This window comes from Zingiber officinale, chromosome 3A (assembly GCF_018446385.1).
Source record: "Zingiber officinale cultivar Zhangliang chromosome 3A, Zo_v1.1, whole genome shotgun sequence".
In the NCBI taxonomy this organism is placed as follows: domain Eukaryota; kingdom Viridiplantae; phylum Streptophyta; class Magnoliopsida; order Zingiberales; family Zingiberaceae; genus Zingiber; species Zingiber officinale.
In genome coordinates this window covers 118,505,063-118,577,151 of record NC_055990.1, presented here as the reverse complement: position 1 = coordinate 118,577,151, position 72,089 = coordinate 118,505,063, and the positions used below count along the sequence as shown (strand labels likewise).

Genomic DNA, 72,089 nt, shown 5'->3' with positions numbered 1-72,089 from the left:
ACCCTATCAGACCTGCGAAGAGGTATGTCTACTTGAACTGGTTGTTGTTCCTCAACTCCTTGTGGAACAACATCATCCACAACACTTTGTGGTTCCAGTTCAATTTCCATCGAGGCATCAGTGCTATTGTTCGCATCTTGAACTTCTTCAAGATCGAACGTGCTCCCACTAGTCTTTCTAGAAACAAAGTCCCTTTCTAGAAAGACCCCAGTCTTTGCCACAACTACCTTGTGCTGACTGGGAATGTAGAAGTAATATCCCTTAGTTTCCTTGGGATATCCAATGAAAAAGCACTTGTCGGATTTGGGTCCTAATTTGTCTGAGACTTGACGTCGTACGTAAGCCTCACAACCCCAAATCCTCATGAAAGACACCTGGGCATCTCTCCCAGTCCATATCCTATATGGTGTCTTTATCACGGCCTTTGATGGAAGTCGGTTGAGTATGAAAGCTGCCGTGTCTAGAGCATATCCCCATAGATATGTCGGAAGATCTGTGTGACTCATCATAGATTGTACCATATCTAATAAGGTACGATTCCTCCGTTCGGATACACCATTCCACTGTGGTGTTCCAGGAGGAGTGAGTTGGGATAGAATCCCACACTCAGCTAGATAGTCACGGAACTCATGGCTAAGGTATTCTCCACCTCGATCGGATCGAAGTACCTTAATACTCTTGCCAAGCTGGTTCTGTACTTCATTCTTGAATTCTTTGAACTTTTCAAAGGATTCAGATTTATGTGTCATCAAATACACATAACCATATCTACTGAAGTCATCAGTAAATGTTATGAAGTACCTATAACCGCCTCTAGCAACGACATTGAAAGGGCCACATACATCACTATGTATGAGTCCTAACAAATCAGTCGCTCTCTCGCTGTGCCCACTAAAGGGAGTCTTGGTCATCTTGCCTCGTAGGCATGACTCGCATATCTCATATGATTCAAAATCAAATGAGTCCAGCAAACCATCCTTATGGAGCTGGGATAAGCGCTTGTCATTTATATGACCTAAGCGACAGTGCCAGAGATAAGTTTGGTTCAGGTCATTTGACTTGAACTTCTTGGTATTTATGTTATAAATAGGGCTCTCAAGGTCTAGAATATAGAGTCCGTTTACTAGAGGTGCACTACAATAGAACATATCGTTTAAATAGACAGAACAACATTTGTTCTTTATTATAAACGAAAATCCTTTCTTGTCCAAACAAGAAACTGAAATTATGTTTTTAGTCAAGGCAGGCACATAACAACAATCATCTAATTCTAGTACAAGCCCAGAGGGAAGAGATAGATAATAAGTTCCTACAGCAATAGCAGCAACTCGTGCTCCATTGCCTACTCGTAGGTCTATCTCACCCTTCGTCAATGTCCTGCTATTCCTCAGCGCTTGTACATTAGTACAAATGTGCGAAGCACATCCGGTATCTAATACCCACGATGAAGAAATAGAGAGGTTGACTTCTATAACATGTATACCTGAAGTAGAAATCTTATTTCTCTTCTTCTTAAGATCTTCCAGGTATTCTTTGGAGTTCCTCTTCCAGTGCCTTGCTTGTCCTTGATATAGATGACAAAGATGCTCAACCATATCGTAAGCGCCCATCAACTCATGTTGCTTCTGAAGCTCAGAGTTCATGGTCGCGAGCATAAGACAGGACACATCTGATGCGTCATCTTGATGGCAGTGACAGGAGGAGCCTCAGGAATGGGCTGCTCCAGAACGTACAGTTTACGTTCCTGAGTGAGAACTATTCTCAGATTCCTGTACCAGTCCAGGAAATTTGCTCCGTTGAGCTTGTCCTTCTTAAGGACAGATCGCAGGGAGAAAATGTTCGTATTCGACGTCATGGAAATTCTACAACAAAAATAAATGCAGAAATAAGTATCATATTCCTAATCATTTAATTAGGCCTTTAACTAAATGATACTCCCACTGAATTCTATAATTCTTGTGGGACAAGATCCACATCATACTAACCCTTGAGTTAGCTTTGGCTAATACGCCCAAGGCTTAGTATGATCGGTAGGTAACGATTACCAATTACATCTCTATGCAACTCTTGTTTATAGGATCAATATCCGTATTTATATTAAAACTCGAGTTAGCTTTGGCTAATACGCCCGAGAGTTAATATAGATGTGACTTTGACCTATCCTTTCCAACCGTTGGAAGAATGCCTATAGTTGACTCGATCTAGCCGAGCAACTAGGAATACTCAATCTAATTGAGTTTATATTCACCCATGCGTTGATAGGCGGGACCAAGATTGTCCCTCCGTACCCTACCAAGATAATATGTATTGCTCTGCTTTGGCAGATTCAACAATACATGTGATCGAGGTAGTGATAGGTATCACGGCACGGTTAGGCATTTAGAGTTGGTTCGATCGAGATCTATTCTAATCGAAAAGGATTCATCTTGTGCATGACTTAGATCTAATCTAATCGCAAGGGTGCATCATGTGCACGACTTAGATCTAATCTAATCGTAAGGCACTAATTAATTAATTACTTATTAAATATGCATCATATACATAAGCAATTAACTAATTAATCTATTTGTGATTTAGTCATAGCCCTACTACGATCTTCTCAAGCCAATGAGAAGATTGAATGGTCAACCTAGGGTCAACAGCTTCTCCAAGCTCCTCCCTTTGACCACCTTGTGTTGCTCGTGCCCGGCTCGGAACTTCGTCTCGTGTGGACCCTCCACCGCTCCAATTTGTACATTACAATTTGAAACTCGAGTTACATTCGAGTCTAAATCTAATTTACAACCAGAATATATGAGAAAGGCACGACGTGCAGGTCGCGGAAAAAAATAATAAAAGCATACAACACGCGCAAACACATAACGGCACGCAGGCCGTATTATGAATTACAACACAATCCAATCATATTGGGTTTTTGGGCCATGACTATCACAAAATTAATATATAATTCAAAATTATATATTTTCATAATTTTCTATAATTTTAAAATTAATTTTTACAATTTTTATGAGTAAAATTTCCCGGCGGTCCCGTTTAGCGGTTTCGGGCGCAATCGCGGAACGGATCCCCTTGCGGGACCAGGGGCAGCGCCCCTACCCGTGATCTAACCATTGCGAGGGTTCCTTTGCGATCCAACAACGCCCAAACTCGCTGTCCCAAAACGATTTGGGTCGAGACATTGCCGTTTCGGAAAAATCTTCCCGGCAGGTTCATTTTTAGCGATTTCGGGTGCAATCGCGGAGTAAATCCCCTTGCGGGGTTAGGGGCAGTACCCCTACCCACGATCTAACCATCGTGAGTTGCTCCTTTACGATCTAATGGCACCCAAGCCCGCTGTCCCAAACGGATTTGGGGCAAAACGAAGCCGTTTGGAACGGTAGCCGAAGCCTACAAGTGCCGAGACACTTGTGCTTCGCTTCTACGAAAAATTACCCATAAAAACTATAAAAATCATAATTTTACAGAAAATTACAGAAACTTTAGTTTTCATAAAACCAAAAATTAAACTCGTACAAGCCTTGCACGTGGCTCTGATACCACTGTTGGGTTTTTCGGGCCGCGAAAACCGCTTTTCGCGTCGCGGAAACCCCGAATCACCCAAAGCCGTAGATCCGTGCAAAGGAAAAACCGAACGAAAATACGAGTACGAGTTTCAAAACTTTAGATCTACTCCTAGATCTATGTGTTGAGAGTTTTACCTTTGAAGCGTGCCCTCGCAAAATCCCGCTCGTCCAATGTACGTGTCGGATCTCCAAAGTATCAAGATAGATACTTCTCTAGTGATATCCACATGAACAAGGAGTGCTCTCTAGCACTCAAGGATGGAGAAGAGAGACCCCAAGTGTGCTAGCACTTTCTAGGGCTCTCGGATGGGAATGGAAGAAGAAAGGAAAGCAAAGAAGAGAATACAATACACTCCTCTAAAATATTACCTTTCTTCTTGGATTTCTTGGATTAACTCACTCACCCACCTTCTTCCACCATGAAAAGTACACGGCAACCTCTAGAGAAGGAGAAAGAAGAGACCAAGGAAGAAGAAGAATCAAACATTAACACACATAAATTACCACAAAATAAAAACTCCTATCATAAAGTGTGTGGTTGGCCACACAATGAAAACCTCCCTCATTAATGTGGCCGGCCACATTAATGCAAAGAGGAAGGTGTAACCTCCATGAGGTGGCACACCTCATGAGGTGGAGGTGATGTGGCAACTATGTGTCATGCCATGTAGGATGAGTCAACCTACATGATGTGGCAATGCATCAAGTCAAACTTGATGTTTCAACATCCATTTGATCAAGTCAAAATTGACCAATTTTCTTCCTTGTTGAGTTAAATCCAACCTTTGATTCAAGTCAATTTCAATTTAATGAATCTCAATTCATTAATATAAATTGACTCAATGAATCAAATTTAAATTAGACTCATTCAACAATTGAATCTAATTGAGTCTAACTCAATAAGTCTAATTTGAATCCAATCTTTGGTGCATCATATTAACCTAATCCAATTGGTTCATCATATGAACCTGATCTCCATCCACATGTTCTTTGTGTGTGACCCAATAGGTTCTTGTAACGTTGGCAATGCCCCTAAACTCATTTAGTTGCATAAATAATGAGCGATATCTAGCAATACATCATTACTACCCAAGTTACAAGAATGTTGAGATCCAACATCACCTTGTGACTACTAATTGTGACTCTTCACAATATGTGACATTGTCCTTCTATCCTAGACATCTAGATTGATCAATGTGAGGCATAGACCGTGTCATCCTCTAATCAATCTAAATCTTGAACTCCAAGTAGACTCACTCGATCAAATGAGCTCAACATCTCATGTTGACTCACTTGGGAATGGCCATGCACTTAGTGGTCTCACTCTATCAAGAATACCGATGTCGTCCCCGTCATATGGGAGGAATAGATCTCATCTACATCACTCACATCCCTCTGCATAATTCATTATATACCCAGTAATCGCCTTTATAGTCCACCCTGTTACGGGTGACGTTTGACGAAACCAAATTACATAACTCCTTATGTAGGGATCCATGGTGACTTCAGGTCAAAGGACTAATAGTCATACTAATAGCCACATGAGAAAGTATATGACACTCATATAACGATCCATGATACTTTCTCATGGCGGGTCATTCAGTATACATTCTCTAATGCATACCCATGTGTCAGCTTGATATCTCTATATCCATGACTTGTGAGATCAAGTCATCGAGCTGACCTACATGCTAGTCTTATTGTATTAACATTGTCCCTGAATGTTAATACTCGACTAAGAATGATTTAGAGTAGTGTTCCCTATATCATCTCACTATCGATTCAACTAATCGATTGATATAGGTATGAACCTTCTACTCAAGGACGCTATTATACTTAGTCTATTTGGCACTAATACAAATAAGTATAATAACCAAACAAATGCCTTTAATAATATACAAGAATATGATACAATGAGTCCATACAATCATCAAATGATTGGCTCTAGGGCTCTAACTAACATGAATAGCCTGCATAGTAAAAATAAATAAAACCCCTTCTCAAACTTTACAGTTTTATTTGTCTAACACTTGCATAAAAAAAATAAGAGATTGAAAAAGAAGGGGCACAAAAGGGTTACTTGATTTGCAACCAGGGGATTGCTAATCCAAGGAAGCTGAAGCTCACTAAACAATCTCCTTCACGAGGAGAAGCCTCTTACAATAGTTGAAGCACTCAATTACAAAATAAAATTAAAGAGGAATCTATTACAAGTGTTGTTCTAACCTTCTGAGACCAGGGTTGTATTTATAGCCCTGGTTGGGGTGCCTGGAAGGGGATAGAATTTCATTCCCATTGCAATGAATCACGTCATGTTGTGAAATGATGAAGTTTTGATTCCGAGCGCCCAGACCAGTAAAGTCAACTTTTAGTTGACTTTTTGGTCTGGGTCTTTTGCTCCAGTTTTGCTCGCTTGGGTCCGAATCTTTAGCTCTAGTTCCGCTCACTTGGGTGATTTCAGCCATCCGGAATAGGACTCATCCAAACCCATTTTTTGACCTTCTCGAGTAATCTTTCACTCTGGCTTCTCATCCCTCAGAAATGTCATGCCCCTCCTTCTCATCCGCCCGCGTACTCTTTCGCAGCACCTTGTCCCTTGGACACACCAAGCCCGTCGTCTCTCTCACATGCCATCCTTCTCTCTAGTTGTGTCTTTCGCTCGACTTCCTATGCTCCTAAGTTCCTGCACACTTAGACACAAGGGTTAAACGATAATAGGATCTAACCTGACTTGGTTAATCACATCAAAACTAACTTGGGGTACTAACAAAAATTACCTTGAGGTACTAACAATTCCCCGTTTTTGATATGAATAACCCAAATTAAGTTAGGAAAAAAGAACATAAATCAATAATAACAAGGTAAATTTTGCAAATAATGTGCAAAAATTAATGATACTCTCCCCATAACCTTAATCTTCACTTCTCCCCCTTTGATCATATTAAAAATGAGGTACTTTAAAATAACTTTAAAAAATCTAAAACAAAGTTTAAGGGAAAATCCTATTTTTTAAAAATCTAGATTCTTATAATGAATTTTGAAAAATATTTAATTTGATAAATAAATCTAAAATTTTAATAAGGGTTGAACAGACATAAATCTTTTACAAAAAAAATATTTTATAGAAAGATGATAATTTTTCATAAAAAAATAAAATTTGAAAATAACTATGCAGGAAAAATAAAAAAAAAATTAACAGAAAATATTTTGAAATTTTTTGTACAGCTAAGTGATGAAATTTTCTTTATCGAAAAAATTAATTTCTAATAGAAATTTTGACAAACAATTTGTTTGAAAGCATTAGATAATTTTTTTTAATTAAATGCTTTAACAGTTAGTTAATTAAATATTCATTTCAGTAATTAGCTTTCATTCTGTGTTGAGGCACTAGGTCTTCTTAGTTATTGGAACAACAACCACTTCTCGATAAAGTCTTTTAAAGAAATTAAACATTTAATTTTATTTCTAAAAGCCCTTGGTCTAAAAAATTAAAAAAACACAGGGCATAAAAAGAATTAACCTAAATATGATTTTGGAACCCAAATTAAATTCCTTCATACAGGATTAATCAAAAATTTCTTAGGAACATATTTCTGTAATATTTTTCTAATTTGATCCTTATGGTATTTAAAATACCAATTTACTCCATTATATCTTCTAACTTGTTGAATATGTGAGCATGCACGATTTTTTAACTTTTCTATTTCTGCTTTCAATTTTTCATTTTCCATTTTCATCTTGTTGAAATCTTGTAATCGATAAAATATTGCTAGAATTCCTTTTAATTCAACATTTTCTTTTCTAACCTACAGAATTTTTTTGATAATATTTTTATAAATTAAAATAATTTATTAGGAAGTAGAGACCATACCTAACTTATCTTATCAATCCCATAATCTGAAGCTCCCCCTGAAGTGTTGCTTCCTTCTGATGTCACTCCCCCTTCATCGATGCTCTCGATGCTCATTTTGAATGAGTTTGCTTCGTCTTCATCTTCTTGGTGACTTGCCACTAGCACAAGTCCGACAAGGGCATCGATCTCTGATTCGGATGACGTTTCGTCCCATGTCGCCTTTAGACTTCTATACTTGGTCTGGGCTGGCTTCTTGTTCTTCTCCTTGCTCTTCAATTTTGGACAGTTGTCTTTCACATCCCCTTCTTCATTGTAGTGGTAGCATCTTACCTTTCTTTTCCTTCTTTTACCCTGCACTTGATTGAATTTATTAGTTTTAAATAACTTTTTAAATTTCCTTACCATAAATGATGTTTCATCATCACCGAGAGAGGTTTCAGAATCTGGTTTGTCCATTTTTTCCTTTAAGGTAATGTTATGCTTGGGCTCCTTCAGATATGCACATCTCATTTCATGAACTTCAAAAGTTAAAAACAACTCTTCTAAAGTAATTACTTCTAGATCCTTGGAGATATAATAAGCATCTACAATGATGTCCATTCAGTAGTCCTAGGAAATGCGTTAAGCGGGTACCTTAGCGAATCTCAGTTGGTTACCTTTTCTCCGAGATTTGTGAGTCTAGTGATAAGTTCCTGATCCTTGAGTGAAGGTGTGCAACAATTTCACCTTCTTCTAATTTGAGGTTGTTGATCGGGTTCCGAAGCAGATCCGGTCTCACGAGTTTTGCCTCCGAGGTCCCTTTGTATAGTTTCAAGAATTTCTCCTAGAGCTCCTTAGCTGACTCGTGTGCTCCGATCTAGTTGACTTCTTGAGGTGGTAAAATGCTAAGCGGATGAAACTCTACTTTTCCATTTACCATGAAGTTGGCTTGCTCCTTTTTCATCCATTGGTATTCTTCTTTGCCCTTTGGTGATACAAAACCAAACTTCATGATTAGTACTAAATCAAAATCTGTCTTAAAGAATACCTCCTTTTTCTTCCAGGTTACGAATTCCCCCTCGAACTTCGGTGGATAGATGCTCGGTTTGGCCATCTCTTGTGCTTCGTTTGGCGGTTAGTCCTTCATAAGCGTCCTTGCTATAATATCACTTGTTAGTCCCTTGGCGGCAAGCTAGAGGAGGATGAATAGCCCTGTAAAAATAAAACACCTTTCTTGATCTTTACAATTTGATTAAACTAACACTTGCATACAAGGATTAAAAAGCTAATTAGAGAAAGATGAGGCACAATAAGAGTTACTTAGTTTACAATCAGGGGATTGCTAATCCAAGGAAGTTGAAAGGTCACTAAAATCTCCTCTGGGTGGAGAAGCCTCTTACAACAGTCAAATCTCACAACTACAAAGCTAAACTGAATTAGAAACGATTACAAGTGTTGTTTTTAGCTTCTGGGATCAAGACTATATTTATAGCCCTGATCGGGGTGCTTGGAAGGGTTCCAGGCGCCTAGAGGGGGATAAAATTTTATCCGAATCGTAACAGAACGTGTCATGTTGCCTTTGGATGAAGATTTGATTCCAGACGCTCAGACCTAAAAGGTCAACATTCTGTTGACTTTTTAGTCTAAGTCTTCTGCTCTGGTTCTGCTCGCCTTGGTCCAGGTCTTCCGCTCCAGTTCCACTTGCTTGGGTGATTTCAATCATCCAGAATAGGGCTCACCCGAACCTATTTTCCGGCCTTCTCGAGCAACCTTCCGCTCCAGCTTCTCATCCTTCAGAAACACTGTGCGTCTCCTTCTAGTCCACCCATGCACTCTTCTATAGCATCTCATTCCTCGGACGCACCAAACCTATCAGCTCTCTCCCGTGCCATCCTTCTTGCTAGCTACATCTTTCGCTCGACTTCCGGTGCTCCTAAGTTTCTGCACACTTAAACATAGGGGTTAAACACCAACAGGACCTAATCTAAATTGGTTGATCACATCAAAACTATCTTGAGGTACTAACACAAGTGATGTGAGACGTTTCATCTTCCAAGGAATCCGATGCGAAAGAACCGAAGCACTCGAGCTATTTTGCCTTTATGGAAAGAAATGAAAACTCCAAGTCCGAAGAAGAGTACGAGTTCGAGACTGACATCGAGTCCAAGAGAAGACATCAATCCATATCCATTTCCGAAGGTCCCGATATGATAACTTTTTTATTCCAAGTAAAATATACTTAAAGTAGTAAAATGTTTGTTTAAAAAATTGACAAAGTAAGAGGAATAAAATAACTTACTACTTAAGGAAATTGACCACCATAAGGAGCAAGTTATCTTGAGTCACTCAACTAACCAAGTTCAAGTCAGAACTTCAACTTAAGTTGCAAAACTTGAGGAAGAAAAGTCCAACTTGAAAGATCAAGTGGAGTGACTCAAGAATATGTTGGAAAAGTTAAAATTGGGATCTAAGTGTTTAAATATGGTACTTGAATCATAACGAGTCGTGTACAATAAATTCGGACTTGGCTATGACCCAAACAAAACTAACAAACCATATCTGTCATTAATTAGTCAAAATATTAGAAATCAATTCCAAGCATGAGTTCCTAAATCCCACTTAACAAAACCAATTAAAACTAATCAATATTTGATCCCTAAGAGTCAAAGTCATTTCTTAGATAGACCATATCTAAGTTATAGCTCAGGGGGAGCAAATAGAAAGATTATTAAACCAACTTGATGTGAGGGATCGGTGGCTGGCTTGAAGGGGGGTTGGATAGCTAGGCCACCCCCAACTTCACTTTATTCTCTACAAAAGATTAGTGCACACGTAGAAATACAACTAACTAATGAAAACAATAAAGAAAGAATACCAAATCGCTAACAAGCTCGATGTAACGTGGTTCGGAGATTGCTTGCTCCTACTCCACGGCGTGTCCTTGAGGTGGACGAGCCCTTGATCCTTCAGTGGATCAATCCCCGGCAATCTCCGGCTAGAGCTTTCTCCTTCTCGGTGGAGCAAACCTCTCACAAAGGATCTCTTCCTCTTTACAATGATGAACTTAGGTTTAGGAGGAAGAGAGTAGGCTTGGAAGCTTTGGGCAATGACAATGAGCTATTCAACAAGCATGAGTAACCTCTTTCAAGCCCTAAAGCTTCCCTTAAATAAGAGGAGAGAATTGATCATCATATCAACTCATCTCGGCACCAGTCGACTGACAAAATCATCAGTCGACTAGTGCTAGCATTGGAGGTAGCCAACGGCTACTTTGTAGCACCAACGGTCTGCCAACGGTCATTTACCAGTCGACTGCATGTTTTATCAGTTGACTGGTCGCTGCCGAATGAGCGAACAGAATGCTTCTGTTCGCTGCCAGTTGACTGTGCAGTCGATTGGTGCAGTCGACTGCTAAAAGTTGCAACCGACTGGACTGCACCTTGTTACACACTCACACTCATCCTCTCCGGAGTCGCCCTTGAAGTCCTCTTCCTCGGCCTTCGTCCCTCAGATGCACCTGAGCCCGCGGCTCCTCTCCGTGCCATCCTTCACGTTGCCTTGAAGTCTACTTCCCTCGCCTCCACTCCGTTCTCCTCGTCCGGCGGTCCCTCGGATGCCTTCCACACCATCCTTCACCGACTCAAGGATCTGAGCCCAAGGATGAGCTTCCTAAGCTTAGTTGCACCAAGCTCCTCATGTGTGTTTCACCAAGTCCTGCAAGACTCAAACACACATATCAAACACATATGAAAGCCTAACTTAAACTCTTTGATACACACATCAAAACCATGATCGTACCGATCAAACTTGGGTTGATTGCACCAACAATCTCCCCCTTTTTGATGTGTGACAATATGTTTAAGTTAGGCATTAATAACAACATGAAAATTAAAAGCAATATGTAAACATGAAGCATAATTCCCAAGCCCCCCTTTAACATATGCTCTTCAGCCTTAATTTTCAAGTTTTGCACACAATTAGGTTTCTAACTTAAACCTACCCATTTCTCCCCCTTTGACACCATCAAAAATTGTACCAAACATGTACACATACCAAGGTATCAATGTGGACTTAAAATTTTCCAAAACCAGCTCTTGACAGTGCTGAAAAATAGCCACCAGTTGACTGCTAACTGTCGCAGTCGACTGGCATAAACCCAAACCGATTTTCAACATTCTGAAGCCAACTTCAAAAATGCATAGAAAATTCCAAAAACTTCGAAAAGTCATGAAATTTTGAACACATATTTTTTATAATGTTCTTTAACAAGGAAAAATATGCTTCAATGAAAATTCATAATATTTTTAAAGTTTTGATAAAAACTCAGACACCTTGAAAAACACACAAGTTTGTATCAAATTAAACCCTAGTTTTGAATTCATATGTTTCAAAATAACTATCCACTATAAATAAAACATAGAATTATTTTCAAAACATTTGAAATGTCCAACTATGATCTATGGGCAAAATGTCCATTAATTAAACATTTACTTTCCCCATAGTTGGACTATGATCACTAAAAGTTTGATACATTTCCTAACTCATCAAAATGCCATAAGCATAAGTGAATTATTCGTATCATCCTATCATCTCACATTTATGGTTAGAAAATAGTGCAAGTCATTATGAGATAAAGGTAACCTCTACTTAGCCATTTTGATCATGAATTTCTATCAAGGCTAAGTGCTCCCCCTTAAGGTCTCAAGTCAACCATTTTTCAAGGATTTGAATTATGACTTCCATGGTTGACTTGACCTAAAATTATCTAACCCTTGAGGATTGATTTTGGCACCCAATAGAAATTCTTTCTAATTGGGTTAACCAAATATTCCTTGGGAATCCATTTTCTATCTATAGTTTTGGTTTTTGATTGCCCCTAGCAAGTAGGCAATGATAGGTCTTTTCATTGTTGGGTTCATTGTATCATAACCCATTTTTCTTAAAACTTACCCTTTGGCTCCCAATAATCATATTTAGGGTTTTAGAGCCAATATCAAATTTTCTAAGGGCATTGGTAAGATATTCTACCTTTTCCCTTAAAGCCTTATTTTCTTCTTCTAAACATGAATCATTTGAATTTGTAGAAGAAGCATGCATATCATTATCCTTAATAGTCATGGATTCTAATTTTTTCTTAAGCATGCAAATATCATTTTTCAAGGATTTATTCTTTCTTTTTGCCTTAAACAAATCATCATTTATGCTTGAAATAATTTTAATTAAAGCATGGGGAGGAAGATTATGTACCTCACTTACTGAGACGTCCGAATCCGAAGTTTGTCCTTCCCCTTCACTTGAGCTCCCTTCTTCATCTTCACTTGAGCTCCTTCCTTCTTCTTGTTCGGATGAGGTGGAGGCTACATCATCAATTCCCATTAGAGCAAAATTGACTACATGATGCTCTTCTTCCTCTGATGATGATGATGGATCATCCCATGTTGCTTTTAGGTTTTGAGCCTTTTTCCCTTTTTCTTTTGTCTTCTTCTCCTCATTTTTCTTCCCTTCCTTCTTCTTCAAGAGAGGACAATCATCTCTTATGTGTCCTTCTTCTTGACAATTATAGCAAATGATCTTCCTTGTCCTACTTTTGCTTCTAGAACTTTTCCTAGCATGAGATTTGTTAGAAGAAAAAGATTTAAATGTCTTTCTCATCTTCCTTACCATATATGCCTCTTGATCGCTATCCATTGAGGCACTTGATTCTTCGAAGTTGGAAGATGGTGGTGATGACGATTTCTTTTGCTTTCCTTTTCCCTTATTTGCCACAAGGGCTACTCCTCTTGATCTATGAGCTTCTCCATCTAATCCTTCAACTCTTGTTTCGTGAAGCTCCATTGTTGAGAAGAGTTCATCTAGAGAGGATTTCTCTAAGTCCTTTGATATGTAGTATGAATCTACAATGGAGCTCCAAGTTGTGGTTCTTGGGAAAGCATTTAGGGCTTTCATCATCATGTCTCGATTTGAAAGTGTCTCACCTACACTTATTAGCCCATTAATAATTTCCTTAATTCTAGAATATAAAATTAATACCTTTTCTCCTTTCTAAAGCTTGATATTATTGAGTTGAGTTCGAAGGAGGTCTCTCTTTGCCAATTTTGCTTCCGATGTCCCTTCATGAAGCTCCACTAACTTTTCCCACAAGTCTTTGGCACTTGTATAGTTTCCAATTCTTGTTCCGTCTTGTTGTGGAAGAACATGTAGTAGGTGATGCATGTAACACCCATGAAATAATAAGCTATGCCTATGGGTATTTTTCTTTTACAATAAAAGGGAAATGGAAATAGAACCAAAAAAAAATTAAAAAAAAAAAAAGAAAGAGAAGTTAAGGTTTGAACCTTGAACCTCCCACAAATGATAAAGTTAAAGTGGTGAATAATAACCACTAGAATCATGAATGACACATGAATAGAAAAGAATGGAAATTATAGATAAAGGTAAAGAGTATGATTAAATAAGGGAACAAGAGAAAGACAAGTGGCTTTCCTCCTCTTTCTCTTGGTTAAGAAAAGAAGCACGCAAAGAACAAGTTGCCTTTTTCTTCCTTCTCTTGCTATTTTCGTGGGAATGAAGAGAGTGAGAAGATAGAGAAGGCAAGGGGATGAATTGGGACACTTTTCATCCTCATTGGGAATAAATAGGAATGAGAGAAGAAAAGGGAAAGAAAGTTTGGTTAATTCTTCCTCCTTCTTCTTCCTCCTCCATTTTCTTCTCCTTCTTCCTTCTCCAACGAGATCTAAAGCTCTACCTCTCATCTCCAAAATCCAAGCTAAGGTTTCCTTCCTAAGGAAACTAGCTCACAAGGAGTCCTCAAGACCTACTCCTTACAAACAAGAGAAAACAAAAGGAAGAACAAGAAGGGGGAAGCTTTCTTCTTCCTCTTCACAAGGGTACCATCTTCCTTAGGAAAAACAAGCAAGAGGATGTAAGTATCCCCTCACCTGTGGTATAAGTTGTTTATGTGTTTCCCATGAGGTAAGGATACTTAGAAAAAAAAACCTAGGATCACTTCTTGAAACTTTCGACCAAGACTTGAATAAAAGATTTAGAGAAGTTTAAGACCTAACTAAGCATGCTCACTATGTTCTTATGATATGTACCCTAGTATAGGAGTTAGTTAATGTTTCTTATGCTTGTATGCTTACCTAAAATTTAGATCCATGCTCTTGAACTTTCGGCCAAAGTGTGAATAAAAGATTAGGAAGGCTTAAGACCTAAACTAAACATGCTCACTATGTCCTTATGATATGTACCCTATGATAAGAGATTAGTTTATGTTCTTATGCTTGTATGTAGCTTAAAACCTAAATTCATGCTCATGAAGTGTTCGGCCATGATAGAAGTAATTGACTAGGAGAGGTTAAAAATTTAGTCTACCATGATCATGACTTGCTTATTAATATGTTATGAAGAGTACTTAGTGTTTTCACACTTGTATGTTGATTGGAACCTAAATGCATGCCACCTTAGGGAATTAGGGTTTCAGCCATGATAGAAATGAAGACCTAGAAATGTTTAAAAATTTAAGCTATCATGCTCATGACTTTCCTTATGAAAAGGTAGGAAGATTTCTTAGGGTTTCATGCTTGTATGTTGTTTGGAACCTTGATGTATTGCACCTTAGGGCTTCGGCCATGATGAGAATTAAGACCTAGGAGAGCTTAAAACTTACTCTAACATGCTCATGACTCTTCTTATGACATGATATAAAGCTAACTTAGAGTTATCATGTTTGAATGTTGCTTGAAATCTATATACATGTCTCCTTATGTTTCGGCCATGATTAATTTTAGGGTCCAAAGAAGCTTAAAATTAAATCTAGCATGCTCATGAATTCCCTTATGATATGATATGAAGTTAGCTTGATATTCTTATGCTTGTATGTTGTTTAGAACTTCGTTTCATACTCCTAAGTTTCGGCCATAACCAAGTTAAAAGACCTAGGGAGCTTAGAACTTAAACCAAATATGCTCATTAAGTTCTTAATGATTTATGATGTGAAATTGGTTTAGGGTTCACATGCTTTTATGTTGTTTATAACCTGGAACTAGACATGGTAACTTTCGGCCATAACAAGACCAAGAACCTAGGGAGCTTAGAACCTAAACCAAATATGCTCATTATGTTCTTAATGATTTATGATATGAAATTGATTTAGGGTTCACATGATTTTATGTTGTTTATAACCTAGGGCTAGGCTTGGAACTTTCGGCCACTACATGGAATTAGGGTTAGAGACTCAATTATGTTTTTACTATGTGTCTCACATGCTACAATATGAATGAAGAGATTGTAGTTAAGGTTTTCCATGCATGATTATGTTTCCTATGACGCATTATATGCACATTTATGTTTGCTTATGAACCATGCATGATAATGACTCTCATGATGTGTTTTGTGCTCAAGTATGCATGCTCTATGATATGACAAGTAATATGTTCATTTATGTATGCTTATGAACCATGCATGATAATGACTCTTGTGATGTGATTTATGCTCAAGTATGCATGCTTTATGATATGACAAGTAATATGCTCATTTATGTATGCTTATGAATCATGCATTATGATGACTCTTATGATGTGCTATATGCTCAAGTATGCATTCTTTATGGCATGATAAGTAAAGGCCTAAGAGTTGTTTCCCTATTAAGTGGGACTAAGAGCACTCTTTACGATATGATAAGTAAAGGCCTAAGAGTTGCTTCCCTATTAAGTGGGACTAAGAGCACTCTTTATGACATGACAAGTAAAGACCTAAGAGTTGCTTCCCTATTAATTGGGACTAAGAGCACTCTTCATGATATGATAAGTGACTATGACATGTTATTTTACTTTGTATGGCTTGTACCAAGGGTGGGCTCCATAAGCGCCCCTAGGCCGACGGACTATGAACGGGTCTAGTAAAAAGGGATGGGCTCCTTAGTACGCCCCTAGGTCGACGGTCGTAGTACGAACCTAGTTCCCTAGTAGGTTCGGGGCTAGCTACCCTGTCCTAGGGATTGCGCGCATTTATGTATGTATGTGGTACAAGTCGGGCCCTCATGATGATATTATGTTCAAGTATTATATGATATGTTTTAAGACATCTTGCACATGACATGACACATATTTTAAAAGACATCTTGCATGATATAATAAGTTATGATATGATATACTCTTATGATTTATATGACATGATGCTCTTTTATTTATGATATGATATATCATGATGTTCTTTATGATATGATATGCTCTTATGATTTATATGACATGATGCTCTTTTATTTATGATATGATATATCATGATGTTTCTTTATGATATGATATGCTCTTATGATTTATATGACATGATGCTTTTTTATTTATGATATGATATATCATGATGTTTCTTTATGATATGATATGCTCTTATGATTTATATGACATGATGCTCTTATGATTTATGATATGATATAGCATGATGTTCTTTATGAGATGATATGTTATGATGCTATGTTTACATGATATGATGTTTAGATGATTATGTCTCCATTACTATATGATTATGTGATTATGCTATGAAATACGTTTTTTGTGAGTAGGAAAAGATCTTACTAAGCTTGTGTGCTTATAGCTTACTTTCCTTGTACCGCATATAAAGGCAAAGAATTGATAAACTAGGGGAGCCGCAGGAGAGGCAAGAGATGTGTGTGGTGGTGGCTCGGCTAAGAAAAAGAAAAAAAAACCTGCTTATGTTATTTTATATTGACATGAACTAAGTTTATTTATGTTAATGTTTCGCATGATTTCATGATACTTATTCATGTTTATGATAGAATATGACATCGTGACCTCGTTCATTAAAAGAATATAAAAAAAAATATGTACTTCCACTGTTTTATATTAAAAAGAAGTTTTAATATGCATGTATGTTTTCCCCTTGCAAGTAAGTAACCCCGCCCTACTAGCAGGAGGGGCGGGCATTAGCTCGGCTAAAAAAAAGAAAAAAAACCTGCTTATGTTATTTTATTTTGACATGAACTAAGTTTATTTATGTTAATGTTTCGCATGATTTCATGATACTTATTCATGTTTATGATAGAATATGACATCGTGACCTCGTTCATTAAAAGAATATAAAAAAAAAAAAGTACTTCCGCTGTTTTATATTAAAAAGAAGTTTTAATATGCATGTATGTTTTCCCCTTGCAAGTAAGTAACCCCGCCCTACTAGCAGGAGGGGCGGGCGTTACAACTTGGTATCAGAGCCAAGTTAGCCTTCCCACTACACACACATCATGCCTCCATCCTGCCGCTCCAAGTAAGAATTTCTGTTTCTATTTATGCATGATAAGAAATGTTTTTAGTATGCATGAACCTAAGTATGACTGATATGGATTTCCTTTATGTATGATAAACGATGATTAATGTGCACGAATATAAGTAGGGATGACTCTAGACTTACGCTAGCCTTATTGTTATTTATGGAAATAGATATGGCTAGAAGACGCGGTAACAGGACCGAGGAGACAATGACTCCACCAGATCTGACCCAAGTGGTCACAGACCTCCAGCGTCAGATCACGGAACAACAACAAGTGATCACTGCTTTGATGGGTCAGCAAGGAAATCCTGTCACCCCACCAGGAAATCAGAATGCAGTGCCCATCATACCAACAGCTGCACCAGTACCACTTGTAGCCCCTGCCCCAGTGGTCCGACAGGAGACCTACTTGATACAGTGGCTAAGGCTGAAGCCGGAGAACTTCTCATGTACTTGTGAGCCATGGGACGCCCAGGCCTGGTTCAAGACAGTGGAAAGTATAGTGGAACTGTTGGACTAGCCTGTATCAAAAAAGATCAAGTGTGTATCATTTTGCTTCTCTGGAGACGCAAGAATGTGGTGGGAAAGAGTTAAGGTCAAGAGACTGGTTAATCAGATGAACTGGACGGACTTCGAAGCAGAGTTCTTCGAGGAGTTCTTCCATATGTGAGTAACAAACCGGCATTACGACGAGTTCACTGAGTTCCGGCAAGGTGACTTATCAGTTAACGAAGCAGTGAAGCGCTTCAACCGTCTCGCACGCCTCTGCCCAGAGTTGGTCAGCACGGAAAGGGAAAGGGTCAGACTGATGCTGAAAATGCTCCGACCCGAGATAGCTTTGAATGTGGCCGGTGGAATTAATAGGCCGCAGACTACAGAAGAGCTGGTCAACAGTGCTTTGATCACCGAACACTATCAGAAGGCGGTGAATGAGAATAAGAATCAACCACAGACAGAAGGACAGAAACCTCAAGGTACCAGAGCAAGCTGGAAAGGAAACCCCAATGGAAATAGAAAGCAATGGAACAACACTAAAGGAGGTTCAACAAATAAGCAACCCAAGTACCCTCAGTGTACCATTTGTGGGAAGCAGCATTCCGGAGTATGCCACAAGGGTACAAGAAAGTGTTACAGTTACGGACGGGAAGGACATATGGCTAGGGACTGTGTAACGACCACCCTTCTTACTACTACTACTCTCTAAGGATGACCGTTACTTAACTACTAACTCTACTTAACCGGTATGATTAAAAATCACATGGAAACCCTACCGAAAAATTTCAACAGAGTCTCCCCTGTACCGGTGACCATATTCAACAATACATGCAATATATACTCAACCACAAGCGGCTAGAACACATATCAATCAACCACGCAGTTAAATAAGTATCAAACATACAAATATCTACTTACTAAACTGAACTCATCCTACATGCAATCTAAACAGAATAATCTCAAATGACATGAACTTAAAATACAACTCGAATGTTTACAATAACTAAAATGCGGAAACTAAAATTAAAACTACTTTCCTAGTCCCAAGGCTTCCATAGTCCTGGCATCACACATCCTTCGAACACCTCCTTGTCGCCTTCCTTTCTATATCTTTTCCTTTCCTGTATCTGCAATAAGAGGAAGTGCAATCTATAAGCAAAATTTGCTTAGTAAGCGCTATCTAACTCACAAAATCACGAATGTGCATGTATATGAAAAGAACTAGAAACTATATGCTCTAAAAAGAAATAAAGCATAAACATAACTGCTCATGTCAAACTAATAGCAAAGAAAAGCTAAGGAATCTACTCATGTAATTCTAATAGCTAATCATGCTACTCATCTAATAGATAAACATGAAAACTACTCATCCACTAGGTAAACATGGTAGAATAAAGAACTAAACTTACTGATTTTTAGAACTATATGAAACTTATTTCATTTGTTCTAACTTAATCTCTAATACTTTATGTTTATGTAAAACTCGTTTTACTTGTTCAAAAACTTATACTTATAATACTTCAAAATAATAATCAACTTCTTCTTGGACCCGGCAACTGTACTTGCTATGCGCGCATCCCTAACTAGACCCGAGATAGCTGGTCCCGAATCTAGTAGGGTTTACTAGGTTATCTAAACCTAGGGACCGACTATGGGAGCCCAGCCCAAGGACTACTGAAAGTCCTGCATACTAGGTTATCTAAACCTAGGGACCGACTATGGGAGCCCAGCCCAAGGACTACTGAGAGTCCAGTACAGTGCCACTGATAAAAGTAAAATACTTGTTATCTTTTAATACTTCTAATATATAATGCCTTGGCATTTTCTTTAAGCACCTTGTGTGCCAAAATCCCTAAAGTCTTGACCTTGGGATCTACTTAAGACCTTGGCCTTCTTCTTTTCTTTTCTTTATCTTTCTTACGCTTGTTAATACTTCTAATAAAAGAATGCTTCTTTAAAAACTGAGATGTTTAAACAAATTCTAACTTTGAAATGCTTAAACCAAAAATATGCCTACTATGCTTATAAAAATCTGTATACTATACTTATAAAATCTGCATATAAGCTTAGCCAAAATATGCATTCAAGCTTAGTAAAAATCTGAGGACAATATTTATAAAAATCTGCACTGCTAAAAAATTCAAAAGCCTGCACTTAATAGGTTTACACTTCTAAACTGTTTCCAACAAAGCAAAGCATAAGGAAAAGTTATCTGAGCAGGTGTCAAGAAGAGGAACTAATTGACAAGTTATCATATACTACCATATTGATTCGAAGATACATATATAAACTTGTGTTTATGAAGAGTGGTATTGCATAATGATAACAAATGGCTAATAAATCTCTTTATAAAGGAACTACAAACTGTTATTGACTTTCATAATGATATACATACTTATATCATTGCAATTATTCTAAAGACATCAGGATGATATGTTAACTGAGAAACATTTGTCAGTTACATATTTAATGGTGCCACTAGTCACACCATTAACTCCAAAACATTTGATATTATCACTACTATTAGTGTGACCAATTTATTATCTCTGTTCTAGCATAAACGACCGAGAAAATAAAGCAAACCAAAAGTCTTGAATACCAACCTATACCACAGAGGTTAAAGGTGACCAATTCAAAAGATTAACTCTTTTAGTTGTTCCTATTTATTTAAGGAAACCCAAAGCTCAATCTACAATGCTTTCAAATACAAGGTTGGTTATATTCACTGCATAAATTCAAAACCCTAATGCTACAAGAAGGATTGTTCATGCTTGGCAAGGGAGTAAAGAAGAAAACAAAGTCACGGACTATTGTAAACCCAAACTATATCCGTTCTTTACACCATGTGTCATGGCAACAGGAGGTCTTATGACATGCCACAGCTGTGATGCAAAGGAGAAGGCAAACCTCGATCCTACTCCCAACCAAATCCACATCTATTCGAAAAACCAGAACCACGTTAAATTGTATACACATAGTTCAAATCTGACCAGCATCAACACCAGGAACACGATCGTGATATGGAAACGAATCTGAAACTAACTCAAACCAACAATCCTGTAGAAGCAATACAAGGAACACAATTCGGATTCGTAAACTTCTCAACTCTATTCAATAGAAATCAAACTGTTATACCAAAACAGAGCTGCAACAGAAACCTACCACAACTTCCAGTCAAAACAGATCTTTCACAGTGGCAACAAATTGAGTTCAAGCAAGTTCTCCAGCAATCTAGCAAACCCAAACATTAAACACTAAGTTCGACTGAATCATTCCTTCGGAAATCATCACAAAGCTTAGTTGAAGAAGCAACTACTAAATCCCGAAGCAACCAAACACATGCTAAACAACGAATCTACACAATTCATATCCTTTCTTAAAAACATGCTTTGAAATCATCAACAAGAAGCTACCTGAATCCGAACTACTCTTCTGCAGGTGAGGAAGCACTTACCTTCGTGTTCTTGGGCTTACAACCAAAGAAGAGAGATCTAGGGTTTGCGGCGAAGCTTGAGTTTCCCGGCCGCTTCCTCGTGCCTACGGGCCCTCCTGCCGAGGTGGTCTCGATTGGTGAAGATCCGCCGGAAGGGAACCTTCGCCGGCCACCGGAGTTGAGCCCTAGCTCCGTCGGCTTCGTCTTCCTCGAGCCGAAACATCGTCGCGCGCCGAAGGGAGGAGGAGAGGGGAAAGGTTAGGTCACGGGAGAGGAAAATAATCTCTTCTTATAACTTAGGTATTTTCTAATTCAGTTATGGCTTAAGATGAATTCCTTATAAATTTGTTTACGAAATACTTGCTTGGTGTTTTGGCTAGCTCGTTTCGCTTAAGACTTGGACCGGGTTGAGGCTTTACGAGTTCGAACCTCAGCCGAAACCCCTTTTTTTCTTCTAATTATTTTTCTGTTACCAACTATTCTTTAAATACTATTTGTTCCACATATGATTAACAAAACGTTTTCAGACCAGTTGGTTGGCTAAGCCCAGATTCGGGTCCGAGGTCTTAGGTTCAAAACCCGGCTTTAACAAATTTTTATATTTTTTTTTTAAACTTCTTCCTCTTGGTAAAAATTTCAAACGACCTCCAAAAATTACATAAAAATACTCTATAAATTCATAAAAATCTCTAGAATTTTTCTAAAGTATTTCTAAATATTTTAAAACACTTTTAGGACTCCTAATGAGGAAAATTGGGTCGTTACAGACTGCCCTATCCAGTTCCAGACACCATCCCAGCAGTATAACCAGAACAGGAGTGCCCCCTCACAGCTACACCAGATGCAAGCTGCTATTGAAGGAACTCCGATTAGCCAAGGGAGATTGGAAGCTCCGCCAGCTACGACGAACGCCAGGGTTTTCTCTCTTACCAAAGATGATGTGGCGAGTGCTTCTACAGTTGTCACAGGTCAGCTGCCAATTTTCAGTCAGTATGCTAATGTGTTATTTGATACTGGGGCGACACATTCGTTTGTCTCTACACCCTTCATGGATAAGTTAGAGATACCACCACAAGCCTTAAATGGCAAATTCTTAACAACCCTGCCTTCGGGAGAAGTAATGTCATCTACTCATATGTTGAGAGTCGCACCCATCAGAATCGCAGGCAGAGAACTCTACTTTGATTTGATAGTGCTTGACATGCAAGATTATGACAGTATATTGGGCATGGATTTCCTGAGTAAGTACGGCGCTTCGATCGAGTGCCGTCAAAGAAAAGTCGTCTTCCGACCTGAAGCAGAACCAATGTTTGAATTTGTTGGAGAACCAAGGAAAGAAACTAGGAGATTCTTATCTGCCATAAAGGCACAAAAGATGTTAAATAAGGGATGTACTGGGTTTCTAGCACACGTGGTTGACACAAGTCAAGCTGAGGACCAGAAACTAGAAAATGTCAGAGTGGTATGCAACTATCCGGAAGTGTTTCCCGATGAACTACCAGGGTTAGCCCCCGATAGAGAAATAGAATTCGAGATCGAATTGATTTCCGGTACTAAGCCGATCTCTAAAGCACCTTATCGTATGGCGTCGGCTGAGTTGAAGGAACTTCAGGGACAACTACTAGAGTTACTGGACAAGGGACTTATTCGCCCGAGTCACTCTCCTTAGGGAGCTCCGGTACTGTTCATGAAAAAGAAGGATGGGTCTATACGAATGTGTATAGACTACCGAGCGCTGAATAATGTGACAATCAAGAACAGGTACCCTCTTCCACGGATCGACGACCTGTTCGACCAACTAAAGGGTGCAACCGTTTTCTCAAAGATTGACCTAAGGTCCGGCTATCATCAAGTAAAGGTAAAACAGGATGATATACCAAAGATGGCATTTCAAACAAGGTACGGACATTATGAGTTCATAGTTATGCCCTTCAGAGTAACAAATGCTCCTGCTGTATTTATGGATCTGATTAATTGGGTATTTACGGCATATCTCGACAAATTTGTCATCGTCTTCATTGACGATATTCTCATCTATTCGAGAACCCAAGAAGAGCATGCTGAACACCTGAATACCATACTACAGATTCTTCGAGAGAAACAACTATATGCAAAATTCTCCAAATGTGAGTTCTGGCTCGATCGAGTATCATTCTTAGGTCATGTCATCTCCAAGGACGGAGTAATGGTAGATCCAAACAAGATCGAAGCTGTAAGTAACTGGAACAGGCCAAAGAATGTCAGTGAAGTCAGAAGTTTTCTCGGGCTAGCAGGCTACTACCGGAAGTTCATAGAGGACTTCTCTAAAATTGCAGCCCCTATGACAGTTCTCACCAAGAAGAACAAAAAGTATGAATGGATGGATGACTGCGAGAAGAGTTTCACGGAATTAAAAAGGAGACTGACCAGTGCTCCAATCCTTACTCTTCTGGAAAGTAACAAAGGCTTTGATATGTACAGTGACACTTCCAAATTAGGACTTGGAGCTGTACTCATGCAAGACGGCAAGGTCATTGCCTACGCCTCTAGACAACTCAAAGACCATGAAAAGAATTACCCCACTCATGACCTAGAACTAGCAGCCGTGGTCTTTGCTCTTAAAACATGGAGACATTATTTATATGGAGTCCGGTGTAAGATTTATACCGACCACCAGAGTCTGAAATATTTCTTCACCCAGAAAGGCCTGAATATGACACAACGCAGATGGCTCGAATTAGTTAAGGACTATGATTGCGAGATCTTTTATCATCCCGGAAAAGCGAACAAAGTGGCCGATGCACTCAGCAGGAAGACCTGTGCCACCTAATGTCGTTATTCTAAGTTTGAGGATGAACTTTCTATGAGGTATGGGGTACTGTAACACCCACAAAATAATAAGCTATGCCTATGGGTATTTTTCTTTTAGAATAAAAGGGAAATGGAAATAGAACCAAAAAGAAATAAAAAAAAAAGAGAAGTTAAGGTTTGAACCTTGAACCTCCCACAAATGATAAAGTTAAAGTGGTGTATAATAACCACTAGAATCATGAATGACACATGAATAGCAAAGAATGGAAATTATAGATAAAGGTAAAGAGTATGATTAAATAAGGGAACAAGAGAAAGACAAGTGGCTTTCCTCCTCTTTCTCTTGGTTAAGAAAAGAAGCAAGCAAAGAACAAGTTGCCTTTTTCTTCCTTCTCTTGCTATTTTCGTGGGAATGAAGAGAGTGAGAAGATAGAGAAGGCAAGGGGATGAATTGGGACACTTTTCATCCTCATTGGGAATAAATAGGAATGAGAGAAGAAAAGGGAAAGAAAGTTTGGTTAATTCTTCCTCCTTCTTCTTCCTCCTCCATTTTCTTCTCCTTCTTCCTTCTCCACCAAGATCTAAAGCTCTACCTCTCATCTCCGAAATCCAAGCTAAGGTTTCCTTCCTAAGGAAACTAGCTCACAAGAAGGAGTCCTCAAGACCTACTCCTTACAAACAAGAGAAAACAAAAGGAAGAACAAGAAGGGGGAAGGTTTCTTCTTCCTCTTCACAAGGGTACCATCTTCCTTAGGAAAAACAAGCAAGAGGATGTAAGTATCCCCTCACCTGTGGTACAAGTTGTTTATGTGTTTTCCATGAGGTTAGGATGCTTAGAAAAAAAAACCTAGGATCACTTCTTGAAACTTTCGTCCAAGACTTGAATAAAAGATTTAGAGAAGTTTAAGACCTAACTAAGTATGCTCACTATGTTCTTATGATATGTACCCTAGTATAGGAGTTAGTGAATGTTTCTTATGCTTGTATGCTTACCTAAAACTTAGATCCATGCTCTTGAACTTTCGGCCAAAGTGTGAATAAAAGATTAGGAAGGCTTAAGACCTAAACTAAACATGCTCACTATGTCCTTATGATATGTACCCTATGATAAGAGATTAGTTTGGTGTTCTTATGCTTGTATGTAGCTTAAAACCTAAATTCATGCTCATGAAGTGTTCGGCCATGATAGAAGTAATTGACTAGGAGAGGTTAAAATTTTAGTCTACCATGATCATGACTTGCTTATTAATATGTTATGAAGAGTACTTAGTGTTTTCACACTTGTATGTTGATTGGAACCTAAATGCATGTCACCTTAGGGAATTAGGGTTTTGGCCATGATAGAAATGAAGACCTAGAAATGTTTAAAAATTTAAGCTATCATGCTCATGACTTTCCTTATAAAAAGGTAGGAAGATTTCTTAGGGTTTCATGCTTGTATGTTGTTTGGAACCTTGATGTATTGCACCTTAGGGCTTCAGCCATGATGAGAATTAAGACCTAGGAGAGCTTAAAACTTACTCTAACATACTCATGATTCTTCTTATGACATTATATAAAGCTAACTTAGGGTTATCATGTTTGAATGTTGCTTGAAATCTATATACATGTCTCCTTATGTTTCGGCCATGATTAATTTTAGGGTCCAAGGAAGCTTAAAATTAAATCTAGCATGCTCATAAATTCCCTTATGATATGATATGAAGATAGCTTGATATTCTTATGCTTGTATGTTGTTTAGAACTTTGTTTCATACCCCGAAGTTTCGGCCATAACCAAGTTAAAAGACCTAGGGAGCTTAGAACCTAAACCAAATATGCTCATTATGTTCTTAATGATTTATGATGTGAAATTGGTTTAGGGTTCACATGCTTTTATGTTGTTTATAACCTAGAACTAGACATGGTAACTTTCGGCCATAACAAGACCAAGAACCTAGGGAGCTTAGAACCTAAACCAAATATGCTCATTATGTTCTTAATGATTTATGATATGAAATTGATTTAGGGTTCACATTGTTGGGATCTTAGATGGCTAGAGGGGGGTGAATAGCCTCTTTGAAAACTTAAACACAATCTTTCTCAAAGAAAAACTTGTTAGCACAGCACAGCGGAAGTAGAAAACTAAAACGAAAGAAAACAAACACACACAGCAGACACAAGGATATACGTGGTTCGGGGATAACTTGTCCCTACTCCTCGGCGTGTCCGTAAGGAGGATGACTCCTTGATCTTTCGGTAGATCACACCCCGGACAAGATCCGGCTAAAGATGTCTCCTTCTCGGTGGAGCAACCTCTCAACAAAGTCTCAGTTGATTATAGATTTAAGCACAAGACTTACAGTGGCTAAAAAGAATAATCAGATGAGCTTACAGCCACGCAGAGAAGAGAACATAGCAGAGAGCGCACAACAACCTTCTCAGCAAAAAGCTCAAGCTTCACCAACTTGCTTTCTCGAAGGCTTGATCACAAAAGACAGAGAGTTCAGAATACTCTTCTGAACTCCTCTTCTTCCTTCTTATGTCTCTCTTCTTTACTGGCTCGAATCACCGACGCCTGCAGAATCGCTGCTGCCAACTCGGCGTAGCCAATCACCTCTCCTCCTCTTCTGGTTCTCTGAACCCATGCCAATGGAAATCACTGGCGTCTCTGGATACGAACCAATAGGTAGAGGTCAAACTGAGCAGCCCAATCGCAATCAGATTTCGCCAGTGAACGTTGATGCCTCAAATGCATCTGTTGCAGCAAATTACAGTGAAAAGAGTACTTGTCTCCTTCTCTTAATGAAGCTTAATTTGAATCCAAACATGAGAATGTGACCTGCAACCTGCAAGCTAGAAAGACTCACAGCAGATGGTTAAAAACAGATAGGTGAAAACAAATACGGCAATCAGGAAAAGTGCATGCAAAGCAAACACTACCGTGGGTCGGTCTGCAGACCGATCCACGCTTTCTGGATCATCGCTGATCGGTCTGCGGACCGATCAGGAACTAATCTGATCGGTCCCCAGACCGATCAGATGTCGCTCTTTTCGAATGTGCGCAGCTTCTGATCGGTCTGCGGACCGATCAGGCACTAATCTGATCGGTCCGAGACCGATCGATGCCGCCATCCAAGTGCTTACGGCCTCGATCGGTCTCTGGGCCGATCGGTAAAATCACTGATGAGCTCGATCGATTTACGATCGGTGCGGGCGATCGATGTCGCTCGTAGCCATCGATCGATTCTCGATCGGTCGGCACCGATCGGTGTCAAGTTTCCGGATCGGTCGGACCGATCGGTGTCAGTTTCCTGGATCGGTGCCGACCGATCCAGCTTCTTGACTCAGTCCGGGTCGAGCCCTCTCTGACCTAGTCCGGAGAAACGAGCTCCCTAGCTCTCTCCGACTTCATCTGGTCCTAGAGAACGAGCTACCGAGCCCTCTCTGACTTCGCATGCCAAGCTTCCTTCTTGGACTTTTCAACACCAGATGTCCGATCACCCTTGATCCATCTGGATTTTCCCTTGCCTGGCTTCACTCACCAGGAACTTGCACCTAGCTTCACTCACTAGGGTTTTCACCTGGCTTTACTCACCAGGATTTCCAATCTGCCTGGCTTCACTCACCAGGACTTTCCAACTGCCTAACATCCTAGTTAGGACTTTCTCAATCAGGTCAACCAAGTCAACCTAGATTAGTAATCAATCTGAGTTAAATATCTGATACAAACTTAAATCAGTGTCAACAGCAAAACAACATCCAGGTCAGACTGTATCAACACACATGATTTTATGTTGTTTATAACCTAGGGCTAGGCTTGGAACTTTCGGCCACTACATGGAATTAGGGTTAGAGACTCAATTATGTTTTTACTATGTGTCTCACATGCTACGATATGAATGAAGAGATGCTAGTTAAGGTTTTCCATGCATGATTATGTTTCCTATGATGCATTATATGCACATTTATGTATGCTTATGAACCATGCATGATAATGACTCTCATGATGTGTTTTGTGCTCAAGTATGCATGTTCTATGATATGACAAGTAATATATTCATTTATGTATGCTTATGAACCATGCATGATAATGACTCTTATGATGTGATTTATGCTCAAGTATGCATGCTTTATGATATGACAAGTAATATGCTCATTTATGTATGCTTATGAATCATGCATTATGATGACTCTTATGATGTGCTATATGCTCAAGTATGCATGCTTTATGACATGATAAGTAAATGCCTAAGAGTTGTTTCCCTATTAAGTGGGACTAAGAGCACTCTTTATGACATGACAAGTAAAGACCTAAGAGTTTCTTCCCTATTAGTTGGGACTAAGAGCACTCTTCATGATATGATAAGTGACTATGACATGTTATTTTACTTTGTATGGCTTGTACCAAGGGTGGGCTCCATAAGCGCCCCTAGGCCGACGGACTATGAACGGGTCTAGTAAAAAGGGATGGACTCCTTAGTACGCCCCTAGGTCGACGGTCGTAGTACGAACCTAGTTCCCTAGTAGGTTCGGGGCTAGCTACCCTGTCCTATGGATTGCGCGCATTTATGTATGTATGTGGTACAAGCCAGGCCCTCATGATGATATTATGTTCAAGTATTATTTGATATGTTTTAAGACATCTTGCACATGACATAACACATGTTTTAAAAGACATCTTGCATGATATAATAAGTTATGATATGATATACTCTTATGATTTATATGACATGATGCTCTTTTATTTATGATATGATATATCATGATGTTCTTTATGATATGATATGCTCTTATGATTTATATGACATGATGCTCTTTTATTTATGATATGATATATCATGATATTTCTTTATGATATGATATGCTCTTATGATTTATATGACATGATGCTCTTTTATTTATGATATGATATATCATGATGTTTCTTTATGATATAATATGCTCTTATGATTTATATGACATTATGCTCTTATGATTTATGATATGATATAGCATGATGTTCTTTATGAGATGATATGTTATGATGCTATGTTTACATGATATGATGTTTAGATGATTATGTCTCCATTACTATATGATTATGTGATTATGCTATGAAATACGTTTTTTGTGAGTAGGAAAGGATCTTACTAAGCTTGTGTGCTTATAGCTTACTTTCCTTGTACCGCAGATAAAGGCAAAGAATGGATAAACTAGGGGAGCCGCAGGAGAGGCAAGAGATGTGTGTGGTGGTGGCTCGGCTAAGAAAAAGAAAAAAAACCTGCTTATGTTATTTTATGTTGACATGAACTAAGTTTATTTATGTTAATGTTTCGCATGATTTCATGATACTTATTCATGTTTATGATAGAATATGACATCGTGACCTCGTTCATTAAAAGAATATAAAAAAAAATATGTACTTCCGCTGTTTTATATTAAAAAGAAGTTTTAATATGCATGTATGTTTTCCCCTTGCAAGTAAGTAACCCCGCCCTACTAGCAGGAGGGGCGGGCTTTACAATGCATTGCCTTGGAATTTGCTAGATACTCTTCTTTTTGCCTTTTGGTCCATCTTATTATGTCAATTGTCTCATTGCGTTCATCCTTTGGTTCTTCAAAACCACTTCTCATGATTAGCATAATGTCAAAATCGATATTGAAAAATACCTCCATTTTCTTCTTCCATCATGAGAAATCCCCTTCGAATTCCGGTGGATGAATGTTTGAGCCGACCATTTTGATGAAGTGCTCTTCTCGGTGATTAGTCCGTTGAAGGGCGTCCTCTCTCTGATACCACTTGTGAGGGATCGGTGGCCGGCTTCAAGGGGGGTTGGATAGCTAGGCCACCCCCAACTTCACTTTCTTCTCTACAAAAGATTAGTGCACATGTGGAAATACAACTAACTAATGAAAACAATAAAGAAAGAATACCAAATTGCTAACAAGCTCGATGTAACGTGGTTCGGAGATTGCTTGCTCCTACTCCACAGTGTGTCCTTGAGGTGGACCAACCCTTGATCCTTCGGTGGATCAATCCCTGGCAATCTCCGGCTAGAGCTTTCTCCTTCTCGGTAGAGCAAACCTCTCACAAAGGATCTCTTCCTCTTTACAATGATGAACTTAGGTTTAGGAGGAAGAGAGTAGGCTTGGAAGCTTTGGGCAATGACAAGGAGTTATTCAACAAGCATGAGTAACCTCCTTCAAGCCCCAAAGCTTCTCTTAAATACGAGGAGAGAGTTGATCATCATATCAACTCATCTCGGCACCAGTCGACTGGCAAAACCATCAGTCGACTGGTGCTAGCGTTGGAGGTAGCCAATGACTACTTTGTATCACCAACGGTCTGCCAATGGTCATTTACCAGTCGACTGTATGTTTTATCAGTCGACTGATCGCTGTCGAATGAGCGAACAGAATGCTTCTGTTTGCTGTCAGTCGACTGCTAAAAGTTGCAACCGACTAGACTACACCTTGTTACACACTCACACTCATCCTCTCCGGAGTCACCCTTGAAGTCTTCTTCCTCGGCCTTTATCCCTCAGATGCACCCGAGCCCGCGACTCCTCTCCGTGTCATCCTTTACGTTGCCTTGAAGTCTACTTCCCTCGGCTCCACTCCTTTGCTCCTTGTCCGGCGGTCCCTCAGATGCCTTCCACACCATCCTTCACCGACTCAAGGATCCGAGTCCTAGGATGAGCTTCCCAAGCTTAATTGCACCAAGCTCTTCATGTGTATTTCACCAAGTCCTGCAAGACTCAAACACACATATCAAACACATATGAAAGTCTAACTTAAACTCTTTGACACACACATAAAAACTATGATAGTACCGATCAAACTTGGGTCGATTGCACTACCACTTGATTGATTAAATATGCATGCTTAGGTTTAGGTTTCTTTTTCTGCTTAATTTAGAATGATTAGTTAAAAAGGTTTAACAAACCCTAATAACATAGCATCAGAATGGATTGTGATGATAGTACGCCAAGAAAATTTTGTTGAAGGCATGTCTAAGTTGAATCATATGTATTCTACCTAGTGCAGTAGACCTAATGGATCAGGTCGAAGCTACCCAGAACAAACATGAGCTAGTTTGACCAAAATCTAGTATGGACTATTTTCGAAAGTATTCAGAAAGTGGTCCACTGTTAATACAATAAGGTCATATGTCTCGCCACTAATTGAAAACTTATCCTTAGGCAACTTGCTTAATTAACACAAAGCTAAGTTTGAATCTAACATGAGTTGAACAACCTTTTCAAAATTCTTAAAAATTTAAACCAAATTAAAACTTAATTTAAATTTAGTTGAATTAATTATAACTAAACTAATTTAAAACAAAAATAAAAAAAACAATTAAAATTTTAAATTGTTTTAAACTTAAAAATTTTAAAACTTAAAAAAATTCAAAATTAAAAATAAAACTTAATTATTTTAAAATTAAACTCAGTTAATTAAAAGTTAAATTAATTTTAACTACACTAATTTAAAAGTAAAATCAAGAATTAAACTTAACTAAAACTTAAAACTTAAAACTTAAATTTAAATTATTTTAGAATTAATTAAAAATTAATTTAAAACTTAAAACTTAAAAGTAAATAATCTAAAATTAAAATTAAAATTAAATTAACACCTGATTATCTTAAAACTAAACTCAAACTTAATTAAATTTAAAACTAAATTATTAACTAAAACATAAATAAATTAAAATTAAAACTCAATTAAAATTAATACTCAACAAAAACTTTATCAAAATCAATTAAAAACTTAAAACTTAATTTAATACTTAAACTTAACAAAAAAACAAAAAAAAAAAAAAAACCTTGTTTGGTCACCAAAAACATAAGTTACCGAATCAACCTATCATTAATTTTTTTGGTCGACTGAACACCCGGTTCAATCGACCTATAACTTAAGTTCTTCCTCAGCGAATACACAAAAATTGGCCTATCGTCAATTTATCGATCGACCGATTCTCTTTTTCAATCGACCGAAAATCATCCACCTTCTTCCGATTGGTCAATAATTCGACATTTTTAAGGAATCAGTCGAATGATCCCATTATCGGTCAACCGATCGTACTCTATATAATCAAGACTCGGGCAGAATATTTGTCTCATCCAATCTTTTCTTCACCTTCATCTCTCTCGTCGCCCATAGCCTTCCTCGAATTCGGATCATGCCTCAGTATGATATAAAAATCTCTATTTTTCATTTATGCTAAGTTTATTTATACTTTTTATTTTTTATTGAAGTGAAAAACTTCATAAAATTCCACAAAAAGAGGCTAGCTCCTCTAATCTTATTTAGGACCTTAGGTTTTCCACAGAGGACCTATATCAATCTTTTAGTAACAAAACTTTTTTAGTTGTAGGAACTTGGTGCCTTGATCTTCACTTCTATCAAACCTACTATCTTGATATAATAGATATCATGCAGCATTACTCCTTAGTCAAATTCTCTATAAATATGCATACAATCCCACACTTTGTATTGAATTCTATCATAATTTGTGTGAGATTGATGCTCATCATTTTAAGACTAGAGTTACATTGAGGGATATCTTGTTTGATCTTAACATATTTTCTCATTTCCTATGCATGCACTCTTCGCTGCACCGGATTTTTCCATATCCCTCTTACCCTGACACTTTACCTGATTCATTTTCTCATTTAACTCTTAATATCATGTATGTCAACTTCTTCTAAGGTCCTCGACCAAGGAACATGTCATCAGTTTCACTTAGTCCAAAAGATAACACACTCCACAAAATGGTTGTCTCATACATTCATCCTCTTTCATCAGAGATCAAGTAGTCTTATGACTAATACATCTCTTACTGATGTATGCACTTAAGCATAAACTCGATTTGAATTTTTGTTATTGGGTCTTTAAGTCCATCATCTACTACTTTGGATATAGTACTTTGTTTAAGGTACATATGATTCATTGTCACACCCTTACCGCTTTCATAACTTCATTAGGGGTGGGGGTTGATGTGTGTAGATTGTATACACTTGTTTAGCATGTTTTGACGCACATTCACATGTTTTACGCATGCTCTATCTATGCATTTTCATACTCCTTGCTTTACTTTTAACATATTTACTCTTCTTTGTTAGGAGATCTGCTCGTGTGTATTTTCTGTCAACAGGAGTCAAATTTGGAGAAGAATTGATGTTCGTGGCCAACTCTACAAGCAAGTGAAGGAAGACAACATCAGCTATGTGAGCTACACGACCATGCCAAGGGAAATTGACCTTGGTCGTGTGGAGCAAACAGTCCGTGCAACATTGGCATAGGAGAAGCATGACATGGCTGTGTGGATTCACATGGCCATGTCATCCCTGAAGCAATTCCAGAACACGGTCGTGTAGATCTACACGGCTGTGCAACCTTTCCAAACCCAAAGCACTGCAGGTCGTGTGTGCCACAAGGTCGTATGACACTTCCAGAGATAAGGATTGACTAAGCTGTGTGGATCTGCACGGCTGTGTAAGCTAGCTAGAGACAAAGCATGGCACTACCATGTGAGAGTCACACGACGGTCACACGGTCGTGTGAGAGTCAAACGACCGTGTGACTCTGGCCGAGCAGGAAGTAGGCAAGGCCGTGTGAGATTCACATGGTCGTGCCACGGGTCGTGTGGCACCCAAACCCCCTGCTCTATGTAAGGGTTTCTCCTCCTTTGAAAGAGGGGAGGCTCTCCCTTTGGGGAGATCCAATCTTGAAGATTTCCTTCAATTTTGGGCATTGATCCTGCGATTTCAAGGGGTTTCCATCCAAGATTCGACTCCGGTAGCACGGATTGGTTCCGAAGATCACTCATCGTCTTTAGATAAGCATTTCTTCTTTATCTTCTTTATTGAGATTGAAATGTTTACGATCATCTTATCTTCGGTTCTTTTCTCTTGTTTCATGGAGTAGATCTCCTTGTTCTAGGATGGAGGGAGTATTTGGGATGTGAATTGATGTATGAATTCAAGGATTTGCCAACTTCTTGTTTCAATGATGTTGTTATGTTTTGTATCAATCCAATCTTGTGTGGATTGTTGTGTTTGGATCTAATTATCATTCTTGATTGAATGTTTGTAATTCTTGTGGATCTTGTAGAGGAATTCCTTAGATTGTATGACCGAGGGGCATCGCAGCAGGGATGCCCCGTTAACGGACATTTAGGGGATTACCTTGAAGGATGATGCAAGAATCTACAAAGAAGGGGGATAGATGAATGTGATGTACCCTATGTCTTGATGTGAATTGATTAGTGATGAGTTTCTATGTTGTATGACCGAGGGGCATCGTGACAAGGCTGTCCCATTAACGGACTTCATAGGGATCATTTCTATTTAGTTTCTTAAGGTATAGATTAATGCCCCTAGCCGGTGTTTTCTGCAGAAGATAACCGACAACTTCTTGCAAACGCATGACAATTGAGGATAGGGTTGGTTGACCATATTACATTGATGAATATCACAAAGAAACCAAATCTCTTAAAACCTCCATAAGACCTAGTTTCCTACATTACCTTTCTATTTCTATTTTCTAGTTTTGTCTTAGTTCATGTAAGTCTTGTTTGGTTGTTTAGCTAATTTGCTTTGAGACATCTTTAGTGATTATAACCAGTCCCTGTGGATACGATATCTTTTTATATTACTGATGACGTAACCGTATACTTGCGGTGACGTAACAAGTTTTTTGGTGCCATTGCCAGGGATTGTGTCTATAACATTAGAGATTATCATTTGAGTTAGACTAAATTTTTCTTTATTTTTCTTACATCTAACTAGTAACTAGTTTTCTAATTCTGTTCTTTAATTCTTCTTTGCATTCTTTTATTCTTTTTGTTTGTGAATCATATTCTTTTTGTTCTTTATTCTTTTCTTTGTAAATTAAATTTTGCAATCTTGTTCTTGTGTATGCGAAGATCTAACTTTACAGGAGATTTATTCCCTCTTGATTCTGAAATTGATAGAACCTTTCATAGAAGAAAAACCTCGCAAAGACAACAAAAAGAACAAGAACACTTAAACATTGCAAACAAACCACTTAAAAGATTATGCAGCACCATATGCTAGAGGACTTCGTTCAAGTATTATTAGACCATCTATTGAAACCAATAATTTTGAGATAAAGCCTACAATAATCACTATGGTGCAACAAAATCAATTTGGTGGAGGACTGCATGAAGATCCAAATCAACACTTAGAAGTTTTCTATGAAATATGCGATACCATGAAGATGAATGATGTTCCTTCAGAAGAATTTAGATTATTATTGTTTGGGTTTTTTTTACAAGATAGAGCTAAATAATGGTTGAATTCTTTAGCTCCAAATAGCATTACCACTTGGGAGCAATGTGAGCAGAAATTCTTAGACAAGTTCTATCCTCCAAACAAGACAGCTCATATGAGAAATCTTTTTGCAAGCTTTAGACAGTCAGACTCAGAATCCTTATTTGAAGCATGGGATAGATACAATAATATGCTCAGACAATGCCCACATCACGGATTAGAGAAGTGGTTAGTGTTGCACACATTTTATAACGACATCAACTGTCATACTAAGGTGCCCCTAGATTCAGCTGCTGGAGGGGCACTTATGAATAAGAGTTTAGATGAGGTCGAAGATATCATTAAAAGTGTAGCACAGAATCATCATCAATGGGCAATTGAAAGAAGTGGAGGTTATTCTTATTCAAACCCAACAAAGGCATCAGAGAAATTTGATGTAGATGCAATCACTATGATGTCTGCAATACTAGATGCTCTTACAAAGAAGCTAGAAAATATGGGAACAAGCACTAGTACAATCAATGCCATTGTATGTTGTTGTGAAACATGTGGGAGTTCTGATCATGCCCAAGACTCATGTCCTCTAGGAGCTATCTCAGCACAAATCAATCACTTAGAACAATGTGATGCTATCATGAGCTATAATCAAAGACAGAACAATCCATATTCAAACACATACAACCCTGGGTGGAAGAATCATCGTAATTTTTCCTATAGGAACAATCAAGAACAAGGACCATCTATGGGGGCAAGGCCAACTTTCCAGCCTGGGCAACAAAATTTTCAACAACAACTACCTTCTCAAGGCTATCAATTTTCTAAAATTGAGAAAATGCTTGAGGAAATTATTTCCAGTCAAAATGAAATGAAGCAAGATATCTTGAAGTTAACTCAGAGAATCGATAATTCTGACAAGCATCAAAAGATTTTAGATAGTCAAATTGCCTAGTTAACTTCATCATCCTCAAGAGCACCGGGATAATTTCCTGGAAAACTTGATGTTAATCCAATGGAGCACTGCAATCGAATTGAACTTAGAAGCGGACGGACCTTGGGGGATCCTCAAGTGACTGCTCCAAAAGGGATGATGTAAAATATCAAAAAAGGGTGAATAACCATAAGGGAATTTTCTTGAATTTTAGAAATTTTCTGGGAATTTTTCGAAGCTTGTATGACGAGTTTAAGGAGATCAAATATTGGGCCCTGGGAAAGCTTGTTTAGGCTGCCCCATTTAAATGAGGAAATGTTTGATTTTCTTTTTCTTTTTATTTTATTTTTATTTTTATTTCTTTTTTCGCTATTTTTTCTTCTCCTCTCACGTTGTCTGCTCCTTTCCTAACCAGCGCTGCACACGACAGTTTCCTCTTTCTCTCCTCCCGCGTGCATAAAATGTTGGCCAAGAGAAGTCGACACTTCTCTTCTTCTATCGCTCCTCACCCAATTCCCTTTCTCTTCCCGATCTAGCCGCGCCTTCTCCTCCTCTTTTTCACATCGCCCTTGGGTCGCCACAACCGACAGCGGCATCGCCAGCCGAGCCCTAAATCGGGGGAGATCTGGAACGCACCGGCACTCCTCTTCGACGCCGAGCTTCTGCTCTTCCTCTCCTCCACTGTGTCTCTACTGACCTTGGTGGCGCTATCTCCCCAGAGAGTCGTGCCCTAGCCACCGTCGTCGCACGGAGCAGCGCCGCACCGTGCCCTAGTTTCCACTGCCGCAACCGCCTAGCTTCATCCTCACTACCGCCAGTGATATCGTACCCTAGGTCTACCTCTCATTGTCGCACCTCCTCTCACCCGAACTCTCCTATACTCTTGACGCTACCCCTTTGCCGTGAGCAGCCAGCGCCAACCCTTTCCTCTACCCTTGATCACCGCCCACCACTAGTTGCCATCTCTCTACCCTAACGTCGGCCAGCCAAACCCTAGTTGTCCTCAACGTTGATCGCCACAGAGAGACCGCCGACAGCAACCTTTCTTTCTGTCCTACCTCAGGTAACCTTTCTTCCTCTCATGCCCTAGTTCCTGGTGCTTGCTGTTCTAAAGATTTATAATTGTCTGTGTTGCTGTCACAGAAGCTACAGGATTCCAGCAACTCCGTTGTGTTCCGACAGTAACTTCATTGTAATTTTGGCCACCAGATTTTGGCGATGAATTTTTGCGGCTGTGAAGCGTAGGCTAGGATATCAATTTGGGTGAGTTTGTTTAGATAGGTTTGATTCTTTATATAGTTGGTTGTTCATGTGTAGTTAGAATTTGTTTAATTCAAGGATTTTAAATATAAAGGAAGGATAAGATTATTAAATAGGGTTGGAGATTTTATTTAGCTATATAGCTAAATATATTATGTTTGATATCACAGAACTTTGATTCGAGACGGTGTCTGGACGAGGGATCTATTTCGGATATGATCCTCTTATTGGAGGAGGGTACCTTGACTTATCTATTTTGATATGTCATGTTGATATGCTTAGTAATATTTAACAAGTAGTAATATTTATATTCATTTTTGCATCGGTATGTCATTATCTATTACCTGAGCATGCTGCATTTATTTCCTGCTATTGCATTCATGTTCCTTTGATTATATATGACCTTAAGGTAATGACATACCATGTCTTATATATGTTCAGAACCTAAGTTTTAATACCATGTCTAACCTGTGTACCTAGACCATTGATTTGATCCATTTGTCCTATGGTACACATTTTGTAGAGATAGATAGGATCAGGATATTTCCATCCTTAGTGTCATGCATCATCTCGCATGATTACATGTTGTGCGATTGTTGGCTCCATTATTATTGAGCACACGCCAGTTACATGGATCTGCACACATAACCACTCATGGGTTAGTGGTTTTTATCAGGCAGAGTGTGTTGTAGCAGGTTGCTCTATCAAGAGCTCCGCTGGTCCACTCATGGGTAGTGTGACGCAGCATGGTAGCAAGACAGGGATCCCTCCTCTGGATTGGCTCAGGGAGATGAGAGCATTAACCTCCCCCACTTATGATTTGGGGTAAGGAGGATAGGTGTACTCCGACAGCATCACGTCCACTCGGTCACTCAGGAGCAGTGATGGCAGAGTGCATGGTTATCACAACCCTATCCACTCGGTCCCGCCATCATGTGTGAGACGGCTAACTGCAGTAGGGGTGACTAGGACATGTCATTGGCATCATACGCATTGATGCATTTACTGCTTATGTCTACTACACTTATATGCTGCATATTTGGTGGATGCATATGTTTGACATGCATACAGGATTTATGATACTCTCGGTCTGATGACCTTGTTATCCTTATACCAGCTCCTAGTTAGTACAGATACTCCTGTTCCTTACAGTTTGGCATTTTTCATATGATATGTATATCCAGGAGACTATATGCATATTTATTATTAGTTGTTATTTCTTACTATACATGTCAGTAGTTACCTACTGAGGAGTTGACTCACCCCGTTGATATTACTATTTCAGGTTGAGGCTGTCCAGAGGATTTCCAGTCGCTAGTCCCCCTGTAGATCGCAAGGATGTTTGTTTGATCTTTTGGGTTTTCTTATTATACTATCCAGACTATGTTTTAGACTTGTTCTGGTTTTTCTTTATGAATATTGTATGATTTTTCCTTTATTTGTCGATGGGGTTTTATTTGGATATGTTCTGCTACATGCCTGCCTAGACGGTAGAAGAGGTGAGTTGATTTTATTTACGTCGTTGTGATTTGAGTTTTATGGGTGTAGTTGAGTAGGAATAAGATTTGAGTTTTATGGGTGTAGTTGAGTAGGAATAAGATTTGAGTTTTATGAGTGTAGTGGAGTAGGATATTTGGGATGATTTTTCTTATCGTTGCTTTAGTTTGGTTTGTTTACTATTATACTATGTGATTGTCACTTTTATTTTATTGTATGTTTCCGTCCGTGTTAGCCGTGTATGGATATGTTGTAGAAAGTTTCAGATTGTCATCCGTACAGGGGAGATGCTGCCGAAATTTCTTCTGGCAGGGACTATCTGGGGCGTGACAGATGAAAACTGAAGAAGAACTCTCTCCTCAAGCACTTAAACCTATTCAGATTCAAGATGAAGAGGAGAGTACCAATAAGGTTAAAGAGACTCTTCCACTTAACCCACAAAATCAAGTAGTCCTTTTCCCTCAAAGATTAGTTATGTTAAAAAAAGATGAAGAGTTTGGCAGATTTTTGGAAAAAGTTAAGGAGATTTATGTTGAAGTTCCTTTAATTGATGCAATCTTACAAATGTCAAAGTTTGCCAAATTCCTGAAAGACATCATGTCAAATAAAAGAAGAAGAGGAGACATTGAGACCATTGCTCTAATCGAGGAATGTAGTGCTTTGTTTGAAAAGAATACTTCCCCAAAGCTTAAAGATCTAGGGAGCTTTTATATTCCTTGCAATATAAGAGCTGAATTTATAGAAAAAGCTTTTTATGATTTAGGGGCGAGTGTTAGCCTCATTCCATATTTAATTTGTAATAAATTAGATCTCAAAAACTTTAAACTCACTACCATGGCACTACAATTAGCTGACCATTCTTATAGGTATCCTATGGGTATTATAAAGGATGTGCCAGTAGAAGTTGGTAGGATCATAATTCCCACAGATTTTGTGGTACTCGACATGGTTGAAGACCCGAAGATTCCGATCATATTAGGAAGATCATTCCTTGCTACAGCTGGAGCAATAATTGATATCAAAAACCATAAGATTTCATTGGTAATTGGTAAGGAAAGGTTGGAATATGATTTATCAAATTCTTCTAACCATGTCTCTTCTCTTTTAGTAAGTGTTTGCAACGGGGCGGACGCTTACGAGCCAAAGGATTGGAATTTCCATCCTCGCGAGAGGTCGCCGGACGAGGTACATGATCTGGCAAGTGATGTTGGGGGAAGGCCTCCCAATAAAAATGAAAAATACATCTACCCTCCGAGGGCAAGAAAACGAAAAGAAAACGGGGATCAGTCGAGTTAAAGACATTAAACAAACGCTTCATGGGAGGCAACCCAAGGGTTTCTTTGGTTAGTTTCAATTTAAGTTTTCTTTTCATCAGTTAGTGCTTTTATTTCATTGTTGTTGTTTGTTTTCAGGTTGTATTTTATGTAACGACCCAATTTTCCTCATTAGGAGTTTTAAAAGTTCTTAAAAATATTTAGAAATATTTTAGAAAAGAATTCTAGAGATTTTTAGAAATTTTTAGAGTATTTTTATGCAATTTTTGGAGTTCGTTTGGTATTTTTACCAAGAGGAAGAAGTAATAAAAAGAAAATAATAATATATGTTGAAGCCGAGTTTTGAACCCAAGATCACGGACCTTGAACCCAAGCAAAACCCGGCTAACCAACTGGGCTAGCAAGTGTTATTTAATCAAATAAAGGGAGAATTTTATTTAAGTAGTAGAAGTTAATAACAAGAAATAATAGGGAGAAAAATGGTTACAGTCGGGATTCGAACCCGCGACTCCAACCATGAGCCAAGCCGTGGCTGACCAAGTGCTCCAGCCGTCGGTTCTGCTTAGAAAAGGTAGGAGATTTATTTAAAGCAGTTAACAGAATATTAAGGTTATAAGAAGAGAACTTAGGGCTTGATTATTTCCCCGTGACCTAATTTTCTCTCCTCTCCCTCACGAACGGCGTCGGCGCCGATTCTGCCAAGCGAAGGAAAACGAAGCCCTAGCTTCGTCTCCGGCGGCCGGTCGAAGGGGATTTCCGCGAGCTCTTCTCGGATTTGAGCTCCTCGCGTCAAGAAGGACCCGTGAACACGAAGAGAGACCACGATTTCAAGAGACCCGAAAGCCCTAGAAGCCTCCTTCTCGGTTGTAAGTCCAAGAAACCCAAGGTAAGTGCTCTCACCTGCAGTAGAAGTAGTTCCGGACCTTTGCTCTTCTTGATTTTCGAAGTATGTTTGTTAGGAGGATGGTTTGTGCTTGCTGCCGAGAGTTTTGATGTATTCTTGAGTTATGTTCTTAAATTCGTTATGCATGTATTGGGACAGATTTTGGAGGTTTTCGATTGCTGCACTTATTGCTCATGATATGATGCTTGCTTCTTGTTGTTGTATTTGTATTTGTGGCTTATGGATTATGTTGTAAAGAATTGTGGATTGTTAGGGAATTAGTTTTCTTCTTGGCTTTGGAATTATTACAGCTTGGTATAGATTCAATTACTGTGGTTTGGCCACTGAATTGCTATGAACATGGATTCTTACTAGTTGCTATTAGATGATTTAGGATTGTTGTAGATTTCAGGTTCTGCCGTGATTCTTAGAGAGGGACAAGAAGTTGTAAGGATTAAGTATATTGATGTTCAGAATTAGGAATAAGTTGTAAATCAATTTTCATTGATGTGGAGGTTTATTGTTAGTGGATTGTTATGTAATTCTTAGTAGTGCAGATTTGTGTTAAAGAATTTAGGATGCTAGAAGGTTTCTGTTGCTTCGTAAATGTATGGGCTGTGAACAAGTTACATAATTGAACTATGCGTTAAGTATGAACAAGTTTAGTTGTGGAAGGATTCAGTTGGATCTTTAGTAGCATTTCAGATTTAGATTTCCGTGTTATGCTGCCATGAATCTCAATTTTAGATTTTTCCTTGCTGTAATAGAAAAGGTCAAGCCTGTTTTCCAGAAGGTACTGATTTAAGTAAAGGGACTTTTCATATATTAGATAAAGCAAAATGGATAAGATTCAGTGAAGAAATTGTGGTTGATCAGGACAGAGGTGAGTCTCACAGATGGAGGTACAATTTTTATAAGAAGCCCAAATTTCTATCATGTTTTTGGTTACAGACAGGGCTTCCCATTAGGCCAGCTAAAGATAACTTAGAGAAATTGTTATTTCCAGAGGGGATCCAGGAGACAAAAGAAGACTATGAGATTTACATGTTGATCAATGTAGATTCTATAAAGTATTAATAAGCAGAATTTTAGTAGCATAGTATGCAGATCTTAGATAAGCTTACTATGCAGATTTTGATTAAGCTTGTATGCAGAATTTCGATTGAGTTAGTATGCAGATTTTGTTAAGCTTAGTATGCAGATTTTAGATAAGCTTAGTATGCAGATTTTAGATAAGCTTAATATGCAGATTTTAGTTAAGCTTAATATGCATATTTATGTTTAAACTTGTATGCAGATTTTGTTTAAGCATTGCAGTGTTAGAATTTGGTTAAACATTTCAGTTTTGTAAGAAGCATTCTTTTATAAGAAAAGTATAAGAAAGATAAAGAAAAGAAAGAAAAAGCTGAGGCCTTAAGTAGATCCCAAAGTCAAGACTTTAGGGATTTTGGCACACAAGGTGTCTATTAAAATGCCAAGGCATTTAAAGAAGAAGTAATTAAGATTATAAGTATTTTACTTTTAAGAAGAGGCTAGTACCCGACTTCCGAGGTTGTCGTTAAACAAATTCAGGTGTCCAATTCCGAGATCTTGGCCCTGGTAGACCAAGGTCTGCTATTTTAGGATTGGTGGCTCGCTACCCCAACCTATTAGGGAACGCGCATAAGATGGTACTATGCCTGGGTCCAAGAAGAAGTTGATTATTATTTTGAAGTATTATAAGTATAAGTTTTTGAACAGGTAAAACGAGTTTTACATAAACATAAAGTATTAAAGATTAAGTTAGAACAAATGAAATAAGTTTCATATGGTTCTAAAAATCAGTAAGTTTAGTTCTTTATTCTACCATGTTTATCTAGTGGATGAGTAGTTTTCATGTTTACCTATTAGATGAGTAGCATGATTAGCTATTAGAATTGCATGAGTAGATTCCTTAGCTTTTCTTCGCTATTAGTTTGACATGAGCAGTTATGTTTATGCTTTATTTCTTTTTAAAGCATATAGTTTCTAGTTCTTTTCGTATACATGCACATTCGTGATTTTGTGAGTTAGATAGCGCTTACTAAGCAAATTTTGCTTATAGATTGCACTTCCTCTTACTGCAGATAAAGGAAAAGAAAAGATTTAGCAAGGAAGGCGACAAGGTGGCGCGGATGGTGTGTGATGCCAGGATTTTGGAAGCCTTGGGACTTAGTTTAAGAATTTATTAAGATTGTCATTTATTAAGAATGTATTAGATGAGTCATTTAGTCTTCCGCTGTTAGTTAATTGTATGTTTTTATTTTGTTTCCGCTATTCATTACTTGCATGATTTGATTTCATTAAACTGCGTGGTGATGTTATTCCTTTTGTGTGTTTGATATGTGTTCCAGCCGCCTGTGGCTGTGTATATTATATTATGTATGTTAGTTTAAGGTCACCGGTACAGGGGAGACTCTGTCGAAATTTTTCGGTAGGGTTTCCATGTGATTTTTAATCATACCGGTTAAGTAGAGTTAGTAGTTAAGTAACGGTCATCCTTAGAGAGTAGTAGTAGTAAGAAGGGTGGTCGTTACATTTTGCTTCCATGAGCTGGTCGTGATTACTTCATGGGCATGGAAGCATTGGAGAAGTCGAAAATGGAGAAAATCATATAAGTTAAGCTAAACAGAGCTCAACCGTGTACCAAATACGACCGTGTTAAGTCTACAGAAGAGGAGTACACGGTCGTGTACCATACACGAGCCGTGTGAACTTACCCGAGGAGGAGTCATGCTCGGTCATGTACCAGACATGAACGTGTGAAGATTCCAGTGAAGAAAGTTGCATTGCCCATGTCCTATACACGGTCGTGTAAGAATTCCTGAGAAGAAGAAGGACTCGGCCGTGTCTCAGACACGACCGCGTAAGGCTAAATCAAGAAGGAAAAGAATCTGGCTATGCATCACACACGACCATGCAAAAGAAGCCGAGTGGGAGCCTGCATTGCCCGTGCCATTTGGCACGGTCATGTGGACATACTCGAGAAGGAAGCACCTTGGGCCGTGCGGAGCAACCCTACCTTGGCCGTGTCTATAAGACATGATCGTGTCTGGGCCGTGTCGGGTACACACCCTCCTCTCTCAACGCTATCTAATCATCAACCTATCTTCTTCAAACTCCCAGATCTAGATCTCTATCCTATTTTTTCTCCACAAACTATCTTAGATCTAGATCTAAATAGTAATTTTCTTCTCCTATCTTCAATATTTAATTACCTCCATTCCTAATATCTCATTTATCAAGATTCATTCTCTTGAGATCTCACTTCTCAAATCACAAAGCCTTTCCCTGCTTTAAACTTCATATCATGTCTAATCTTTTGAAGAAACTTCATAAAGGAAGCGGTAGATCAAGCGGAGGATGGGAGCCAACAAAGGAAAAAGGAAAGGAAAAGGTCACAAAGGGCAAAGGAAAGAGGATTTCACGTGACGAAGGTAACGACAATGAATTCAATATTGTTTTTAGAGATGAAGATCATAAATCTAGATTTGATATTCATGTTAATAGAAAGATTGTGTGTACGCGTTGTATGGACCCAACTATTTTGAATATTCTAGGAATTAGAGATGATGTAGATTGGATGATTGGGTCTCTTGATTGGAATGATATCATGTACACACATCTACTTACATATCCTCGTATCATACTAGAGTTTTTAAGTTCACTAGATGTTCACTTTGCTAATGAAGATGATTACATTGGAAAAATAACTTTTAGATTAATGAATCAAGAATTTCAGTGGACATTTAGTGACTTCAATAATTGTTTTTGGATTGTCCACCGGTAGCTCTCAAAGGTTTTGTTGGTCCCTTTGAAGGCCGGCAAGAGGGGAGGGGTGAATTGCCCTACAAAAAATAAACCAAAAACCTTTCTCGGATATTCAACTAATTTAAAAGAACTTGTAATTAAAAAAGCAGAGACTAAATAAACAGAAATCAGACACAGAGGATTTACTTGGTTTGCAATCAGGGGATTGCTAATCCAAGGAATGTAAGCGCACTATCTAACGATCTCCTTTGGGCGGAGTAGCCTCTTTACAGTGTTGAGAGCACAGACAGAAAAGTAGAAATGAAAGACTTGATTACAAGTTGTTGTTCTCAATGAATTGATTAGCTTCTGGACCAAGGCTATATTTATAGCCTTGGTCGGGGCACCTGGAAGGGTTCCGAGCGCCCTGGGAGGGGATAAATTTTATCCCCTAATGTTCAGATTGAGTCAAACCTCGATCCTAGTCAAAATCCACTTCCGAGCGCCCGGAAGGGTTCCGAACGCCCCAGGCTGCTCCGGGCACCCCGAGCCTTAAAGTCAACAGATGTTGACTTTTTTGTCTCCAGTTTAGCTCGTCTCGGTCCAGGTCTTGTTCGCTCCGACTTCGCTAGCTTGCGTGATCTCGGCCATCCGGAATAGGGCTCACTCGAACCCAAGTTCTCGCCTTTTCCTCGAGCAGCCTTCCTTCCCGGTTTCTCATCCCTCGAACGTCGTGCACGTTCTTCTCGTCCACCGGTGTACTCTTCCGCGGTCACCTCGTCCCTCGAACGCACTGAGCCCATCGGCTCTCTCCCCGTGTCGTCCTTCTCGCTAGCCGCGTCTTCTGCTCGACTTCCTGTGTTCCTAAGCTCCTGCACACTTAGACACAAGGGTTAGACAGCGCATGACCTAACTTAACTTGTTTGATCACATCAAAATACCTTGGGATTCCAACAATCTCCCCCTTTTTGATGTGAGCAACCCAAGTTAAGTTAGGGTAAACAAATGCCATAAAAATAGTTAATTTGCAAGTAATTTGCAAATAAGTCTAAAGATTTTTCAATTAAAAAAAAATATACCTCCCCCTAGACTTAACATTCTTCTCCCCCTTTGATCACATAAAAAATGGGGTTCCTTTTAACAAGTCTAAGGTAAAAAATTTCTTCCAAAAAAAATTTAAGTTAAATATTTTTCAAAAAAAACAATTTCTAAGGCAATATAAAAAAAATCATAAGAGAAATTTCTAAGGCAATTTTCATAAAAAAAAAATTAAGGCAATTTTTATAAAAAAATTCTAAGGTAATAAAAAATTTCTAAGTTAAAAATTTATAAATCAATTTTAAATACTTTCTAACACAAATTGAATAACTCTTTTAAAGCATTAAGTAAATTAAATTAATACTTTTTCAGTTAATCAATTAAACTTTTTATTTCGATACTTGGCTTCCAGGTCATGGCGAGGCACTAGGTCTTCTTGGTTATTGGAGTAACAACTACTTCCTTAGACAAAGCCTCATAAATAAATAGTTGTTTAATTTCCTTGCTGAAAATGCTAAGTCTAATTTTAATTTTAAATTAAATAGGTTTTTGGAACCCAATAGAGGTTCCTTCCTACAGGGTTAATTAAATATTTTCTAGGTACATAGGACTTTGATATTTTTCTAATTTGATTTTGGTGAAATCTGTAATACCAATTTAAACCTTTATAATTTCTAAAAGTAGAAATATTTGAACCATTAGACTTTTTTAATCTTTCTATTTCTTCTTTTAGTTTTTCATTTTCAATTTTCAATTTATCAAAATCCTCTATAAGATATGATTTTGCCAAAATTCTTTTTGTTTCTAAAATTTCATTTTCTAATTTAATATTTTTATTTTCTAATTTATACATGGATTTTGCCATTGCCTTAATACCAAAGTAAAGTTGATCAGGGGGTAAGAGGCATACCTCACTTACCATATCAGACTTGAAGCATGAATCTCCCCCTGCTTCGCTGCATTCATCTGAGGTCGCTCCCTCTTCATTGATGCTGGGTTCTGATGTACTTTGCCCTTCATAGCTTGCCATCAGTGCTATCCCAGCATATTCTTGAATCTCGGACTCAGATGATGAAGTGTCGTCCCAAGTGGCTTTTAGGTTCATGTGTTTCTTGGGTGTCTTCATTTTGTCCTTCTTTAGTTATGGGCAATCCTCTCTTAAGTGTCCTTCCTTTTGACACTGGTAGCAACGTACTTTTCTTCTATTTCTTGGATTCTTTTTATTCCGCATTTCTTTAAATTTATTAGATCTAAAAAACTTTTTAAAGTTTCTTACCATATATGATTCTTAGTCTTCTTCGGAGTCTGACTCGGGTTCATCCTTCTTGGTTGCGTTCAGCGCCATTATCTGACTTGAGTCTTTTGTTGTAGCTGCACACCTAGTTTCATGTAACTCAAGAGTAGAAAACAACTCTTTTAAAGTACTTACCTCCGGGTCTTTTGAAATATAGTAGGCGTCGACGATTGATGTCCACTCCGGAGTTCAAGGAAATGCATTGAGTGTGTAGCGTATGGTGTCCCAGTTTATTACCATTTCACCGAGGTTCTCGAGACTAGTAATTAATTCTTTTACCTTCGCATGTAGACCGGCTACCTTCTCACCATTTTCCAGACGAATGTTCATCAGTTTGTTCCGAAGGATGTCTCTTCTAGCGAGCTTCCCTTCGGACGTGCCTTCGTGGAGTTCCAGGAACTTCTCCTAGAGTTCTTTGGTAGATGAATAGCTTCCGATGCGGTTGACCTCTTGAGGTGGCAACACGCTCAGCAGGTGATATTCCGCACGGCTGTTCGCTACAGACTCATTCTGCTCCTTCTTTGTCCAATGACTCTCTTCTTTTTCTTCTCCATCTTGATTCATCGGAGCTACAAAACCATACTTCATAATAAACTGAATTTCAAAATCAGTTCTTAGGAATACCTCCATACGTCGCTTCCAGTCTGCGAAGTCCCCCTCGAATTTTGGTGGAACGATGCTTGGTCCGGCCATCTTGCTGCTTCGATCGACGATTAGTCCTCCTAAAGTGCCTTGCTCTGATACCACTTGTTGGTCCCTTTGAAGGCCAGCAAGAGGGGAGGGTGAATTGCCCTACAAAAAATAAACCAAATACCTTTCTCGGATATTCAACTAATTTAAAAGAACTTGTAATTAAAAAAGCAGAGACTAAATAAATAAAAATTAGACACAGAGGATTTACTTGGTTTGCAATCAGGGGATTGCTAATCCAAGGAAAGTAAGCTCACTATCTAACGATCTCTTTTGGGGGAAGTAGCCTCTTTACAGTGTTGAGAGCACAGCCAAAAAAGTAGAAATGAAAGAATTGATTACAAGTTATTGTTCTCAATGAATTGATTAGCTTCTGGACCAAGGCTATATTTATAGCCTTGGTCGGGGCGCCTGGAAGGTTCCGGGCGCCCTGGGGGGATAAATTTTATCGTCCAATGTTCAGATCGAGTCAAACCTTGATCCTGGTCAAAATCCACTTTCGGGCGCCCGGAATGGTTCCGGGCGCCCCGAGCCTTAAAGTCAACAGATGTTGACTTTTTCGTTTCCGGTTCAGCTCGTCTCGGTCCGGGTCTTGTTCGCTCCGGCTCCACTAGCTTGGGTGATCTCGGCCATCCGGAATAGGGCTCACCCGAACCCAAGTTCCGGCCTTTTCCTTGAGCAGCCTTCCTTCCCGGTTTCTCGTCCCTCGAATGCCGCACACGTTCTTCTCGTCCACCGGTGTACTCTTCTGCGGTCACCTCATCCCTTGGACGCACCGAGCCCGTCGACTCTCTCCCCGTGTCATCCTTCTCACTAGCCGCGCCTTCCGCTCGACTTCATGTGTTCCTAAGCTCCTGTACACTTAGACACAAGGGTTAGACAACGCATGACCTACCTTAACTTGTTTGATCACATCAAAACACCTTGGGGTTCCAACAGGTTTGACTCAAGATTCAATTGGAATCATTTTTGGAATTCAATTACTAGTTTGGATCAATCTTATGAGCCCTTTAGAGCTAAAGCTTCCCATATGTAAAATCCCATTTTTAGGTACTTACATCGAGTTATGAATAAAACTATTTTTGGTAGAGGGGAAAGCAATGGAGTTGTTAGAAAAGTGGAGTTTTATGCTTTGTGGGATATGTTACATAAGGTTGATTTTGATTCCGATTTACATTTTTTACAAACCTTGGTGAGAGCCGGGAAGGCATCCTCAGGATTGATTATTTTTGGTGGTTTGATTACTCAAGTAGCTATAAATTTGGGCTATGATATAGATGAACTAGAGATCATTCATGGCAATAATATGATTGATATTGATGCATGTCTTGCTATGAAAATGTTTTACCGGGATGAGAATGACTTTGTCCTAGGAGGGATGGTTTTCCACTACCCCTTCCTTATCCCGAGCGGACTTCTGTTCACAACCCTGCTAATTGGGTAATCACTGATGTAGATCCTGAGAATGTTCCTTCTTTATTTGAGAACAGTAAGCCCCACCTTGAGCCCTCGTCATCTGGACACCAGCAGCCCTCCAGACATCCGGAACCTGCTAGGCATTCTTTCACCTATAGTACAGGTCAGTCCAGATTTGATTTTTTTTATTTTTTTGCATCTCTAGACTCGCTTCATGAGAAGCAGGAGGCCCAACGAGTAATGTTGGAGGGTCGCTTTACTTTATCAGATGATTAGTTTAGAGAGGTGCAAGATCATTTTCAATTTACGAGGAATTTTCAAGGTTAAGTGGCCGAGTTTGTTTAGGACTATGTTATTGATCAAGCTAGGATGAGAGAATTCATGCAGGGCATGAGTGTTACTAGTCAACAAGTGGATGCCCTCTATGAATATCATAAGTTCCTGAGTGAGACTCCGGGTTTTTCTAATTTTCCTATTGATCGTCCACATAGACCCCCACCTCCTCCTCCACCACCATATTGATTTTATTAGGATGATGAAAAGTTTAAGTCTGGGGGGTGTTTACAACAACCTGATTTTTCTATGCATTTTTTAGTTTTTCTATTTCATTATGTATTTTGTTTTGTTTGTTTGGTTTCTTGAGTTTGTTTTTGACTTTCATTTGATTGCCTTTTGAAACATTGTGGCATACATATTGATAACATCAATCTTCACTTTTATGCTTTCTTGTCTAAAAGCAAAAATTATTAGCACATTTTTTATCTTGATTCATGATGTTGTAAATGATGCTGGTATGTTTAGTGTACCTCTTTTCTCTATCTTAAGTAGCATGATATGAGCTAAGTTTCGTATGGAGATAAGTTTGAGATTTGGATTAACCTTAAGGATTTTACTTTCACATTACTTGAGCTTGAATAGTTGATATCATTGAAATAGTCATGATTCATCCTATTTGTTTAGTACTTGGTTTCCATGGTGATTTCTTAAACTTCATTTTGGTTACTGGATGAGGCTCGAATGTAAGCTCATTTAGAAAAATCAAAATATCCCAACATTTGTGCTTATGTACATTTGTATTTAAGTGTTGTACCTTGCAATCACTTAGAAAAAAAAATGAAAAAAAAAAAGCAAAAAGGAAATGAAAAAAAATATTGAATAAGGGATATAAAAAATAGTTGTCGTGAGTTGAAACTAGCAAGTTACCCCTTTGAGACTGAGTTAGGTTACTAGGAAATAATTGCTATGATTCTCTTGATATCGAGCACGCTTTTGAGACCTTGGGTTGATTGAGAAATATTAACCAAGTGTGTGGTAGATAAGTGTCTATCACCAGAAACATTAGGAACTCAATTGGATGACAACTTGACAAGGATGAAGATTGAAACTTGAAGGGTTTATGTCACTTATTTGCACTGTGCATAAAGAGACTTATGCTTAAGTCATACTTGAGTTATTTCCATGATCATGCTTATCAATGAAACTTTTGGATAGAGATAGGAAAGTGCATTAGGGATTATGATGCATTATGGAACATATGAATCTAGATTGCGGCATTTTGCTTGAGGACAAGCAAAAGTTTAAGTCTGGGGATGTGATGTGCGTAGTTGTATACACTTGTTTAGTATGTTTTGACGCACATTCACATGTTATACACATGCTCTATCTATGCATTCTCATACTCCTTGCTTTACTTTTAGCATATTTACTCTTCTTTGTTCGGAGATCTACTCGTGTGCATTTTCTATCTACAGGAGTCAAATTTAGAGAAGAATTGATATTCGTGGCCAACTCTACAAGCAAGTGAAGGAAGACAACATCAGCCATGTGAGCCACATGGCCATGCCAAGGGAAAATGACCTTGGTCGTGTGGAGCAGACAGTTCGTGCAGCATCAACAGAGGAGAAGCATGACATGGCCGTGTGGATTCACACGACCGTGTCATCCCTGAAGCAATTCCATAACACAACTGTGTAGATCTACATGACCATGCAACCTTTCCAAAGCTAAAGCACTGGCAGGTCGTGTGTGCCACACGACCATGTGACACTTCCAGAGACAAGGATTGGCTAAGCCGTGTGGATCTGCACGGTCGTGCAAGCTAGCCAGAGACAAAGCATGGCACGGTCGTGTGAGAGTCACAAGGCCATGTGACTCTGGCCGAGAGGGAAGTAGGCAAAGCCGCGTGAGATTCACACAACCGTGCCACGGGTCGTGTGGCTCCCAAACCCCCTGCTCTATATAAGGGTTTCTCCTCCTTTGAAAGAAGGGAGGCTCTCCCTTTGGGGAGATCCAATCTTAAGGCTTTCCTTCACCTTTTGGGCATTGATCTAGCAATTTCAAGGGGTTTCCATCCAAGATTTGACTCCGGTAGCACGGATTGATTCCGAAGATCACTCGTCATCTTTAGATAAGTATTTCTTCTTTATCTTCTTGATTGAGATTGAAATGTTTACGATCATCTTGTCTTCGGTTCTTTTCTCTTGTTTCATGGAGTAGATCTCCTTGTTCTAGGATAGAGGGAGTATTTGTGATGTGAATTGATGTATGAATTCAAGGATTTGTCAACTTCTTGTTTCAATGATGTTGTTATGTTTTGTATCAATTCAATCTTATGTGGATTGTTGTGTTTGGATCTAATTACCATTCTTGATTGAATGTTTGTAAGTCTTGTGGATCTTGTAGAGGAATTCCTTAGATTGTATGACCGAGGGGCGTCGCGGCAGGGATGCCCCGTTAACGGACATTTAGGGGATCACCTTGAAGGGTGATGCAAGAATCTACAAAGAAGGGGGATAGATGAATGTGTTGTACCCTATGTCTTGATGTGAATTGATTAGTGATGAATTTCTATGTTGTATGATCGAGAGGCGTCGTGGCAGGGCTGCCCCATTAACGAACTTCATATGGATCATTTCTATTTAGTTTCTTAAGGTGTAGATTAATGTCCCTAGCCGGTGTTTTCTGCAGAAGATAACTGACAACTTCTTGCAAACGCATGACAATTGAGGATAGGGTTGGTTGACCATATTACATTGATGAGTATCACAAAGAAACCAAATCTCCTAGAACCTCCATAAGACCTAATTTCCTGCATTACCTTTCTATTTCTATTTTCGAGTTTTGTCTTAGTCCGTGTAATTCTTGTTTGGTTGTTTAGCTAATTCGCTTTGAGACATCTTTAGTGATTATAACCAGTCCCTATGGATACGATATCTTTTTATAGTACTGACGATGTAACCGTACACTTACGATGACGTAACAGGGGTCGGGTGTGGGGAATTGATAGAGCTGTCTGATTTTGACCTAGTTGGCCTCCGTCAAATGTCCTTGGCTAGGATTAAGACTAGTTATCAAGGTATGGTTTACAAACATACTCATTCATGTTATGTTCAGCTTGCCGAGGAAGAGGTTGATATTGAGGATGTTCCTATAGTTGTTGAGGAGCCTTTTGTTCCACTGTTGGTCTTAGATTTTCCCCAGACTCCATATTTTGATGCAGCCCAGGGGACATCATCTATAACTCCTCCACAGTCTAGTGATTCATTCAGTCAGTTTCGTGACGACATCTTTGGTCGTTTCAACTTGCTTCAGACTATATTTTAGGGGTAGCTAGCAGAGTTCTGTCAGGATATAACTAAACGAGTAGATATGTTGAGGCACTTTATCTGATGCTTGACCTTCTGTATTTACTATTGGACTAGTTGGACATTATGACTATGGTTATATTTTGATTTGATACTTAATAGCTTTGACTTTTAATCAGTATTTTATTTCTTTTATTTTATACATGTTTTTATAGAATAGATTTTACAATTCCTTTCAAAATGTATTATTAAGTTTTTCAAAATTCTATTTTCAAATTCCCCCTTTTAAAAGTTGTTTTCAAAATTAGTTTTAAAAATTTTATCTTTATAAAGTAGCCCAAGACTTACCGTAAAATTGCATGCTCCTATAGTTTTAGTAGCCAACATCTTACAAGCACACTAGGATACTTTACTTGTGTATTATGAAACGTAGAACAGTGTGAGATTCTTAGGACTCAACCTAAGATTTCACATACTTATATCAGTACATCATTATAAATCTGGACTTTAAACAACATACATTGATCAATTTGAGTAACATGACTAGTAACAAACTAGTTAGAATTAAAAGCTCATTGACCAACCTGATTCAATAGTTGCTATCTTATGGTAGTGAAATAAGTATGAAGGTTGGACATTTCAAAATAAAGATATTTTTTTTAGTTTTCAAAACATACTTAGACTTTTAGGAAATTATCAACTTAAGGGGAAGCATTCCATCACTTTAAATTTTAAAAAAAAAAATCTTTCAAAATGTTTTTCCTTTGAAATTTCAAATCCATTAAAAATTAACACTCTTAATTTTTTTTAAAATACTTGATATTTTCCAAAACTCTCTTTAAAAAATTATTTAATTTGCAAATTTTTAAAACTTTATAACTTAGAAAATTATCAAATTGGTTTCCAAATTTTTCTATTTTTCCTTTAAAATTGTTTTTCAAGATTTTCAAATGTATAATACTTAGTAAATTTTAAAAATATTTTATAAAAATTTATTCACTGTAACTAAATTTTATTTTTAAATACTTTAGAGACTTTAAAACTTTTATTCTTACTTCAAAAATTTCTCTTTAATCTTATAAAATTTTTAAAATATTTTTTTCAGAAAATTTTGTCATTCAAATTTGTTTTACCTTAAAAATTTTTGTTTAAAAAAATTTTTGAAAGGACTTTCAAGAATTTTCTTTTTAAATATTAAACTCGTAGAATATTTTAAGCGGTTTAAAAATTCTTATTTCCAAAATTTATTCATTAGATTTTTTGAGAAAAATTTTCAAACTAAATCATTTGGCATTATTTTCTTTTAAATTTTCAATACTTTCTTAGAAATCTTTGGTTTCAAAATTAACTCCAAAATTTATGTTGGATTGCCTTAAACTTGTTGTTATTTCTCTTATTTTTGATGCATGTGAAAGGGGGAGAGATAGTGAATTCAGGGAGAGTTATTAAATTCAGAGGGAGAGTTAAGTTGTTTACCTATCTTTGCATATATTATAAACTTAACTATGAACCTTGGTTGCCAAACATCAAAAAGAGAGATTGTTGGTGCAGGGTGCACCAAAATCGAACCTAAGTTTTGATATTGTCAAATGTTCAAGTTAAGTGTTGTTGTGATCTGACAACTAAGTGTGCAGGATGTTTATTCAACCAGGAAAGTCTTAGTAGATCGTGGAAGCTAGGCAGGAAATCGAAGTGGGTCGAGAGGACTCAACACTTGGTAGGGAAGCTCGATAGGTTTGGAGGACCTGACATCTAGAGAAAGCCCTAGTGACCCGATTCGATGCTAAGCGGTAAAGTCCAAACAGGTCTGGATGACCAATATTTGGCTAGTAGGTTGAGGTAAGCAACTGAAGTGGAGCGATGGTGAGGTTGTGTTCTAGAAAGGAACAACCATAGGTCGTTGATCCAACTAAAGAACCCGGTAGGTTTTCAAGTTGAGATCAAGACAGGTTTACTGTCCATTACTACCAATGAATCTTACTTTACTACTCATGCATTATAAATTACTGTGCTAATTTTATTTTACAAGAGTATTTGTTTAACTCTATTTTGTAGGAATCGATCTGATCGGTCGATCGAACCTGAATGATGTGGCAGAGATTGTTGGTTAGTCCTAGGAAAACGTACCAGTTCCACGGTACAAAAATTTTTTGTACAAGTGTCGAACCTTTCCTTAAATAACCTATTGTATTCTTTAGAAGTTAAATTAGGAATCACAGACGGAACTTAACATCATTGATTCCAAATTTAACTTATCTGTTCTTAATGATTTAGATTTGAATCGCAAGCGGAACTTAACACTATTGATTCAAATCCATCTATGTTATTAATTCCATTAAATATTAATTTCCAAAATTGGCTTCCAGGACTGCATGGCGAGGCACATGGCCTTCTTGGATATGGGAGCAACTACCACCGCCTAGACAAAGCCTTTTAAGGAAAGCTAATATTTAATTTCCTTAAATAACTCTAGGTTAACCAAAAATAACAATCGAATCACAAATTCGAAAAAGAAGAAAACACAAACTCGAAAAACTAATTCAAAAAACTAGATCTAATTGTCTCTTGTATTTAGAATTCTTACAAAGAAAATAACTAGTATGATGTGGAAGAAAATTACTAGTTATACCTTCTCTTTGTAAACTAATGACCTAGAGATCTTCTACCGTATTCCTCACCTCGCCTTGGACGTCGTGTGGGCGACGATCCTCCAAGATGAACACCACCCAAAAGCTTCTTCCTCTTCTTCTAAAATCCGGCCACCACCACCACCAAGGAGAAGAGAGCAAAAGGGAAAAGAGAAGGGAGAGGGTCGGCCACACCAAGAGAGTCTCCAAGCAAGAGAATAAGAATTGTGTCTCATGAGGCCTCCTCACCCTTTCTTTTATATTACTTGCCCAAGGCAAATAAGGAAAAACTTTTTAAAAAAAAATAAAATCATCCTCTAGTTTTTCCTTTTCCCTTTTTATTTTTCCTTTTCTTTCCTCTTGATTGAATCAATCACCAACATTAATTTTGTGATGATTTTTTTTTATTTTAATTATGGTCGGCCCCTTGCTAAAGCACCAAACAAGGTGGCCGGCCACCTCATCAAGGGAAAAAGGAAATATATTTTTTTTTTAATTTTACAAAAAGAAATCCTCTTATAAAATTTACAAGCTCTCTTTCCTAAAGTAAGAGTTAAAAAAGGAAAGTTCTAAAAATTAAAACCATGTTTTAAAATTTAAAACTTCTCTTATAAAATTTCCTTTTTTAACATGATGATAGAAAATTTTAATTTTAAAACTTATCTTCCTTTTTTTTCTTAAACCATGAGGATGGTTAAAAAAGGAAAGTTTTAAAACTTTTAAAACTCTTTATTAAAACATGTGGCCTAATTCAAATAAGGAAAGTTTTAAAAATTAAAATATCTCTTTTAAAACTTATAGTTTTCTACAAATAGAAGATTTTAAAAATTCAAAATAACCCTCCCCTTTTAAATTATTGTGGTCGGCCCCTTCATGCTTGGTCACCAAGCAAAGGGCCGACCCCTATAGAAGAGGATGTGACCGACCCTTGCTTGGTCACCAAGCATTGGACCGGCCCCCTTCTTGGACATCAAGAAGAGCTTTATATTTGGATGGATTTGAGGCTATAATGAAGCAACGACAGGGACCTAGAGGAGAAATTAGTTTTGGCCTTCCGATGAGCTTGAGTATCCCGTGTTTACCCCGAACACACAACTCAAGTTCATCGATAATAACTTATTCCACTAGAGAGTTATTACCACACTACCGCACCAATCCCAAATTACATTATGGCTCCTTCTTATCATGAGTGTGTTAGTCTCCCTGTGTTTAAGATAACGAATGTCCACTAATTAAGTAAGTTACTGACAACTTTCTTAATTAATATCTAACTTCAAGAGTAGTACCACTCAACCTCATTGTCATGTCGGACTAAGTTTACCTGCAGGGTTTAACATGACAATCCTTATGAGCTCCTCTTAGGGACATTCTCAACCTAAATAACTAGGACACAGATTCCTTCTATAATCAACAACACACACTATAAGTAATATCATTTCCCAACTTATCGGGCATATTGATTTATCGAGCTAAACCTCACCCTTTGATAAGTCAAAGAAATAAATATTAAATATATGTGCTTGTTATTATATTAGGATTAAGAGCACACACTTCCATAATAACTAAGGTCTAGTTCTTTTATTAAGTCAATACAAAAAGAGCTTACCTAAAATGGTCCTACTCAATACACTTAGAGTGTACCAGTGTAATTTATTAATAAAAATAGACTAATACTTAATTATACTATGATTATTCTGATGGTTTGTTCCTTTCCATCTTAGTCGTGAGCAACTGTTTATAATTTATAAAGAACCGACAACATGATCTTCTGAGTGTGACACCACACACCATGTTATCTACTTATATAAATTAATTGAACAATTACATTTAACAAATAAATGTAAATTTTGACCAATGTGATTCTTTTATTTCAAATAAATGTTTACAAAAGCTAGGCTTTTAGTATATACTCAAACAGAGATGAGATCACACAGAAGCAAATGTGAAAGTCATGCTGATTAGTCGACCGGACGTAAGAATCTCAACAAACAGGGAAACTGCACAGATCGATCGACCGATCAAGGGGATCGATCGACCAAACAATAAATGTTCATAAATATGCAAATATTAAATCTCAATGAAGAAGGAAAGCAAGGGGTTTAGTCGACCGATAGGAGGATCAGTCGACTGAACAGTTTATCGGTCAATCAAACAAGGCTTATATAAGGGATACTTGAGATCCAAGCCGAAACAAGGTTTTCCAGCATTGATTTTCTACTCATCTTCTATGCAAAACAGTTGTTCGTGCTCTTACTATGTGCTTCATCTTCACAAGCAAGCTGGTTCATCAAGAAGTGCCAACAGAGCTTCATCTCCTACCTATTATCGGTATAATTTTTAGTTAAGCTTGCATTGTTTTACTTTCTAAAAGATAGTAGCGTGTTACTATCTTTTCATTTGTATAAATTGCTTCATTCTGAAGGTTTCGAAAAGAAGAGTTATAGTGAATTATCCGTCGGTGCGATCAAGAATCGTGGATTTTTTAGTAGGAGTCGACATATGCTCCGAACCAAGTAACTTAACGAGTTTTATTATTTTCCGTTGCACTCTTATTGTTTTTAAGATACAAAGAAAAAGCTTTAACGAGCGATATCCCCCCTTTATCACTTCTTTTTGATCCATCAGTAATGATTTAGAACAAATCTATTTTTACATAAATATATTTTCACAGTATCCTCATTATAAAAAGTTATATTTTAACATTTGCAATGATTATATAAACAATATAGTTTATTGTCATCTATATAGTTTGGATGAAGTTTAGTAAAGTTTGTAAACTCTTCAATTTCATCAAAAAAATTCATCAATAATAAACTCATTTTCTATCCTATTATACATCTAAATTTTATTCATACACATTGTAACTTAAAAAGAAATAAATTTATAACATTATTGATTGTGTAAAGCTAAACATGCATATAATTATAACATAAACTTAATTAAATCATTAAAATATAATACTATCAATAGCACTTAAACTAAATAAATATGAAGTTTGAACCTCAAAAGAAATAGCACCACTGAAATATGTGATCTATCAAACGAGTTGGAGATATATAAGTGCTCAGAAAATGTAATATACTAGAAGATAACAAAAAAAATAAAAAAATTAGCATCATTACATAATGTCTTAAATACAAGAATGAAATTCTTTCAATATACTACTTATTATGTTAGCCCTAATTATGAAATGGATCTAGTAATTAATTAATTATATATAAAAAATTCTTGTTGCATCACATTATGCCTATGGCTCAGTTTCGGCCGATTTAGCTCAAGCCAGGCTTGAGGTCGCGGTTGTCCAGGGTCAATGTTGCAGCCATCTAGGGTCGATGTCGCAGCTATCTGGAGCTGATGTCATGGCATCCCAAAGGTGAGGTCGCGACCAACCAAGGCTGAGCTTGCCACGTGGCCAGACCCGCATCCAGTAGGGCCGAGTTCGTGATGAGCCACGTGGCTAGCCTCACGCTGACCTACCGGGGCCAAGCTCGCGACGAACCGCACGGCTAGCCTCGCGCCCGACCCTGCAGCGAGGCTGCGATTGGGCCATGGTTAAGACGACGACCGCAAGATCCGCTGTTCCTTGCAACGTCAAGAGGGGAGAGGAGAGGAGAGGCAGAGAAGCTTACCAGAGCCGAAGAGGAGATCATTCTAGAGAGGATCACACCAAAGATCGGAAGGGTTTGGAGGTATTTCGGTTCGAGGTGAGGGAGAGACCCGTCGGGTTGATTTTATGAATTTAGAGCTAAATTAGCAACCGAATTATATTTTGATCACTAATTTAGCCCTATAATCATATATTTATTTTTACACAAAAAAATTTACAAAGACTAAACCATACAATTATTCATTATCCGAATTAGCAACCAAAATAATATTTCGGTCGCTAAATTAGCGACCAGAATATACTTTGATCGCTAATTTATCCCTAAAGTCAAGATATTTTTTTTACCCAAAAAAAATGTATAAGGATCAAACCTTACAATTATTCACTATCGCTAGATTAGCGATCGAGAATATATTTCGATTACTAATTTAACGACTGAAATATGATTCGATTGCTGATTTAGTAACCAAAATATTATTTGATTACTAAATAACGATCGAAATAAATTCTATCATCTATTGACCGAAATATTAATTCGATCACTAAATTAGTGACTCATCTAATGGGTCATCAAGATGCAAAAATAGGATCAAAGTTTTAAGGATTGTGTTTGCAATAGCAATCAAAATACTTCTATTTCGATGTTTGTACCTCTTCACCCCTTCTATTTGAGTCCCCGATGCTAACAGTGTATTTATGATTTTTTGCATGAAAATTAATGAACACATTTGTCAACGCATATATCCGCGTGTGATCCAAATCTTACTTTCTCCGTGTTAACCCTGGGACGAATTGACGGGGGTGTTGAGAGCGAGCACATTCGTCTTTTTGCCATCATGTGATCCAAATCTTACATTGAGTATGAGTAATTTTTACCTTTAATTTGATAGAAATATGGATTAATATATGCAAACTGGAAAATATATCTTACCTTTCAAATGCTTGAATTAGGCTTTTGATTACCCAACCCATTTTCAACACAAACCCCCTAAGTTTTGATCGACCATTCTCCAAAGTAATCGATCGCTCTCGAGGCAACTTCTCGTGAACTTATCAAATAATCAATAATAAAAAACTTAATTAATTATTAAACATTTGCAGCCCTTCGCATCAATTGAATCATAAGAAAATTAAATCTGATCAATATTCTCCACTTATCTCAGCAACTAATACAAGAAAAAAAACAAACATTTTTACTCTACGAGTTTCATATATTTTCCTTTCAATACTTGATAAAACTAGAAATTCTATGGGTCATATTGAGAAGCTTGCTTTACTTAAATATGATTGTATCTGAGAGATGGAGCACACACGAATCGAAGAATGAGTTAAGGCTGATAAATGAGCATTAATGTTCCCCAAAATTCTGGCCTTCATTTAATGATGTGTATACAGATGTTGCAGTACTGTGGAAGCCCATGCATTTACTGAGCTTCAAACAATAAAATCTGGTACATTAATGCGAGCATCCAGCTTAATTAAGGAAGAGAAAGATTTAGCATACCGAGGTAGAGATACTTTACTACTTTCGAAAACAAACTTTACAGTTCAATTATTTATCCTATGAAGAAGTATATACTCAGGTTTGAAAACAAATAGATTCTTTTTCCGTATTTTCTTGAACTTCACAAGAATATGCACTTGCAAAATGAACAGTTTCAGTTACAGCATGGTGATCAGGTTTTATCTGGTGATTCTGATCATATACTCAAGATCTTCAATGGTTATACCAAACAGATCGATAGGTCTAGAAATACCATTAATTGTTAACTTATTTCTAAAGTGCCTGCAAACAGACTGAAGAGTCTGTAGCCTTTTCGCGAGCAATGGTTGGAATTCCTTGGTGTCAATGAAGTGAAAGCTTTTACACGGTTAGCTCTGAACAATAAAGTTAACACCATTGGTACCACCCTGTGGCCTTTGTGCACAAATGAGGAGGAATCATCCTGTGTCCACCTTTTTCATCGTTGAGATATTGCTAGATACGACATATCTGGGTTGCCTGTGCAGAATCTGATGAAAATGGTCCTTCAACGCATACTGCTCATATAAAGGAACAAAATTGATTGCGAGATTGCACTGGCAATTTGGCAGTTTATATGGATTCTCTGGTCAGATAGAAACAATCAAGTGTTTGCTGATCATGAACATGAATTGAATTGTTGCAAACCTGGAGCACAACGTTGGCATTGTGGCTTGTCAGATCTCCGAGTGTTTAAAGGTCAAGCTGTCCTCTTCCAGAGAAGGATTAGGATGCACCACCTTATCAGTTATCTAAGGATCAAGTCCCAATTTTGATAAATTAAAGAGTCGAGCTGATCAACTACAGAATTAGTCAGCCTAAATTAAATACATTATAACAACTAAAAAAAGAAAACGAAATCAATGAAAAAGGGATTTTTTTTATTCTATCTTCCTCCTTCCTTTAGTTGCAATAATCTAATAACATCACACATGAAATGCTTGAATTTAGGTTTAACTCTTTTGCTTCTTAAATTCTTTATTAATTACATGAGCTATTATTCTATTGTGAGTGCTTAGTCAATGGCCTAACAGATCTACTCGACTCATAAGATTCCACATGATGGATAGACAGGAAGATGAATATCCCAAATATGAAACTTATCATCAGGGTAATCATAATTTTAGATGACTAAATAACAATACCATTAAACTCAATTCCATCCGGATCAACTCCAAACTCTTGTCAATTGGCTCAAATCGATGAAATCCACTCAATTGTTATATTCTTTGAATTTCAAATTGAGTCAATTATTCAATCAACTCAAAATAAATAGAAAGTCAATTATTTTAGTCAATCAACTGCATCTAATAGACTCAGCTCACTTTAATCGACTAAATCATTGGTTAGTTGATTCAAATTAAAATTGATAGTAAATTGAATTATATTACTGAGCTATCTAACCCAATTAGTTCACCTAGCTCGCCCAGACCTTGCCCACTAGATATAACCAATCCACCTAGCCAATCGCATGCTAGTCTAGACAGGTCTACTTGGTATGTAAGTTGTTTGACTTGACTCGCTCACTAGCCTACTAGCCATCTCAGCCAGCCAAAATTAACTGACTTGGCTAGACACTCAATCTGACTAACCCAATCAAGTAAGCACAACTCGCCACTCACCTAGTCTTGTTAGTCTCTACTAATCGTGTCGCTTGATTATACCAACCACTTGCCTAAACCTTGACCGAGCTATCTTTCGCACGACTTATGATTCACTCAACCTGACCAACCTACTCAATTGAATTGAGTTGCTCTACATAATGACCCATTCGACTCATCTATAACATCTAGCCCACCAAGGGCCATGGGCTTGCTAGCCTAAATGACATGTTTCACACAACTAGTTCGATCAATCTTACCTATCTCACTAGTTTTTCTTGCTTGACCAACCAATCCAATTGACACATCCAATGTGCCTTTCATAATCAATCACTTAGCGGCCCTCTCGGATGGATCTAGTGGCTAGCACATGAGGTGTTGCCATAATAAAGTCTGGGGTTCGAATCTCAGCAAAGCCAAGGTAAATACCTTCCTTATGTGCTAGTCATTATTCCAAAGGGTAGTAGTCGTCCGTGATTTACATCCTCCGTGTTGACCCTGGGACAGGTTGACGGAGGCGCTAGGGGCGAACGTATTCATCTTTTGCTATAATAATCAATCACTTAGCTAATTGTTCGCGACTAAAATCAGGGTGACTGGCTAAAAATCAGTCGCTAAATTCTTTAGCGGACCGATTAGCGATGGTTGTAGTATAGCCCATGCAATCCACCCAACTCAGTCAACCTATCCTACTCACCCAACTTGATTAGCTCATCGATCCCAGCTGGCTTGCTCAGTCTTCATTCATGAATTTTTTTTTTGTTAAGTACTGGAATGCATTGTTCTTCCTCAAATTAGCCATCGAAATATTAAATTTAAATTGATATGAGAATAAATCATTTTTATTCCATCTTCTCATTCCATTCTTATGTACCAAATGCACTCTAATAGTTCAAACTGATTGGCCTAAAATTTTAAATAGAATACTTATTTAGCTGCTCATACAAATCTAGGATCACAATTTTATAAAAAAAAAAAACAAGAACAAAAGGCAAGATTTAGAGAACTTTATAAAAGATAGCAGACCTCGAGTCGCCTGAGTGGGAATCCTTTTTCCATTTTTAGTTTCGACTCGCCTTGCTTTTCCCTCTTTAATTAATCTGGAGGAAAAATAAAATTAAAGATAAAGTAAAAGAAAACAAAAAAAGGAAAAGGAAAAAAAAACCCACAAAAGTAAGGCAAACCGGGGTCCCAATTGGATTGCTAGCTTTATGTTCGTGTGCGCATGTGGAATTATGGGCACAAACTAAAGAAAAAAAATGCGCTGACATGCAAATACAACAAGGGTTTCAAAGTTCTCTGTACTGTGCCTTTTCTTTCAACCTTTTAACTTTCTTTTGACGATCAAAATGAGAGTGATTCATCTCCAGATACCAAAATAAAGACGGGGAAAATCATATATAAACAAGTAAAGGAAACATGACGCTGCAATACTGTAATAAGTTTACCCTGAATGCTCTTTCCTTTTAGTTAAAATAAATAACATTCTGGCTTTTATTCAAGTTTTATATATTTCCCCCCATAAAACTATACATCCGTCTGTATTTTTAGTGATTTTCAGATTCTGTTTAGTTAAGTAGGTACTATCTCTTTATACATGGTGGTAAAAAGATAAATATGTTCATCCCCAATGCCCCCATTAATCCATCTCAGGATCAACACGGAGGAGATAAATCACGAATGACTATTAATTTTTGAAATAATGACTAATACATAAGACTATCTCTCTATACATGCAGTTAGCCTCTATATGATGCATGCATGTAAGATTATGTGTTTGGGGGAGCGTAATCAATTTTAGTAGCACGACTACCAGGGATAAAATAGTCATAAACCTACAAATTAAAAACAATTTGAGGACGCTGCCAAAATAACAAATTAGATATGAAACGCAAATAAAAATTTGAACCTAACTTTCGGCCTTCTCCTCTAGCAAGCTTCCACTCCAGCTTCTGGTCCCTTAGAAATGTTGCACGTCTCCTTTGTTGGTGCAATATCCCTCAGGTCAAGGTTGACCTGGGTAACCAAGCTGAGTCTTGGTTTGGGTTTAGATGTTTGACAATAAGATATTGATTGAAGAAGAGTCAAGTAGGCAAAGGGATTGACCGGATACTTGACTGGGAAGTCCTAACTGGGATGTTAGGCAAAATGAAAGACCTAGTGAGTGAAGCTAGGCAGATGGAAAGACCTAGTGAGTGAAGCTAGGCAGAAGAAAAGTCCTGGTGAGTGAAGCCAGGCAGAAGGAAGTCCTAGTGAGTGAAGCTAGGCAGATGGAAAACCCTAGTGAGTGAAGCTAGGTGAAAGTCCTAGTGAGTGAAGCTAGGCAGATGGAAATCCTGGTGAGTGAAGCCAGGTGAAAGTCCTAGTGAGTGAAGCTAGGCAGATGGAAAACCCTAGTGAGTGAAGCTAGGTGAAAGTCCTGGTGAGTGAAGCCAGGCAAGGGAAAATCCAGATGGATCAAGGATGATCGGACATCTGGTGCTGGGAAGTCCAAGTAGGTCAAAGGATTGACTGGATACTTGGCATGAAAGAAAAGTCCAAGTAGGTCAAAGGAATTGACCGGATACTTGGCACAGAGAAAAGTCCAAGTGGGTCAAAGGGATTGACCGGACACTTGGTAAGGGAGTCCTAGCAGGTCAAGGGAGTGACTAGATGCTAGGCATGACATACCAACAGGTCAAGGTTGACCGGATGTTGGTTTGGGAGGTTTTAGGACTTGGTTTTGGGCAAAAATCAAGTGCTGGATCGATCAGTGGATCGATCCAGGCTCTGGATCGATCAGTGGATCGATCCAGATCTGTCCCAGCGAACAGAGAGCCTCTGGATCGATCCGTGGATCGATCCAGAGGTCCCAATCGATCAGTGGATCGATTGGGACGCGGCTGCTTCGCGCGATAAGCACTGGATCGATCCGTGGATCGATCCAGGCGCGTTTCCAGAGCACAGAGGCGCTCTGGATCGATCCGTGGATCGATCCAAAGCCTCCCCGATCGATTGGGAACATTCGAATCGATCGGGATCCGACCGTTGACATCGTTTATAGCTGCAGGCGTTCGATGGCTGTAGGAGTTAGTTCTCCGATTCACTCCAGAGCTCTCGCCAACTCCTCCACAGCGCTCACAAAGCTCAGATCGCCAGTTCTTGAAGGATCTTGGAAGCTCTCCAAGTCAAGAGGCGGATCAAAGCCAAGAAGAGAAGCTAGGGTTAGGGTTTTGTACTCATTGTAAGCTTGTAAGCTTGTATTTCTTGTATCCTTTCCCTCTCTTCTTGTATTGAGTATTGTAGGGCTTCTCCGCCCTTGGTAGTTACCACAAAGGAGAGTTTTATTTAGTGGAGGGTGTGTGTGTTGGTGTGGATCCTTGGATTAGTCACCTCTTGTGAGGTGGATACCAAGTAAAACCAACCGTGTTAGCGTTGTGTGTTTGTTTCTGTATTTTCCGCTGCACATCTTTGAAGGAACAAGCAACGCCGAGCACCGAGCGAGCGAGACGAGCTATTCACCCCCCCTCTAGCTACTTTTGGTCCTAACAAGTGGTATCAGAGCGAGGCCGCTCTTCACCGGAATCATCGCCGGAAGGGTCAAGCATAACAAGAAAAGCTAGAGGGTGAAGAAGTTGGAGCAAATTCTTTAAGTTCAAGATTTTATCAAGCTCAACTTCAAGATGCAATTCCAAGATGGACTTGGATTTGACACAAGGGTGGCTCCACCATATTCATCTACAAGCTTCGATTCTTAGAAATCAAGAATCGAAAATTTTCTTATGATGGAGATAGAGCAATGGTTTGCTCTCATGGAAGGTTTTGAAGCTCCCACAAATTCCAAGGGCAAAGTACTCAAAAGGAGCAAGTGGAGCAAAGACCAAATCCAAAGATGTGAGGCCAATGACAAAGTGACCAAGCTTTTGGTCAATTTATTGCCAAGCAACATCTTGGAACAAATTGGAGAGTTTGAAGATGCCAAGGAGCTTTGGAGCAAATTGGCAAGAATTCATGAGATCCCCTTCACTGTATCAAATCAAGGAGAATCCAAAGAGGGCGACTCATTGGATCAAGACCAAGAGGAGGACTCCGAGGTTGAGAGATGCTCAACCTCCGAAGAAGAGGAAATCCAAGAAGCTTCATCCTCAAGGGAATGCACCGAAGGGAACAAGGAGGGAGCATACTCCTTGTTTCATATTCAAGATGATGAAGCCTCCACCTCTAGGATTGAGGGGGAGCAATCCTTGGTGACGCCGGATCAAGAAGAAGGAGAAGCTTCTACATCCGGGTCAAGAGACGAAGAGGAGGAAGTAGATTCTACCTCCACAAGTCAAGAAAAATCAAATGGAGGAGAATCAAGGTCCAATCAAGAGGAAGCTTCTACCTCCGGATCCAAAGAAAAAGATGCCACCCCTACAAGCAAAGGTATAAATATTTCAATTAATAATAAAAATCATATTATATGCTTTGAATGTAGGGAACATGGGCACTACAAGAGCAAGTGCCCTAAATTAGCCAAGAAGAAGGGCCAAATGGCAAAAAGGGGCAAGGAGAAGCTCAAGGAGACCACCCCCGGGACAAAGAAGAGCAAGGAGCACATTGTGTGCTTCTTGTGTCAACAAAAAGGGCATTACCGAAGTCAATGCCCCAAGGGGAAGAAGATGGTCAAGGCTCAAGGAGGCACTAGTCAAGGGGGAGCCTCCAAGGTAAAAAGGAAGGTAACTTTCATTGAGCCTATTCCCTTGCAAAATGGTAAAAAGGATGCTAGGTCAAATTTTTATCATTTTAATGCGATTTACCATAAGAATAGGAAGCATGAGGGCTTTAAGGAAAAGCATGTGGCCCTACATGCCAAAACTACTATCCCTAAGGCTAGGAATGTAGGTAAAAACCTAGGCGATAACTCTAAGGATTTAAGATACAAGCCTAGAAACAAAAATGCTCATGGATCAAATACTAAGGACTTAGTGAGAGAAAATCAAGTCTTGAGGTCAAGACTTGATAAAATGGAGAAGACCCTAAAAATGATGGAAAATATCCTATTAGGGCAAAGTGAGCATAACTTAGGTTTAGGAAAATCAAAGCCATCCAATGGCCATAAAGGTTTGGGATACAAACCAAAAGCTAAGAAGGATGTGCCTAGTTATCATAGGGTTCCATATAGTTATGGAACGAATCCTAAGTCTAGAGGTCAAGTCAAGGATACAAGGGAAGATATCCCTAGAAGTATCTTTGCAACCAAAGTGACTAAGACTTCTAAGAAGTCTAAGAAAGTCACGAACAAGGTTACAAGGGAGGCTATCCCTAGAGTTGACCTAGAAAATGTGACCAAGGCTTCTAAGAAGCCCAACAAGGTCACTAGGAAGGTATCTAGGGAAGTTATCCCTAGTGAGTACCTAGAGCATCCAAGGAGCACCAATAGGTGTTGGGTTCCTAGGAGCATCTTCTCTACCCCATAGATGGGTTAGAGAGTGTCAACTCCGATTAGAAGGGTAGTTAACCCAACTTTGAGGAAATTGACACTCAAGGAGCATTTTCAAGGTGTTTGTTAACCTTTGAAAATGAAATGGAATTATTATTTACTCCTTGAAAGAGTAAAATGTGCCAAATTGGAGAAGTATTGATTTTATTTTAAAGTGGCACAAATTTGAGAAAGCATAAGAACTACCAAGTTGGGATTTTGGTATGTTCTTAGGAAATTAAAGGCAAAAACTAAGCCTTAATTTAAAAGTGCTACTCTTGTGGAAAAATGAAATATGCCAACATTTGAGGACATATTTATTTTCAATTGGCATACATTAATCAAGAAAATTAGAAATGCCAATTTAGGTTTTGGCATTTTCTTGAAGCACTTTAGGGCAATCTAGGTTCAAGTCATAAGTTTAGCTAAGACTTTAAGGATACTTAGATAGTTAATCTAGGTATATTTTATTTATGCTAAACCTTGCCATGATTGTTTGCCCATCATATGCCATGACATAATGTCTATTTTTGCATTCATGTTTTATTATGAAAAATCCAAAAATACCATGTCATGACATTCATATATCATGTAATTATAGGAATCTTTCTTTTGAAAGTTATTTTATTTTGATGTATGCCATAACATTATCATGCATTAGTTTAATTCCCTTGTAATTAAGGACAAATGGCATTTAACAACCCTTATTAACAAGTGACATTCTAGGTGGATGTCTAATATTTCTAAAATGCCTAGATAGATATGCATGATCCCTAGATTAGGGCAAAAACCAAAATCTACATCTCACAAAGACAATAAGGTGACTTGTATGTGGTTTAGTGCACATTAGATACAAGTGAGATGTTAGGATGATGAACAAAACTCAAGATGTTGATTTAGTGCATTCCTTTGAGTTTTAAATTCATCAAAACACATAGTTATGTGTTTTCCCATCATTGGGAAAGCTAATGTACAAGTCATGTGCATTAAGCCCAAGGAATGTGATGGGATATTGGTTTTGAAAATGTTTTTAAAATGTTTTTGAAAAACCTTGGTGAAGGCTATCTTTTGATAGTAATCACCATTGAATAGTTAAACACAAATTTGAAGAAAACACTAAAGTTTTTGCAAGTTTTCAAGTTTGTGTCAATCATTGAAAATATGAAGTATTTTCATAGAAAACTATTTTTCCGTGATAGTAAACGCCCTAAATAATGTCTACACGAAATTTCATAATTTTTGGATTTTTGTAGAATTTTCTAGGGGTTTCTGAAGTTGACTGAAATGGAATTTCAGCAACTATCGAGTCTCGATCGATCCATGGATCGATTGAGTTCTGAATCGATCCATGGATCGATTCAAACGGCAATTCCCGCAGAAGCTCGCTGGATCGATCACCGATCGATCGGGAGTCTGAATCGATCAGTGGATCGATTCAGAAAGGTTCAATCGATTGGAACCCAACTTCAATCGATCCAAGTTGCTGGTTTTGGCTGGGAAGGCCTGATTTCAGCATCTTTGAACCTATTTTAGTCTAGGTAACCATTCCAAACCCCTTAAATACATTTGTATACATACAAAGGGTGTTTTCATGTTGAAAACAAGGATGGATTGGTTAACGAGGACTAAGTAGAAGTTTAGGTTGAGGATGTTTCAAATTTTGAATATTTGAACCTCAAAACTTCTAAATTTGGGTTTCCTAAAGGTTTAGGGATTCCAAGTCATTGTTGGTGCAATGACAGAAGTTACCACCATGTCTTTAGGGGGAGGGACTCTTTAAAGACATGAAAATTATTTTTCATGAACCTTGGAAGGTGGTTAACCTTCTGTTGTGAACTTGCTCAAGGTTGAGCATTTAAACTTGAAATGGGGAGTGGATATCCTCATTATTTCAAGTGGACACTCAAGTGGTAGATAATGCTCAAGGTTGAGCATTTAAACTTGAAATGGGGAGTGGATATCCTCATTATTTCAAGTGGACACTCAAGTGGTAGATAATGCTCAAGGTTGGGTAGTTGTCTACATTGAGGGAGAAGTTAAGGATAAATGAAGGGTATGGGACCTTCATTATCGTGTTGATCACAACGAGTGATGTTGTGAACAACGATGAGCAACTCTTCAGGGGGAGAGTCTTCAACAAATGGATTTGTTGAAGTGTGCCCAGAATTGGAGCATAGGTTATGTGTGTCCAACGATGGGTTGATGTGTGACAATAGGGGGAGAATGTATGGTTAAGCTTAGGCTTTCATTACCTATGGGAAGGTCATAGGGGGAGAATGAAAGGACTCATGAAAGGGAGTAAGTTAGGCTTTCATTACCTAGAGGGAGTTTGCCCTCTTAGGGGGAGAATGAAGAGCTTAATTTATGCTTTCATTACCTAGTGGCATGAAGAAGGAGGCTATGGAATTAGCCTAACTTACATATGGGATTGTAAGTGTTATTGTGGTATTGTCAAACATCAAAAAGGGGGAGATTGTTGGTGCAATATCCCTCAGGTCAAGGTTGACCTGGGTAACCAAGCTGAGTCTTGGTTTGGGTTTAGATGTTTGACAATAAGATATTGATTGAAGAAGAGTCAAGTAGGCAAAGGGATTGACCGGATACTTGACTGGGAAGTCCTAACTGGGATGTTAGGCAAAATGAAAGACCTAGTGAGTGAAGCTAGGCAGATGGAAAGACCTAGTGAGTGAAGCTAGGCAGAAGAAAAGTCCTGGTGAGTGAAGCCAGGCAGAAGGAAGTCCTAGTGAGTGAAGCTAGGCAGATGGAAAACCCTAGTGAGTGAAGCTAGGTGAAAGTCCTAGTGAGTGAAGCTAGGCAAGGGAAAATCCAGATGGATCAAGGATGATCGGACATCTGGTGCTGGGAAGTCCAAGTAGGTCAAAGGATTGACTGGATACTTGGCATGAAAGAAAAGTCCAAGTAGGTCAAAGGAATTGACCGGATACTTGGCACAGAGAAAAGTCCAAGTGGGTCAAAGGGATTGACCGGACACTTGGTAAGGGAGTCCTAGCAGGTCAAGGGAGTGACTAGATGCTAGGCATGACATACCAACAGGTCAAGGTTGACCGGATGTTGGTTTGGGAGGTTTTAGGACTTGGTTTTGGGCAAAAATCAAGTGCTGGATCGATCAGTGGATCGATCCAGGCTCTGGATCGATCAGTGGATCGATCCAGATCTGTCCCAGCGAACAGAGAGCCTCTGGATCGATCCGTGGATCGATCCAGAGGTCCCAATCGATCAGTGGATCGATTGGGACGCGGCTGCTTCGCGCGATAAGCACTGGATCGATCCCTCTTTTTGATGTGAGCAATCCAAGTTAAGTTAGGGTAAATTAACATAAAGTAAAAGGAATAAATTTACAATTAAAGTGAAAAAATTAGAAAATATTTAGTCTACCTCTTCCCTAGACTTAATCACATTAAAAATAGGGTACCAAAAAAATCTAAAGATAACTTTTTTTTTTCAAAAAAAAAACTCTGATTTTCCAAAAATTTTGAAAAACTTATCAAGTTTTTGATAAATTTGAAAATAATTTTGAAGTTTTTGACAAACTTTGAAAATAATTTTGATATTAAAAAAAATTACAACTTAAATATTTTTAGAAACTTTAAGTTTTGCAAAAACAATTTTCTAAATAAAAAAAATTTCTAAGTAAAAAAATATTTGAGTAACTATTTAAAGTATTAATTACAATTAAATACTTTATTAGTTAGTCAATTAAATATTTTATTTCATTAATCGGCTTCCAAGCTGTGGCAAGCCACTAGGCCTTCTTGGTTATTGGAGTAACAACCACTTTCTAGACAAAGCCTCTTAAAGAAATCAAATATTTAATTTTCTTGCTAAAAGCCCTAAGTCTAATTAAAGTTCAATTTATACAAGATTTGAGAACCCAATAAAGGTTCCTTCCAACTTGATTAATTAGAAATCTCTTAGCAATATATTTTTGAGAAATTTTTCTAATTTGTCCCTTGTAGTAATTAGAATACCAGTTCAAATTATTATATTT

The 72,089-nt window shown here is 38.2% G+C and overlaps 1 non-coding gene across 1 annotated transcript; it reads right to left on the bottom strand.

Moving 5' to 3' along the window:
- Positions 1–35,763: 35,763 nt before the first annotated feature.
- On the bottom strand, positions 35,764–35,870 carry LOC122054384. Its single transcript, XR_006132704.1, has one exon. It is a non-coding gene; the product is annotated as a small nucleolar RNA R71 (small nucleolar RNA).
- Positions 35,871–72,089: the final 36,219 nt, after the last annotated feature.